Source organism: Ixodes scapularis, unplaced genomic scaffold (assembly GCF_016920785.2).
Source record: "Ixodes scapularis isolate PalLabHiFi unplaced genomic scaffold, ASM1692078v2 PGA_scaffold1__304_contigs__length_218370807, whole genome shotgun sequence".
Classification (NCBI taxonomy): domain Eukaryota; kingdom Metazoa; phylum Arthropoda; class Arachnida; order Ixodida; family Ixodidae; genus Ixodes; species Ixodes scapularis.
The window spans coordinates 69364267-69436355 of NW_024609846.1; the positions used below are offsets into that span (position 1 = coordinate 69364267).

The window sequence follows — 72089 nt, forward strand, 5'->3', positions numbered from 1 at the left end:
CGCACTTCTTTTATTAACATACCATACAATATTTCCGAACCCGATGTGAAGTTGCAGGTTATGGGAGTGTGTCGATAATTAACTTGAAGGTCGGTGTGCACTTGGTAGGTTTTATAATTGCTTGCATTTATTTTTTGCCACGTCCTCTTTATCTTTGCGCGTGCTATCGGAAGTGTTTGGTCCACGATATATGTGTCTCATGAGAGATTAGATATATAGATCAAAAACTGCTTTGAGCTATGTTTTCCCTTTAAAGTTTCGTCTCTTCTCTTCAGTTTGAGAAGGCAGGAAAAACTAATATCTCAAGACAAGTAATATATCTAGGTTATATGTGGACTTTGACGTCATACCGCAGTACTGCTTTACTCCAAGAAGTATTATTATTGTCTCTCAAAATGGGAGTAATATATACTGGGATGACTTGATGACCGCCGAATAAGTAGACTATCAAACAACCTTGTTTTGAAGCCTGAAACAACAAGCGGCTCGTTCGACATTTTATATTATCCATACGTTAAAAATCGTTTGGAAAGTTTGTAGATATCGCGACACAAAGATTCTGACATTTTGTATAACGATCTTACGGTGGATGGAGGCGTTTAGATCTGATGGGGCACAGGGCAAAGCCATTGATAAAGCTTTTTTTCAATCAACAGCTCTGTGGAATGATCTGTTCAGCTCGCATGTAACATACCAATAATAATAATAGTAATAATAATATTAATAATTTTATTGCAAATATGAAACATCAATACAAAAGAAAGCAAGTCTGTCAAAAGCCAATAGCGGCTTGTAGAACTAGACTCGGCATAATAATAATAATAATAATAATGTTTATTTTTGCATGTATTATACTTGGTTGAAATACGAATCTCAATGCCAGTTGGATGACTTGTGGGACAGCACCCTTCACTTCATTAGTACAAAATGTCCCCCTCATTTGTAGTTCCCTACTCAAGCAACTGTTTCCACGCTATGCTACTGACGATGGTGAATAAAGAAAGAAGAGACCAACAAAAAAAAAAAATCACGTTGGTAAGAGTTCACGCCAAACACACACTGGGTCACGCAGAGACACAAACACACAAATTCATGATGTTTTTCTGAGGTCTTGGAGTGCTCGTTTAAGTTTCTTCAGGGAGTCTGCACCATAAACGTCGTCTGGTAGGCTGTTGAAAATCGTTGGTACATATAAGTCCCGAACCTTCTTCCCGTATTTTGTTGTTACAAAAGGTACCTTAAATCGTCCTGTATGTCTAAGTGATCTAGTAGCCACATGAGGTATCTGATATATATCGCTCCAAAAATACTTGAGGGCTTGAAAACTACAATCTGAAAAAAAAAAAAAAAAAAAAAAGCCATGAAGAACGGCAAGTCTAAGTTGGCGAGTTTTTTCTCTTCGGTTTGCAATGCTGGTCCGTAGACAATGCTTCTAAAGATGCCTTTCAAAACTGTATCTATTTTTTTTTGTACCAGACTCCAGATATATGTCAAAAATTGCTATACCATAACGCGAAACTCCGTATGCTAATGCTTGAGCTATTGCTTCTTTTTTTGTTAAACTAGGTATTAAGGATTGTGCATTGGTACAGCAAACAAGACACATTCCGCAGTCTTCTGCAAAGCTGTGAGAGATGAGTGTTCCATGACAAATCATTGTCCAATTTTATCCTAAGATATTTAACCTTATCAACGTAAGTTACAGGACTGCAGTTGCAAGAAATACACCGAGACGTATGCATGAAAAGGAGATGGTTGGACATTAAAATTTTAAAGGGATTATGAAAGCAGGCAAGCTTGGCTTTAGATTCATTTATCGTTAGACAATTTGCTTCAAACCAGTCGAGTAAACGGCAAGTGTCGTTTTGCAGCGAAGTGATTGCAGTAGCCGGGTTAAGGAGGACCGAGAGCAAAACCGTGTCATCCGCGTATTGGAAAAGACTACAAGTGGAGATTGCTTTGGACATTTCATTAACAAATATGTCGCAAAGAGGCGACAAAACAGATCCTTGGGGAACACCACTTTTAAGTCAATTTTGGAGCTTCGGTTACTGGCTATAGAAACTACGTATGTCCTATCAGTTAAAAAAATTTGTAGTCAAATAATATTAATAATAATAACAATTTTTGTTTTTGGGTGCCCAAAACACCCACATTGGTCTTCTCATTGGTGCACCAACACAAACAAACTAAATCAGCGAGCAAATGCATAAGCTCTAAATACACTTACTAAAATATAAAGCATCTAAGACAAACAGAATGCTAAGGGCTAGGATATTATCATTCAAATCGTGAGGTACATAGAAATTGATGCAGATATGTGAAAATAGGATAAATCGAAGGTATTACACAATGAATGAATCCGTGAGAGAGGTGAGCTATTACATGCTGAGCAAACATCAAAACAAGCAAGGTCTCTGGTTACACGGAATGGAATATGGAAGTTCACTTTCGCAAAAAGTTGCGCCAAATCAACTACGCCATTTGCAACCCTGTGCAGAAATATTAAGTCTCGAACAGTCCTCCTTTTAGACAGTAGTTAAAATGAAAACATTTTCATTATATATTCATACCTATAATAAAAGCGCCGCTCAAAGTATCTTTTATTAACAATCCGGACAACTCTTTTCTGAACATTTTCTGTGCTCATTGCCTTTGTCTTAGATATTAAGTTCCATATGACAGAAGCAAATTCGAGTTATAACCTCACTAAATAATTAAAAAGGTGAATAAATAAATGAGGGTTTCTAAAATTATGCGTCAAACGATTATTACCCTTAACACTCTAAAAGCATTGCCCCACGACCACCAACACATCATTTCTAAAAGATAAAGCGCTGTCAACACACACACCAAGGTTCTTTAAGATTGATGCACGCTGTATCGACGATCCCTCAAGAGAATAACTAGACTCAAAAAAGAACGCCGACGGCAAGAAATAAATTACTTTTTTTTGTGGTTAAGCAGCAATTTATTATTTTTTACACCTCCGAAGATTGCTGGTAACGTCGCCTTGTATGACATCGCGATCTTTAAGACTCTTGATGCTTTTGAACAACTTAAGGTCATCAGCAAAAAAAGAAGTATTTCAGAACTGTCTACACAAGACACAATATTATTTATGAAGATCAGGAACGAAGGAGGGCCCAGTATTAATCCCTGGGAACACCGGGCGTCGAAAAAGTTTTGCAGAGAAACAGTCACCAACCCGAACAATGTTTGAGCGCAATGACAGATAGTTGTCAAAGAAACCCGCATAATACAAGATGAGTGGCAAAAGTACCCTAATTATAGGAAATTGTGTCAAATTTAGGCGCTATATCATAAAGTCTCGTCACTCGCGGCAAGAAGTCGCGGACCCATTTTTTTTGTAAATGTAATTTTTGTTTTTATATGCAGACCCCTTGCATCCTAAGAATCCAGTTTCTGTATATCACCAACGTTAAAAAAAAAGAAAACACGAGGGATTTTTATTTTATCCAATAGCCACTATCGGAGTTCTTTGATGTCACGAAGGCACACCGCACAGCTTTTTTATATGGCTGATATCGCTGAATTTATGATACCATGTGACTGAAGCAGTTTCGCTTTCTTGAGACGTATTTGATACCAAGCCAGTTACTACTTTGTCTGCGAGGACTGTGTGAAGAAGCCTTGATTCAAACATACATTTAAACAATAAGCGTGTATCTCAGTTTTTTAACTCTGACAATACGGGAGATATTAGTGCTGGATGAGACTCCAGGCACATCAGTTGTCCAGATGGAATGTTTCAGCTAATATTGTCAGAAGCTATGCGTAATATGACGAGATTATATTTAGCATATTACTAATTGTTTGCAATGGCAACTTAAACTTTTTGTATTGCATGACACGTTTTTCGCCGTTAAGGGGCGAATATGGCGAGAAAAGGAGTGAGGCTTAGCGAGTTTTTTTTCTTTTTAGCTTGCACGTGAATGAGGTGTTCGTGATGTTTAATATTGCCATTTGGGGAAGTGAAAATTTTCAGACATTTTCAGACAGTCATTTCAACACGATTCTAACGGCTGAACGTTGCAAGAAATTGCTCAAGTGTTGTACACAATATTTGGCCTGTAGTATGTTTCTGGCGCACACTCTGCCAAAAAATTGATTTTAAGGAATTCTTTTGGGAACGGGTCTGTGATACGTGTATTTTCAAGCTTCTAACATGGCTTTTTTGAAGCTCACTCTTTGACACAAACTCAGCATAATGTTGCACTACGTGAAGGAGCCTGAAACTAAAAAAACTAAACTTTCAGGAACGGAAGAACTCGAGCTATGCGCGTTCTACCGGGAATTGTTTTTTCTTTGCCATGAAACTTGCGACGTCAAGATGCGCCCCACGTTATGGAAATGTGTCCTTCGACCTGGAAGCGCGACAGATGTTGATTCTTAAGAATGCAATCTGGGAGTCCTGACATTTTTTCTTCAACTTTCCGTAACAGGTTTTGTGGCATACAAAATGTGGTGTCGGAGAGGAGCAGTACTGGTAGAAACCAGAATGATTCTCCCTTTCCCCGAAAATTCGGTATATATATAGCTGTTTACCTCTTTCACAATTCTAATGTATCTTCAAGACCTCGAGGCCAGTAATCATGATTGGAGTGAGTAGCCTTGATTATTGGTTTATAAATCCTTTAAAAGTACAGGCGCAGGTGTTAGATAAAGGAACGCGTTTATGATTAGTGATCTTATAAATAGTATTTTTTACAGCGCGTTAACATAAGGCATTGCTTCAATATAAACGCAAATTTTGTAGGTAATTGCGTTTGTTACGCAAATCCTTGCCTTTGATGGGTGTTTAATGAACAGCAATAGTAGATTTAATTTTTATTTTGTGGCGGTTTGAAATACACAAGTAGATTAATGCGACTTTAGAAATTTTATATTATTACGCTCGCTAGAGCATTATTATTTGAAATGTGAGAAGTCCACACTTGCCAAATTTGATAATGTCAAAGTTTCTATTTTTTATTTTTCAAGCACTCCGTGATGACGCTATAGAATGAATACGTGTGTTCTTTAAAACAAAGTGTTTCCTAACGAGGCTATGGTGACCGTCCTTCTTTCGTCCTATACGTTACTTCGCTTTTTAAGAAATACATCTTTCTGGATAAATAAGTTTCGTAAGTTAAGTGCTAAACGATGTCCAGGACGGCGATGAATACGGAAACTAAATCCACGCAGGCAATAAATGTTCATAAATGTTCATGCGAGATGAACTGAAACACTTTAATAAAGGTAGAAGAATGAGCTACATAAGAAAAGCCACTGTACAGTTACGGGCGAAATGAAAGAGCTGGTTCATATCCTATCTTCTGCTGTGCAGGTCAGAACGTATATCGTTCTTGCGCTCGTCGGAAGTGCCTTCGCTGACTACTTAAGCGATGTCGGCATCGAAACTGGGAACGGAATCAGTGCCTTGTCGACCGATGAAGTTTCTGATCTCCCTGTCTACCGTGACGACCCTCCCCTGGTCAAAATTTACAAGTCCGACGACGTGATCGATACAGCTCGCCTCGCTTCCACCGTCAGTGGGATACCGAAGTTTGCCACCGAAAATGAGAACCAAGGCGTCACCTACTACTCGTCGGATACTACACCGGACCCTGCTGCCGACCTTGAACCTTCTACTGATGCACGTTTCTACCAGCGCACCGGATCCGTTACACCAGCGCCCGCAGCGTCGAAAGGCACGACATATTCCACCTTCACCCCTGGTCGAGCCAATGTTGCTGCTCCGGCCGCAGTTTCGTCCTACCAGACCGCTTCAGATAGGACACGAGACTACCAACCGGCGCACGGCAACAACCGTTTTCGCCAGCCTTCTGACTCTGGTGCCGTGAATCCGTACTATACGCGACGGTATTCCCAGCCTGCAGTGTCTGCTTTCAAGAAGAAATCCACGTTCTCTGCTGGCCGCCGGACCGGCGCTGCGCCGTCTTCCTTTAGTTCTTTCCAGTCCGGTTCAGGATACTCGCGAGGGTACCAATTACCTGCTTTCACGTATACTGCCTCTGGTGTCTCAAGGTTACCAAAGTACGGTGCCTACAACTCTGATCGACGGCCGTCTAACACATACCAGCGTGGGAATGCCGTGCGCAGGCCTCAGGCTATATCGCGCGTGACAAAGATGGACCCGTTCCACTCTTCTCAGCATACTACAGTTCACTATGCTCCGTCCTCTGGAGCTAGAGGTTCATCAGGGCCCACTTCTTTGCGTGCTCCATCCTACAGCTCTGGCATTTACCGTTCGCAATACGGACAGGGAAGTGCCACCTACGGCCACAACTATGCGCGAACTCGGGATGTTCGAAACTACAGAAACTACCTCCGCAAAAAGTGTAAGTATTTGCTGAAAGTATTGCATTGTCACAAAAACGGGTTCCTGGCATTTAGTGTTTTGTGATTCCAGAATATCTAAGCTTTATTGAAATTATATGTTTTGAGAATGACAGTTTTAAAAGGATATTTATAGTACATGTCAATTACACAGTTTTATGAACGGTTAAAAATTGAAAGAGGCTCAGAAGCCATTTTTGATGAATCCTTATTCAGCATGCCATAAATGATGTTCACATGGTTCTTACAACAAAAAAAAAGTGCACTACCCACTTGCTATTATACGAGCATCTACTCTGGCATCGTTAGATTCCAGTAGAGTTGCATAAGACAAAAGGTTATTCTGATAGGAGTATCAAAGCCGGTCTTGTGGAAAAACGCGCATTCGTATTTGAACAGACCTTCAATTTTATTTGTTTTCGGATATATAATTATTTTTCTCAATTTAAGCTATACCAGTTTTAACTTATTTTTGCATGCAATGCATTGGGTTATTTCTACAATGAGTGATTCATAGTTATTGTAGTATTAGGGCTCTGAAAAACAGCCTCGCCTTTTTATTTGTTACTTCCAAAGGAAGACGAACACCCTAAACGCGAACATTTATCCATTTTGTCAAGTTACATCCAAAGAACGTTATCATAAATTGCGCATATTTGAATATGTGTGATTTAAATGGAAACGCATAAAACTCTTAAAACGCACGAAATTATATCACAAATTATTTGCCGCCTTTTTGTTTCAAGTGGGTGGATATGTCAAATTGTGGTGTTGATTTAATCTTTATCGGAAGCGATTATCACCGGATTTTTAAAGACTTAGTTGATTTTGTAGAGCAAAAAGGTTCATTTGTCGCGCGCATTATATGTCAGCTAAAAAAACAAAAATAAAAAAAAATCATGTTTACGAAAAAAACAATGTCATAAATATTTATCATCCCTTCTACTTCCAGAAATGCCGGAAGCACCATGCAGAATCTTCACGCCGCGCCGCTCTGTTGGTTCGGCATCTGTAAATAAAATTAAGTTATTTTTTATACATAGCAAAAGTCTGTCTTTCTACATTAAAATGCAAGCAGGTACAAAATAAATGCGTAGTTAGTATATAGAGCAGAGTTATTTAGCTCGAATATCTTATTAGAACTGCCCTGATAACATGTAATAAACTTGTGTTGCTCGATTCCCGAATTTATGTGTGTATGTACGTCCGATGGAATATAATTCCAAATGTTTCTATTTCGTTTTATCCTTTGAATCATTTAATTTCATATGTCACCAAGGGCTAAAGACAGTGTAGGCATTTGTTATTCTATAAAAAAAGTCACCTACAAATAAAATATTGCGAGACATTAAAAAGAAAGCGTGGAATTAAGGGAGTCATCTCTTGTGGGACAATTATACTAGGGCGATAATGCATTAAATAAATACTGAAAGATTCTACGAGTACACCCGGTCATGTGATAGATATTCTTGGAAAAGCGCGAGCCACTTGCATCAACTTACGTTTATATATTGTTTTGAAATAACATACATAATTTCTAGGTGAGCACTCCAAGAATGAACATGGAATTTTATTATGGTATGACATTTTCATGAGCACTCATGCGAACACAAGGCGCCGTATTCTAGGTAATTCCTGCTCCACTCAAGAATCGCAGTAGGAATGAAGGTGCGGTTGTTTTGTCCGTGAAGGAATGCTTGTGACAGCTCACCGTCGCTTACCTTGAAAGCGGTTCCGATTTTGTTTTATTAATCTTAGAAATAGTTCACTAGAATCCGGTCTCATATAAAATAATTATTGAAAGAAGTCAAATAGTTTTCAGTTTGTTGTTTGAGGAATAAGCCGTCAAAGAGGGATCTGAAAGATAAAAACGATTTTTGGTTTGCGACATTGAAGGAGTGCATCTTGTAAACCCTGAGATGTCGATTGATTACCAGCTCGCCTGCACTCTCTCACTGCTTACAAGGAGTGCAGCTCTCACGCCGCCTCCTGGAAAATTAATCTACGGAAAATTATGGGCTGTTTCATATTCGTGAACAGTCGCGCTCACTCTCTTTGGCGCGCACCTACTCAGATAGTGTAAAATGTATAACTCTAACAATAAAGATAATAATTTCGGCCCTTCGCTTGTGAAAAATTTAAGATAGGAAGTCAAGGCTTTGTTTATGGTTTAAAGTCGACTGCCATTCTTCGAGTGTTTAATCGCCCTGTCATCATGTGTGACGAAAACAAATGCGTCGACAAGGTTGCTCGCCCGTTCGCTATCCGCATCACAACTCTATTGGAAGCGTGCGACAAGACAATGGTGCCACGGTGTGGCTCTTAGGAGAAGCATTCCTTACTGACATCGTTTGTAGCAGCCGACATTTGTTTCTAATCAAAGTAAGCTTTCGTGAGTACGGCACTATACAAAAGGTTCAGAGCCGCAGTTGGCGCTAGACTTTTTTTACTCAAGACCGAAATTGAGAACATAGATCCCCTCCATACGCTGGCGAAAACAGCCGCGATCACCAGCTGAGTCTCAGTACGTTTACTCGATTCGTCAGAAATCTGTTAATAAGAGGAGCTAATAATACTTCTCATGCGGATGTTATCAATTGCTGGCACTGGTGAATATCGTCCCTTGGAGATTTACGAACCGCCGAACACACAGGTACTACGAAGCGGCATATTTTATTACAAAAAAAAAAAACGAGAGAAAAAAAAAAAAAAAAAAACATGGCGCTGGTTTGTGTCGTTGCCGCTTACAACTGGGGACACGATCGAACCCGACCTCTGCGGGCAACGCTCGCGGGTTGGATGACAAGAGAACACACACAGATCAGCAATGGACGCGACCAGGCTTTCGAATGTCAAGGTGCCAAACTATTACTCCAAAGCGAGAAAGAGAAACACGGGCACAGGTAGACGCAGACGCGACCAAGTGGCTGCGTGCACATTTTAGAGGAGGTAGGAAGCAAGGAGCACTGTGACTACGCGACGTAATGAGGACGCTCTCGTTTGTGGCGCTGCCAAGGCAGAATGGTGTGCCCCTTTGAGGTATTCGTACGTTTGCGATAACTGCGATCAAATTCATACCTAAGGATCGCACTCTTTCATTCTGTGGTGCTTTCCAATTGGAGCAGCCCTAAAAAACTTAATATCTCCCGAAAACGATATAGTCTCATATAAAATTAAAAAAAAAAACAAAAAAAAACGGGGGACGATGCCAACTTGTAACAAAGCCGCTTTCAGCACCTTGCATAGATTAAGAGAAAAAAATTTTAAGTTTTATTTGTACGTGCTAATAAATCTGTTACTACATGCCACATTTTGCTGCGTCACATTTTCTGTTTCAGTTTCATCGTTTAGTGTTACGTTTTGTATTGATTTACACTTTTCAAAATAATATAGATGTTTTTGCAGGATTTATAAACAGAGTATTTTAGAGCTCAACCCTTAGGCGCCCGTTTTGATGCAACAGCGTAACCGCGCGTTGCGTTATGGGACGTTTCCCATAACGACGTCACACGTGACCTCACGTGTAACGTCACGGGGGTCACTAGGGTCACGAGCTACGTCACGAGTGACGTCATGAAGGTTACTCGTGAAGGCCATGACCTTCACGAGGCCTTCACGAGTGACATCACGAGGGTCCGTAGGGTCACGAATGACGTCACGAGGGTCACGAGTGACGTTACGGGGGAGGAGGATGAGTGGAGGAGGAGACGGAGAGGGTGGAGGGAGGAGGAGGGGAGGAGGAGAAAGAGAGAAGGAGGGAGGAGAAGGAGAGAAGAAGGAGGAGAAGAGAAGAGGGTACAGAAAAGGAGGAGGGGATACCCTCCTCTCCGTATCCTCCCCTCCTCCTCCTCAAGCGCTGCGCTCTAATTCGGCATTACAAGGAATCGTAAGTGTCTCATTTTTTCCAAGGAACTTTTGACTTATTTGAAGCATAAATTACGTTTGCATTGGACGTGATATGAAAGCGTTTATGGTACAAATGTGATTATAAATAACAAATTTAATACAACAAAAGATGCCATACTAGCGAGCTTGAGGGGAAAAGGACGAATGAAGATGTAATAACGGGTGCTTCTGCGAAGACTAAACACATCCTAACATAAATATGTCCGAGAAAAAAATACTTTCCGCAAAGAAACTGGAAGCTACGGCGGACGTCAAAAATGGCAAAAACAAACAAACACGAATTAGAAAAATAACCTAAACAATATAAGTTTAATATCAATTAACAATTTTGATTAGTAAAAAATAAATATAGTCTGAATTAGAAACATGCTGCATTCCGTCGGAAATCTTTACACCAGTCAATTTTAGGACGACTAAAGCATAGCTTAGCAGCGGAAAAAATCAGAGGAGAATAAAAAAGACCACACGAACAGCGCTGTCGTCCATTCTTTATGTTTTTTTTTCGCGTTGGTTTTGTTCCACTTAATCTATGCGAAGAGAACTGGTTTAGCATAGCACGCGGGAAGCGCGAGAGCGCGCTAAATTTACCACTAGACCAGCTGGCGTCAAACCGGCTGTGCGAAAAAGGGGATGCTATTCGTATCATTGAGACACCGCTGTGATGAGCATATTTTGCCTTTCACAAAATAAGTAAACAATGAATGAAGTATAAAACGTCATTTAGATTTTGTAGTTCAAATAAATATCTTCACTAAACAGCTAAAATAATTATTGTTGGGGAATCAGCCCTGAAGACACTAACACATATTGAAATGAAGCTTATGCGAAGCGGAGAATGTACGAATTGCTATTTTTAAACAAAATATGCAAAAAAAAAAAAGTAAACGGAGTATTTGTTTTTTTAAACTTCAGATCCGCTGTAAATTTCCAGGACCGAGAGCGACTGTCGCTGCACATACAGTTTCCCTGTTTTCTATCCCCCTCTAACCAAATTTAAAAAAGGAAAACTACTATATCTATTTAAGTGTTTTCAGGAGTTTACTGAGAATAGCTCTGTATCAAAAGTTGCCAAAGCTCACTTGTTCTTAAAGAAAACAGAAAATGCTTGTCCTAGAGTTGCGATGTCCAACTCCTGGTTCTACAAAAAAGTATTTTTTTTTTAAATACAAAAACACCCCCCATTTCGTTAAATAGGCAAACACATATACTATTCTCTACGATTCATCGGGAACATTTCAAATGCTTCTATAATCGGAACCTATATTCGTGTCCCTTCAAGTTCAGTCAATATTGAGGAGCTGCCCGTGAAGCCCGTTATCAGCCCCATTAGCTCGTAGCCGACACCATGACCTAATTGGCCAAACAGCAAGTTACGAACGGGCAACGTCACTCCCTGTGTTATACTTTTTTTTTTGCGTGCGTGAATATCGGCGAGTCCAATCAATCGCAGTGGATGAACCCTGAATGTGTGATTTTAGCATGCGTGTTCGTGTTACTTGTTTTCCTGCCTTTGGCTGCGAATGTGGCTTCTGGAAAAACAAAAATGTACAAGTCGCGGACAAGGCTAAAAAATTATGGAACAGTGGTAAGATGTCATCATACTGTCCTAATTTGAAGCACGTGAGACTATCGATCAAACATTAAAAAGACAGAGAAATGCGAGCTGGTAATTGGGGGCCGGAAATAAATTTTTGCTCCGCTTGCGATTATCTCGCTAGGATAGTTTTTCTTGAAGCCAGTGCCGACAGCGTGTGCTGAACTGAACATATGACTGGACTCTACCCTATTAAAAATCTGTCAGAAATTCATGATTTTGAAACGTCTTGACGTATCGTCGAAATGTTTGAGAGTACCGTCGAAGTTTTCTAAGAGGGCTGACGTATCTTCAAGAATTTCGGAAGGGTGTTAGAGGTCCATTATAGTTTCTTGATAGGCCTGTGGGGTCTGTGAAATCTTTTCCGGGAAAGCAGGTGACTAATCAAGATAGTTCTAATGGTTCTGTGGGAGAGATGGCGTGACCCTTCAGGATATTTGTGTCGCGGAAGCCGCCTGGCCATTTTGTATGGTGCTGCCTCTACGAACGGTCGTTCAGTGTCGACTTCCCGTCCCACGCGTGGTTCTATCTTCTAAAGCAGCTCACTGTGTGAATATAAGAGAAGGTCTCTCAGTGACCCGTTTTTTGCGCCTATTGTCCCGTCCAGCTTCAGAAGCGCGTGCAGCGAACGAAAACAATGTCAGAGACTCCACCGCGACGACACCAGAGACGACACCTTGAACATGCTCCGGATTTTGTCAATGGTGGCGGATGTTGGTTTCGCGTTTGTGATTTTCGCTAAACGCAGAACTGACAGTGTCCGTGTGTGTGTCTGAGTATGGTGCACCCGCTCGGTTTTAAGGAACCTCTGGAATTTATCCAGCGAAATTGTTAGTGCGTCGAAAGGTATTTCTTGGTTTTTTGGCGACAAAGAAATTGGTTGGCGCTATTCGGTCTAATCAATTTGGTCTACAGCTGCTTTCACCTGGGTTTGAGTACACATTGGTTCTTTTAGTTTTTCTTAGCTTCAAGATGCTGCAAAGCTTAATGTCTAAACTAAACTTCCAATGACGTTTTAAACAACTGACATTTTGTTCCGAGATTCACAATTATTCGGGTTTCTAAAAAGTTGAAAGGCTGAGAAGGTCTCAAATGCTGAGAGGTATGAAGGGCTGAAGGTTCTGAATGATGAAGGGGGAAGGGGTTTGAACGGCTGAGTGAGTCCCATAACGCATCAGGTCTGAACGAATATTTTCAATAGTGTAATGGTAAAATGGTGATAGTTTCATACACCTTGGTACATGTGTATGAAAGCGCTACGTGAGGGCGACAACGGTACTCTCGTTGGGGAATAAATAATCAAAACAATAAACGGCTGCTAAAGCCCCACTGAAAATAACACTTCAGCCTTGATGCATTATGGGACCCTTTCATCTCTTCAAACGCCTCAGCCCTTCAACCCTTCAAACCACTTCAGGCTTTTCAACCCTTCAGACTTTCATACCCCTCAGCCGTTCAACCCTTTAGACGCCCAAATGACTGAACCTTAGACAAAAATGCAGTTTAAGACATTATTGGAAGCTCATTTCACGCATTGAGTTTCGCATGCAGTTACAACTCACAAAGGCGATAAAAACCAACGATTACTCAAATACGGGCTCAACCAGCTGCAGAGAAAAGCGAGCAGACCAAAAAGAGACAACCGAGTTTTTTGTCGCAAAAATATCTTTTGGGATACTCACACTTCGTGAGGTGTATGGTAGTCCAACGAATAAAACGAAGCAGGTGCACCGGACGCACATACACACTGTCAGTAGCACGTTTAGCAAAAACAGCGAACGCGTTACCAACATCCGCAGCCGGTTAGAAATCCTGAGCACAGTCACGGTGTCCTCTCACAGTGGTGTAGCGGTGGCGTCTCCGGCGGCTTTCTAGGTCATTGGATGCTTTTGAAGTCATATGAACGAATAGGCGCAGGAAACAGGGGCACTGAGATAACTTCCTGATGCGCACGCCCAGCTGCTCTAGAAAATAGGTCCCACGCATGGAACGTGAAGCCGACAGTCCGTTGGTTGCAGCACATTTAGTTTGCCCTGGTCGACGAAAACAAAAACAAGAAATACAGCCTTCTGACGAAGGATGTATTTTGCCTGACCAAAACAGGGTATCTTCTAACGACAGCAAGAAGTCCCCCTCCCATTTTCCCCACGCACTCTCTTTCTCTCGTGAGCAAGGAGTGGGCGGGCGAGCTTGGGTGTCGGGAGAACGCCCATCTCTTTTTCTCTCTTTCTCACCAGTGCAGCCCGTAAAACCCATACAGAAAACACACAGACACAGCAATGAGGGACGAGGGAACGCTTCCTCAATTTCCAACGGTCGTTGGGGCCGCCCAATTCAAAATGGCCATGCGGCTTTCCCAACGCCTATATCCTCCCTATGGAAAATCGCTCTGATGGGACTTCAGGATTTTTTTAAAGGGTGTGAAGGGGACTTCAGGAATTTCTGAGATGTTTGAAGGGAGCACCGATATTTCCTGGTGGGTTCGCTGGCCCCGTCAAAGGCTCTCCTGAAATGCCTGAAGTGCCCTTTACAATGCCTTGAAATGTCTGAAAGCCTGTCAAGAACTTTTCTAAAGGGCTCAGAAAAACCTTCAGGCTTCTTGAGATGTCTGCGGGCCACGGCTTGGGTGGAGAAAACACATTTGGCAGAATTAGAATATAGCCTTATTGTACGCTACGGGAAAAAAAAGTATTTGGAGATTGCCGATCGTATGTCTGTACGGTCATATTTTTAGTACTGCTCTTCTATCAAATACGTGTGGGCCGTCTGTCACTGCCCGGGTGTTCGGTCGCTAAGGAGGCCACTGAGGGCGACCGCCCTACGTAGAGAATCGACGAGCCGCTGGCCGAATGGTGTTGGCCGAGCGGCGTTTTGAGGCCAACGCAATCCTGTCCGCTGGAGGCGAAATCCGTGCAACCATAAATGAAAAAAAAAAAAGCCGACAGCACTGCGTGCTTTCCAGAAAGAAGGACCCACGCGGGAGCAACTCGTTCCGGGAACCGGTTCTTCCACGGGAGACGGTCCCCAAAAGCAAGTCACACTGCCCTTCTCTCCGCCCGGCGATGGGGAGAGGGTGCAGGGCTGCCAAGCCAGCGGTCGGCGGGAGAGGGTGGTGTGTGCAAGCGGGGGAGGCCAGCCGCCAGTATACCCATTTTCTCTCTGCTCGTGGGCAGTTCCGGTTAGCCCACGACAGCGGATTTTTGGAGCTGACCGATTTCCTCCAGCAAGGTGAGCATGCATAGCTTTCAGGGCTCGCGCCTTGGTCTGTTTTGATTCTTCCTTGGTTCCGCAGGTGCACCATAGTTCGGCGCTGGCCGCCTTCAGCACCGTTCGAGCGCCGTCGTGTTTAGCGCATTTAAGGAGATGGTGGCCGGTGTCGGCTTACTTGTTGCAAAGCCTGGCAGTCGGGGTCAGCGTCCCACCGCATGTTGTACCTGCGCACCGGGATTATGGCGCTGTGGGCCCTGAGACGGTGGATGACGGTCGCTGTCCGGACTTGGTTTTTGCGCCTCTTCGTCCGTCCGACTTCAGAAGCACCCAGCGAGCGATAAATACGCCGAAGACGCTGACGCGACGTCGTCATGGACGAAACCGTGACTGTGCTCGGGATTTCTCAACGGCGGCGAGTGCTGCTTGTGAGTTCGTGGTTTTCGCTAAACGCACTTAACGAGACCGTGCATGTGTACGTGAGGTGCACCTGCTCGGTTTTATTAGCTGAACTACCGTGCATCAGGAATATACCCAGCGGCATTGTGAATACTTCGAAATATATTTTTCTTTGTGACAAAGAAATCAGTTGTCCCTGTTTGATGTGATTTCTTTCGTCTACCGTTCTTTGCGCCGGGTTTGAACAAACGTTGCTTTTTATCACCTTTTTGAGTTGTAATATGTAAGTAAAACTAAATGTCTGCAATAAATTTTCAATAATGTTTTGAACTGCATTTTTTCTGTGGTTCACAGTCATTTGCGCGTCTAAAGGGGTGGTGGGCTAAAGGGTCTGACGGGTTGAAGGCCTGTGGGGCTAAAGGGTTTTTCTATGGGGCATCCCTGAAGGGTTTTTCTGTAGGGTATTTTTGAAGGCCTGTGAGGTCCCATAATCTTTCAAGGCTGACGGGCCCTTTAGAAATATATTCAATAGGGCTAAAGGGTGACCCTTTAGGGTATAGGGTCACCCTTTAGGATATAGGGTCACCTCACGTAATCTTTTCCACAGATCTGTTAAAGCTACTTGGAGGGGTGCCGTGGTTTCACGAAAGGGATTGGGAGAGACCCCACAGGTCTCGCAAAAATATGATTGGTCTCTTACACCCTTCAGAAATTTTTAATTGGTATGCCAGGCTCCGTACAAAAACTTTGAGAATTACCTTAGATCCATTCACTTCTTTCAAGGGTACGTATAAATATTTAAAGGGGCACTTAAGTGGATTCTGAGATCGTCTATTTATTGTCGTAACTCAATCTGCGGGCTCTAAGCATCCTAGAAATCCCAAAATTACATTCAAGGGCGGCCGATTTCCCTATTAAAAATCCAATCAAAGATCGCTGTTCTGCGCCTAGGCGCACGCCGTCAGGGGCGCTGTCGGACGGGAAGGCAGCAGGGAAGGGCGTGCGCCATCCAATCACGAGTGACGGCTTCCCGGCGGATTGATCCTTCGAACCGGCGGAGTGATCTTCCGAAGGTGCGCGTATTTGATGGATTCTCGTTGGGACTCATTTTGTTTACTTCGGGTCTTGCGTCGTGCGGAGATGGACCTGCCAAATCTAACACCGTTGGAGGTGGAAATTCTTCGGCGGACGGCAGATATCAGCTCAATCTCCTACGACGCCACTCCTACGCGCGACGCCGATGCCTCGAACGCGACGGACTCGGACGACAGTTCGCGATGCTCAATGTCGACACCGGAGGAAGACGACGAAACCGACGACGCAACCCAGCGGCTTGGGAACACCAACTGGTAGGTGATGAGCTGTTTATTATGGCTCTCATATGCATAGCTGATGCTGGTTTTCTGTTTTAAGGTGCCAATGCTGTTGCTGCGTGCCGATGGAAACCGTCGCAGAGTGTGTCTGCTACCGTGACTACCCGGCCGCCGTTCGCAAGCAGCAGGGCCGGCAGAGCTGCGTGACAAGCCACCCGGATATCGAGGGGCTGTGCCTCGATCCGGGTGTGCTACAGCTGGCCTGTAGCACACCCGGGAGTGATGTGCGTGGGCACATCACTCCCGCGTAACAAGGCGAGGAGAAAACGTAGTTCACCCTTTTCCAAACAATAAGAGCTGTATCACGTCACCTACAGCCAAAGATTTGACGTTGTTGTCAAAATATAATGTGCATGTGCCTAAAAAGAGCAATAATAATAACTTTAGCAATCTTTTCGCAGTTCGCTATTTCTATTGGTCGAATTCTATGGAGGTGGTGGAGACACGGGATGGACCCCGCAAGAGGATATAGTGCCTGTGTATTTCTATTGCTGTGAGTTTACTAGGGCGCCTTGCCATTTAGAACTGGCCATTTTTATTGACTGAAGCCCAACAAACAATATGCTTCCAAAAACAAGCTTCTCCAAAAAGCACTTGAGTGCCCCTTTAAGAAATCCTGGTGGGCCCCATAGACAAGTTTTTAATAGGAAGGCTTCAGTTTTTCTTTTCGAGTTCACCTACCTATTAGCAAGGCTTATGGCCTGTTCACGCTGTTGGTCTTTTTTGGACCGTGTGCCCTAAACGCTCTTAAAATCTCTTACGCTGAAAGCGGACGAAACAACGCACTGGCGCCACCTATTGGGTAGCCGTGGAAAACCTTCAGTGTCTGCATATTTCCTATATTTTCGCGGATATTTTTTAACTGGAAATCTTTTGACAGCGAATAACTGGCAATTTCTTACATATTGTGCACACATCTGATATCGCAAATACCGCGAAAATTTCGTTCTAGCAAAATAAAGTTCCAGGTCCACCTCATAAATGGCGCCAACGTGCCAGTGTGTTCTCTCGTGCCAAGATATCTAAGAGGTTTTAAGGCGCAAGTTTCCAGGCAGACGCAATTGTGTGAACATACTTTTGCACCGTCGCAATGTGCGGCCTCCTAAAAGTACGACCAAGTCGATAATCTGTAACCGAGAAATAGCTATTTTTTCTGTTACGTTAAAGAACACAACTTAAAAAAAAAACAGTTACGGAAAGAAACAAACCAAAACCTCACTAAACACCTGTTTAAACGAAACTGAAAAACAATTTTGTAAATAAAACATCGAATCGAATTTTACGCTCATAACAATTGTAAGCACAGTGAGGAACCCGAAGTTGAGCACATGGACCAGAGCTTGCCCATGCCCCCTTCTCCGTGTTTATCTGTTTGAGCGGACAATTTTTCAGAGTATCATGTATCAACTAGGCCAACAAGAAGTCTTGCTGCATTCTTATTTAGGCAGAAGATAAAATCGTAGCTCCCCTAGCTGCTAAGTTGAGAACTGCACAAATGGGGAAAAACAATAAACTAAATTATTTGTTCATGTTTCTGATGCAGCGCTTGACTCACGTATCTTAACTCTGCGTCAGCATTTGGCTGTGGCTCGTGATTAGTCAGTGAAACACAACTTTAACGCAAGTTTAAGCTGACGCAGCACCCGTAACAAATCTCTGCTCCGCACCCGATCAAGGTATATGACGCAAAGAATTCGGACCATTGGCGCAGCTCTTGGGACAACAAGCTGGGCAAGTTTCTTCCTCCAATTCGGTATGATCGTCAAAAGATTCACGTGCTATTCTGGATTCTATACTTTGCCAATGTAGTAAAAACAATTAATTGCTTTAACACAGCACTCATATCTAGTTGAAAACTTAGGTCCACGAAACACCTATTCTTGTATCTATTATATTTTGATCACAAAAAAAATTAACGTGCCCCTTGAATCACAAGAACTTTGTTTTGTTTATTTCTACATCATGACATTCCTTGAACAGTCTGGAATGTAATCTTTTTTAGATGCTTGGTAGGTTATTTTCTGAAAAAGACAAGGCGTAATGCAACAGTCATTAGAGAAGCATCTTAATAAGATATATGCTATAAATGGCTTATGGGATCACCATTTGAAAAATAAAATTCAAATCTTAACTAGGTTTGCAATTAACATTGCATCGAAAACTTAAATTACCTGTGAATGAGAGTCTTGTACTTGAGGCCATCAAGGCCATAGGCGTAGTTGTGACCATACGGAGACAAACCTTGCCCGTATCCGAGATTGCTGAGGCCATGGTTATATCCGAGAGCGTTGACGCCTTGACCATATCTGAGAGCGCTGACGCCGTATCCGTAGGCTCCGTAGGCCGTCAGATGGGCAACGGTAGGCAATAAAGCGCGAAACACATGTACGACGAAACCGTCCGATCCGACGTCCGACCGCGCAATACGACGGTCGGAGGCGAGGGTTTTCGTAGCATCGGAGAGCGTTGAAAACCCTCGCCTCCGACCGTCGTATTGCGCGGTCGGACGTCGGATCGGACGGTTTCGTCGTACATGTGTTTCGCGCTTAAGGCGTGAGCGGCCTCCACTGCTGGAGTGTGTACAGTGGTCTGGTGGCTGGCGTGGAAGGGATCCACTCTGGAGACCCTAAAAAAGGCCCTGGACAGCGGTCACTGCCGGAGCGGCATGGTAGGCGCCAAGAGCAGGGGCGGTGGGGTAAGCAGCCAGAGGAGCCGTATTGTATGCTGCATACTTGGTAAAGCCGGATACTGACGGCACATTGCGGTAGGCCGAAACAGCGGGGGCTGCGCTGTAGCTGGTAAATCTGTTCAGACCGGACACTGTAGAAGCGGCGCCGTACGACGGCGCGCCATAGTAGGGACTAGCAAAGGCTGGAGCGCCATGGTAGGTGGCGTACTTGGCGAGCCCGGCCGGAGCAGACTGGTAGTAGCCGGTGTAGTGGGGGGCAGCGTGGTAAGCTGCCGCCCTAGGAGCTACGGGGGAGCCGGCGACTTCGTAGGAGCCTCCGAGGCCATAGCCATAAGAGCCGGTGTAGCCATAGCCATAGGACGGATGAACGTAACCAGCGAAGGCACTGCTGGCAACAGTCAAAATAAGGCTGGTTGTGAACCGCAGAAATAGTAGACAAGACATACCGTCAAATACTAGTGTCTGTGATTAACGTTGGATACTTTCGATGTTCAACATAGCATCTTTTCAATAAGTGCTTTTGTGTTATTGGGTAAGACAAAACAACTAAATGTTAAAATATGAAACATCTACCTTTTAACAGGCGCCATGCTTACTTCATATTTAAAATTATTCTCCCTTAAAAATGAGTTCGTGTCATAATGAATGATTGTATAGTGCAAACAAATATTACAAATGTCTCCATCCTAATTGATTATAATGAGTGTAAGAGCTGCTTAATTATCTTAAGAACCCATGACAAGAGGATATGCTTGTAGTTACATGATTTGTTTTTCTTAATTTCTTACCGCAATCATCGTGGTGGTTGTCCAGCTGATGAATTAAGTATTCAAGGGATTTTGGTTAGGAGCAGGAGCTTATGCGTTTATATAGTTCCCACTTTGGAAAGGGCATATGCCTTCTTTAAAAAAAAAGTAAAAACAACCATGGCGTCAGCCAGTTTTATGTTTTCTTAAGAGAAAAAATATATGTAGAGGCCATATAAATTACGCAGTCTTGTTTACAAGGTTATTCTGTGCCCCCAGCATCTGTTAAACTATCATTTAAGGTATTCCTGCTGAGTTCAAAAACCCGTAAATGTATGCTCGGTACTTGATTTACTTCTGCTATAGTGACAGGTTGATGCTTTGTATTCATTAAGGGACACAGCATTTTACCAAGCCTTTTTCCTCTCTGTAGGTTCTGTGTTTGGAAATGCACATAATTTCAATGAGTCATTGCTTTCATGAAAATGTTAAAGTTACCGAAGCTAGAGTATTTTCTTTATCGGTTAGAATGTAACATAAAAAGTAATCGATACGATTATTTTTTTCATGTGTAACTATTTCGGTTGTAGCCAATGTGAAACGTGCGTGCACCAAAGACATACGTCTAAAGCCTATATACAGATTATTTAAAAAATATCAACACATTATCGAGCATTTAACACGTAGAGAAAGCTTTTAAAAATATTAATAAAATTTGATCTTATGTTGATGCGATTAAACCTATTTTTTCTTATAATAACATTAAACACATTTCTGTAAATATTTGTCCTAAATCTATAAAAATGCAGTGGATATTATAATGTATTTTTTTCTGACAGGTAAGCAATAAAGCGTAATTACGGTTTCTATAATTATGACTATATTATAAAACTCTTCGAAAACCTCATCGCGGCTTTTTGTTTATAAAATTATTTATTTTCGAAATACTGTTTTTTATGAACGCTCTCAATACTACACATTAGAAATACAGGAGCGAAAATTACACTACAAGATAAGCATACACCTGCAAGTAAAATAAATCCCAAACATTAATGAAACAACACATTTGTGCACCACTGATATTTTAGATGTACAAGATCATGAAAGTAAGCTTTAGAGCTTCCCGCACACACAACATTCGCTTTGGGGTGCGCGAAGTTTTAAATCAATCTTTAAAAGAACTTTTGCCTGTCTACATCTTCACATTAGTTGTCACTTCACAAACCGGAGTAAAGCACATCACTCATATGTATAATGCTACAATTATGTACAATACGCATTTGTTCAATATGTAGGCAAATCCGTTTATGAGCCAACAATTCAAGACAAAACTGACAGAAATATCTTATATTGCCCACTGAATTTCGCGAAGTCTTCCTGTGAAATAATTCACTGCGGTGTAGCGGCTTTTCTTTCAACAAAACACTATAAATCCTGAAACAGCCCTCTAAAGCATTCTGCATTATTAAATGTAGCTTCTAGTGAAGTGCTAAGGCTTGGTGCCTTTGTGTAGGGAATAAAGATACTTTTATGTCCATCTAAGATCAGTTGTTTTTGACATTATATTGTCACAAAGTAAGGCGAAGAGGCGATGAAAAATGAACTGACAAGAAAGGTTTAATCGGAGAAACTTCTGCCAAACGTATTAAAAGAACGAGCGTTTAGACAGCAGAAAAGTGGGTGGCGATTTGGCGGCGTAACCACTCATTCACACTGGAAGCGAATCCGCGTTCGCAAAGCGGTTGCGAACGTGGTTGTCTAAAGATCCAGTGTAATCGCACGCGCACCCGATGACATCAAGTGCGCGTGCAATTATACTGGATCTTCATATAACCGCGTTCGTAACCGATTTGCGAACGCGGATCTACTTCCAGTGTGAATGAGCGGTAACAGCGAGCGAGAACGAAACTGACTCACAAGGTTGCGGGCTGCTCCTCATCTAGTGTGCGTCGCCACCGTGAAAATTCGTTTAAAAAAGTTCGAGCATCAACCGTTCAGGGTAAGAATGATCAGGCACTTTCGAGAACGAAAAACTAGGGCCAAATGATAAAAGTTACCCCCGAATAAGAATAAACGCGAATCTTCTGGAATACCGTGACCGAGAGCCGCTTGCTCGGTCCTGCGCGGGAAATTACCCCCCCTCCCCCCCTTTTAAAAGCGCATCGTCCCGATCAAACGCAAAAAGAAAAACAAAAAGGGCAAAGAAAACTGCGGTGAGACCAAATAATCATGCAGCGTCACAATCGTATCGCGCGTAAAACGGCTCCTCTCGAACTACGTGGACCACTTCGGGTGAGGGCTGGCTACGTCCTTATGGTCGGGTTCCGTCGAAGAGCACCATGTAGTGCAAGTCCTTAAGGTGGCGAACAACCTTGTAGGGTCCAGAGTAGCGTTGTAACAGTTTCTCCCTGAGGCCGCGTCGCCGAATGGGCGTCCGCACCCACACCCTGTGTCGGGCTGGAACTCCGCATCGCGTTGATGTAGGTTGTACCGGCCGGCGTCGACACGTTGTTGGACTTTTATCCGAAGGTGGGCTAACTGGTGTACCTCTTCTGTTCATTGGGTAACAAGCTGGGCGTCGTCAGTGCTGTCGTCCGGCGGGTCGTGGGGCAGCATGGCGTCGAGCATCGTCGTCACCTTTCTGCCGTCCACCTGCCGAAAAGGTCTAATCCCAGTGGTTTCTTGAACCGCCGCGTTGTACGCAACCGTGACGCAGGGCAACTTTTCATCCCACGTCTTGTGTTCCACGTCCACGTACATCGAGACCATGTCGGGGATGGTTTTGTTTAGTCGCTCCGTCAGCCCATTGGTGTGTGGATGGCATGTAGTGGTTTGGCGGAGGTCGGTGTGGCTTAGGCGGAGTATTTCTTGTGTCAACTGCGCCATGAACGAGGAACCTCAGTCCGTAATCAGGACTTGGGGAGTGCCGTGTCGGAAGACGATGGACTCAACGAAGAACTTGGCTACTTCCACAGCGATTTCCGACAGGAGTGTTTTGTCTCGATGTACCGGGTGAGCTAAACAGTTGCCACGATTATCCAACGGTTTATTCGCGTCGACAGCGTGAAAGGTCAAAGTAGACATATTACAATCTACTGGAACAGTGCAGTGGGGGACGCGATCGGCTGCAGGAGGCCTGGCAGCTTCGTCGGTAATTTTTTCCGTCGCTGGCACTCGTGGCACAATCGTGTGTAGAGGTGGACACTCTTCGTGAGCTTGGACAAGTAGTATTTCTCTGGGATCCTTGCGAAAGTCCTGCTGTAGCCAATGTGAGCCGATTTTTGGTCGTCGTGGAAGGCTTGGAAGATCTCTTCTCGAAGACTAGCAGGAATTACCAGGAGCCACGTCAAGTTGCTGTCCCCGAAGTTCTCATTGTGGAGTAGACCTCTCCAAACGGCGAATCTTGGCAGGGAACGTGAGGCTCGGGGTATCGTACCCCCTCGTCCCGCCAACTGGTCGATCAGTACGCGCAGCTTAGGATCATCCCGTTTGAGCGCTTTCATGCCGTTAACCCTAACTTAGCCAAGAAAGCGATTTTCGTCGTTGTCCACGTGTCTTTGGCGCAGCCGGTAGCTGACTCGATGGGGCTCTGGACAGGCAGTCGGCTTCGCTGTGTTTTCTGCTTGACTTGTATACCAGGTTCACGTTGTACTCTTGCAGTCGTAGGCTGCATAGAGCGAGGCCTCCCGATGGGTTTTTAGTGCTCCCTAACCAGCATAGCGACTGGTGGTCGGCGACCACTATGGAAAGGCTCCCGTACAAATACGGTCGAAATTTCATAATGGCCCAGACGACGGCCGGACATGGTTTCTCATTACTTGAGTAATGCCCTATAGGTTTCAAGCACCTGGATAGGACACGCTCCCATATCACGAAGTCAACTTGCCACCTCCACCTACCCTTCCAAAGAAAAAAACCTTTTGGCGCAATGTGTACATAGCGAGACTCATTTTAAGGGTTCTGAAGCAAGCTTTTATTTTGGGCTCGGCGTCTCCTTCCTTCTAAATCAATATCTCCCTCGCGACGCAAGTCTTGCGCGGAATTTTCTTTCACAACTAAACTTTTTATGGCTAGAGTTCCGTGGCTTTTTCATCTGTGTCAACAAAAACTCAGGTCCCGATTATGATCAAATAATCTCCTCATTCTATGCAGAAGCCTATAGTCTCATCAATTGGATATGCATTTTGAGTAGATTAGTTATCAAGAGGCACCATTATAAGATCAGTAGACTCTAAGGTAGATAATAAAGGTTTCTCAAAGATTTGCCTCTGCGCGACCCGCGTCGGCTATGTCTACGCTCACACCGCCTTCTCTTTGTCGCCATTCCAAGCGCTTGCATGCCTAGTTTCATTTCCTTCCGCTCTCCCGGGGTGGCGGTCCCGTCGCGTCTACTTTCCGCCGAGTGGCGGCCCTGTCGAAATTTTTGTTAGAGTACCTTGGCGTCATGTGCCACACAAATTGCCCATAGCCCACCACTGACGGTCGTGCATATACTTGACTCTGGCTAAGAGCGTCTCCAAGGTTGTACCCTACCCGATCAGTGTGTATTTTAGCGACCACAAGGATATCGTCACCACAATTCGAACCAAATTATGGCCAATTACAACCCTCCCATCAAGACAAATAATCATTACCGAAAGACAACAATAACAGTGTGTGCGTACCTTTGGACACGATGACCACCGCTCAAGACAATTTAGTATGAACATGATTGTAAACCTGAGACTGGGGCAGAAAGAGAACACAACAGAAGGTAGTAAAAGAGGAGGCAACCACCCTCTGTTGTGTTCTCTTTCTGCCCCAGTCTCAGGTTTACAATCATGTTCAACTTACACCAGCTCGCCTGCACTCTGACTATTTTTTTAATTTAATATGTTCGTACCTTTAATCAGAGTTATGTGTTACGTCTGTGTAGTGTGCAAAATAGCTTGGTAGGTCATCCACCCTCAAAGAGTGGAATGGCTCACGATTTCTTGTTCTGATGGAAGACTATTTTTTAACATGCATATCCTATCACGGCAATATAATGATGTCTAATTTTGGAAGTTGAGCGGTTTTCTAAAAAAACAAATCAAGAGCTCATTTAAGATTATCCTACAGATGTGAGAACTCCCAATATTTTATTCAAATTGGGTCTATGCGAAAAGTACCCTTCATATGTCAAGCTAAAAGATGCTTTTGTTCACGTGGACCATGCAGCATTCGAGTTAATATTACTATAGGCGACGTTAAAATATCCCGCATGGCAGCATTCCTTAATATAGTTGGCGCATTAATCGGCAAAGTCATCCTGTTATTACTGCAACTGCAATATTCCCACGTGGGAAGTAAACATTGATGCATTTATTAACTTATTTTTTATTCCCTCAAATGTCAAACCGGACAGAGAAACTAGTTGCGTTCAAGTATACAAAAGGTAAAATTATATAAATAATTATGCAGCAATGCAAACGACCGGTACCCTTTAAATTAAAACAAAATGCTGGCATTACCTTTTAAGCAGAGTGGTCACATAAAACTGAAGTATATTTTCCCAAAAATTGAATTATATATAAAGACAATATTCATTGATATCTTAATATGGTGTCTGTACGTAGTGCTCGCGATTCAAGTCATTTGTACGCAAGGAAGGAACGAATAAAAACCAAATTTGCATTGTAAAACGTAAGCCCATATTTATGTTGACAGTCGATGTAGAAAGTTGCAAGTAGACACTAAATTTAAATTAGCTTGCATCTAATCATGATAGAAAACTTCATAAAACACACACAGGTCAGAAACCTTTCAACACAGTAAAATACAGCGTAAGGAGCAAGACCAAGCTTGGTCTGGTTGTATTTTTGATGCCAGTAAATATATTATTAGTACAAATAAAGCGGAAAGCGTTCTTTCGATCTAGATAAAAATAACTATGATAAATGACACGTGATTAGGAACCCAAACACAGGCAGCATACTTAATTTGGTGTGCATGAAAGTTTTTAGTGAAATCATTTTAGCGTACCCGAGGCCATACTGAAATTGCTCCTCTTATATGTCAATCTACGTTTAACGTTGCTGATCATCAAGAGTTAATATAAGGTCTTGAGGTAAATATTAAATTTATAGAACACTAAAGTTTGGTAAGTTTCGAAGGATTGGAAATCAGTCTTTTTTCATATTTGTTTTTGATATGCAGGTTTTAAAACACATTTTAAATTTTGGGCACTAATTATAAACGGAGCACTTCATTCTGTCCAGAACCATATCTTAGGGACGTAACCAGAGCAACGTTTTGCCTTGTGAAGCAGGCCGCTATACTTGACAAAATAATAACCTTAAATGATAATTGAGTCTCCTTTCATTTTGTATTGAAGTTTCCTGTTGTATCTTGTTCTTAAAATATTTTTATTTTTTGCAGAAATACCGCGTGTTTATATTTCGCTGCAAAAGTATTCAAGCATGATTTTAGGCTTATTAGCGCGGTAACTGTTTTAATTTTCATATAATTTTCGTAATTTTTCACATTAGCAAACCGGATTGTTCAGTTGCTCCATCCTTACCTAGGTTAAAATATGATTATGTTTTAATAATTCATCATGCAGATGTTCGATTTCGGCACCCGTGTTCTGCTCACATAATATTATAAAAATAAAACGCCTCTAAATATAATTGATGAATATATAAAAACCTTTTTCCATTTCTCAGATTGTATCAATTGATTTTGCATCTAGCTATTGCAATCAGAACTTCAATTGCAGCATAACCTTAAACTCGGGCTAGAAGCTCATTAGACAACTGATCGGGATACTTATCTAGCCATCTAATATTCGCGGAGCCCGATAAACGCACAGATAAATCAGCAGGCATAGCACGAACATCCGTTCTTTGAAACAAAAATATTCCAATGAAAATAAAGCCGTATAAAAAGAAAGCGTTAAGATGTATACAGGGTTTAGGATTTGTTGATAAAGTCAACACGTACGATTCAGCAGCCACTAAAGCCCGTGCTTAACACCAAACGATTTTATTGCTCCTGCCGGTTATAAAGCTTGGCAAATTGTGATACATTTTCGAAGGAAAGAAAAAAAAAGACTAGTTTATTCAATCAGATAGTTTTTTTTCTGCAAAAGATTCACACCAGGAGAGCACGGACCGCAGACCTCTAACCTAGCATCATGCGTAACATATATCTATCGTTTCACGTAAGAGTGGTATGTCAAGTATTCCGTAATAATTTTTGTGTTCTGGATGCCAGAAGGAATAGCCGATAGATGCGTTTATTTAAAAAGAAAATGGTATTTTCTATAATCTTGTAAACAAGTCTCGAGTTTCTACTTTTTCAATGAAATCTTTCTACGGTACAAAATATCTAAAGCAGATCGACGACCTGCTCCCTTAAAAGGGCTCATGCAATCTCCCCGCTGTGTACTCTATAAATGCTTTGGTTTCTTTTCATAACCACGGTTAAATGAACGCGGGAATCATCAGATCGACACCTTCGCCATGATTGCGGTAAGAAATTTAGCACAACTAATTAAGATACTACGCTAAATGCAGCTAATTGTGATTAACCCATACTTTTATTGTCATGAAATCTGTAAGCATTTATGCGAGAAACCATAAAATCGGGATTTGATTATTGTTCTAAAAATTAAGCAAATATAACGAACTTAGAAGTGAAAGCTTTTTTTTAAATATTAGCTAATGGTTTGCGGCGCCGTGGTAGTAATATACATATATTCCTAGGAACACAACTTTTCCGAATGCAAAAGTGTATCAAAATTAATTTTTTTAAACATGCCCAGTAAAATGTTGAAGTTAAAATTACCATATAAAATCGCATGCCTCCTATTTCTGCAGTTCACCAAAATCCTTCTCCTCTCAATCGCCAGTGGCGCCATCGCCGGTGACGTCCACCCTTCCTACGGTAACGGCTGCGGCGGCTCCTATGGCTGTGGCCTCGGCGGCTCCAACACCGTAGTGTGCTGTCCTGTGGTCTCTAGAGTGGCAGCTTATTACACCGCGCCCTCCTAGTCTGGCTAATACCAGTCTGCTCCGGTCGGGTCTACCAAGTATGCCACCTACAACGGCGCTCCGGTAGTCACGGCTGTTACAGCGCATCCAGCACACGCCACGTATCGGTCAACGCCAGCCTTCAGTAGTGCCTACCAAGCGACTCCCGTCTTCGCCGACGCTTCAAAAGTCTCCGGGCTGAGCGGATACGCTGAACATGGTGCGGCTCCCGCCTTTGCGGCTTACCACGCTGTTCCTGCAGTCTCCGAGTTTGGGAAGTATGGTGCCTACAATGCGGCTCCTTTAGGTACTTACCCCTTCGCTCCTGCCGTTGCCGCCTACCATGACGCTCCGAGCATGACCGCTGTCCAAGGTGTCTCCAGGGTCTCATGAGTGGATTCGTTTCATGCTAGCCACGAGACTACTGTTCATACTCCAGCCGTGACTGCCGTTCACGCTCCACTGCCCATGTGCCGGCCTATGGAGGCTACGGATACGGTGCCGGCGCTCTGGGATGCAGGCATGGCCTCAGCGAGCTTGGTTACGGGCATATTCTTTCTCCTTATGGTCACAACTACGCCTATGGATTGAATGGTCCCAACTACAAGGCTCTAGTTTACAAAAGATATGAGTTGAAAGATGCAATGTGAAATCTAAACCTTCTTAGGTTCTTTTCACTTGGTTAGCACATGACCGGATTTCTCATGTCTGTCTTTTGGAGGAGCCCTATACTGAATCTTGAACTGCGTGTGTTCTATTCTAGAAAAAAAAACACATCAAGCATTCAAGATTTGCATTCATCCAAGACCATTCGAGCGAAATGCACTTTTTAAAGTGAACAATAAACAGTCCAGTGTTACCTCCTTCTCACATTTTGATTTCCCGTATTCAGACTGCTATCCTCAATAACAAAATCCTTTTGTAAATGTTAGCTACCTGGGCACACAATGCTTCATTTGGAAGGACTGCGAAAGTATTTCTTAATTAACGCTAACTATAGGCCTAAGTGTATGAGCTCAAGTTTTAGAATGCATGGAAAGTGAAATCGTGGGTTTTCATGGATAATATCAGCAGTATTGTACCAATCAGATTATAAAAAGTAAGGGTGGTTATATATAAATGAAATGACTTGATGAGTGCACAAGTCGTGGAAGCGCTAGAGCACAAAAATTGTTTGCATAAATTTGTAGCGATCACTATATTTTTAAAAGCTCACCAACTCACCTGCATATTCTTTGATATTTAAAGAAATTTGTGCCCGACCACGTTCCCTACTTGAAATATGATATGGAGTGAAACAGAACAAAATCTTAGTTCACTTTATAGGTTCATAAGGGCAATATGCGCTTCTATTGCCTAAAAACCATGCTGGTTCAACTTTTGTGATAAAATTAGGAAACGGGTTAGTTCAATTTTAACTTGTGAATAGTGATTTTTTTTAATTTCGTGCATTTTGTCGGTCAAGATGTGGAGAAGTATACAAAATCAATAATCTGATATTTACAAGTGCAATCAATATACAAAATGCACGCATTTGTTTTACAAAAAATATTAGTTGACATAACTCTTAGTCATATATTTAGTTAAAAATGCATATAAACATTGACAGGATGCAAATCATTCTAATGTCGGAAAGACATGGGGAAAAATTTATCTGCATACGGTTAGCAGTTCTTCTTAAAAGGTGCTGTAATTTATAGCTCAGAGTCGTCTTCAAAACACATCATAACCTAGAAAGGGCCAAAAACATCTCTATAGGTCATCGCGATGAGATGAAAACGCCCCCAATCACAAAGAGTAAAACAGAAAACATAAAACAGTGTTGTTTTAATCAGAATGTTGTCGACTGCTGTCGCGCTAACGGAAGAAGCCTAGCTATGTGTTTACGGAGTTCCGGAAAAATGCTTTGCGAAGCTAAGTGTGCTATCATTCATGAAATTGCGAAGTTGGAAATGCTACTAGAGACAAAATATAGGTTTTTTGGACACATTAGACAGTGACATCGGCGTTGTGATTATCAGGTTTTAAGAAGCATTACGTGATGAATGTCAACCGGGATCTTTTTCTTGGAATGCGAATTTCTATTCATTCTGAAAGGATTACTTCACGACAGCGTTTATGCAAGTTGCACTGATAGGCAATTAACAAAAACTTAGGGCGATAGCCTATTTTTCAGCAGGTAGATCACTCCTGAGCGGCCCGATGTAAGCAAAAAAGGCTTAATGTGGCGTAAAGCAAAATATCGTGAGGAAAAAAAAGAACAGGGAACAATTCGTCAATCTGGAGGCTGACTGAATGTAAATTACGTGGAAAAAGAACAATCAGCCACAGGAGACAAAAAAAAATCTTCCTCATTTTTTAATACATGTGGGTAGGATGTGATAGATGAAAAACGTATAGCGGCGATCTACGGGCATTTTTAAGGTAAAAGACAGAAAATGGGCGGAGATATGCTCTAGGTTTCATCTATTGCTAAAACACAAGAGTAAGATTTAAATGCTCCTAATATTTGTTTATCGTATTACAGAAATTATTCAATATGAAAAGGACGCAGCACATCACTTGACTAATTAAAGACTCGCAAAAATGTGCCTTGCACTAAAAGCAAAAAAATTCTAGGGATGCGATTGCTTTATTTTCATACTTTCATTCTATCACAAATATAGCAGTCTTTTAATGTCTTTAGTAAAAAAATAATAAAAAAAAGAGTCACAATCAACAAACCTTTATTGCCTAATGTCTACTATGGAGGTAGGAGGTAAAAAAAGAGTCGACGAAGGTACATACATTTTGAGGAGCTACCCTCAACGGAGAACTATAATTTGAATCTTGTGAACGAAAAAGCAAATTTATTCTAAACAATGTACACTTACCGGACGTGTTTGACCCTATGAATGATACAACATCCAAGCGACCGCAAGTTGTGTCTATTAAATAGCGAGACTGGTGGCGAATTGTCAATTCTTTTTGCGTTATTTTAACTTAAGTGTTATACCCTAAATCATGAAGGCCAGTCTCTAATTTATACACTGTTGCATAATGATACTGTCGGAAATATTGCTACAGGATATTATGTGTCTACCCCATAAGTAGTTAAAGCGAGTAGGTTGACGAACTGGTTAAGAATAGACATAACAACAGGGGACAAAAAAGAACGGGCAGACCCGAAACTCGAGGTTCCGTGCCATTCTGTCCTGTTTTTGTCCTCTCGCTCCAGGGTTAGTATGGATACCCATAAGCAGCCTTGTCGTTCTCTTTTTTTACTCGCTCAATGTTTTTAACATCAAAAATTTAATTCTTGGAGTCGTGGGAGGTATCTAGTGTATTGATTGTCTATTTGTTTTCATATATTACTAAAATTTACGTCGCTTCTCATGTAATACTCTCTTTGAGCTAGCCGGTCCTTTTCTGCTGCGAGTCTTGCCATTAAGTCAGTGCAATTGTGTTGCCGGCATCTTTTCGTGTCTAACTAAACTAAACACTGAAAATTAGCCAAGATTTTTGCAACGTTCGGCGAGTAAGCATTCGCTAAATAGCAGACCTGATTAACATTTTGTACAAAGAAGTTTACACGAATTCAACATTCGAAATGCGCACACCAAACGGGTTCCCAAACACTGGTCGGAAGGAGAAAGACTACAGAAACAATTTTGTATTTATTGCATTAAACTCCTCAAAATGGTATCTGACTTGTTGAACTCAATGTCATCACATGTGACGAAACATAAATGTTTCTGAACACTGTGGAGACAGAAATACAATCAATGCACTGAAATTTACTGAAGTCATCAAGAAGAAAAAGGACAGGTGAAGGAAGACCCACAACGAGGTAAAAGAGAAAACATAATCACATGGAGAACTGTTTCAAACAACAAAAACTTGATTGCGAAAGTGTGTAGTATGTGTGAGGGGGTATATATTGAAGATTTTTAGATGATAACATTGAACTCAATTTTTTACCAAAAAACGTAATGCACATTACAAGGCAGGTGGTATCCGAATTGCAGTGGGCGAAGTCGTAACGGATTTAATTAGAAATCATACACCTATGAAGTTTACAAATAGCTCCAGAAATATGTGTTGTAAATTTGCCATGAAAGCGGTCGTGTTAGTACGAAGTTATGAACTAAATTTTTCTTTCTCAAACACAGATGTCAAAGCGCGTTTTACATCGCACTTTCTGGCAATGCGTATATTATACCTCTGTGTATCTGGCATGGTAATATCCTTCAGAAAAGATTCCTTTAATAATTTACAAATCGACTTCCAATCTTCACCAATGGGCGTGCGCTGGTTCACTGTCCTTTTAAAGGAGTTTATTCGTAAGTCTTTTAACGTGCCCGAAAAAAAGTGGACCACACTATGACTTTAGAAGTTACTTTCTTTTTTTTTATACTTAAAATCCCCCAACAACGATAATTTATAGAAGCTTGATCACCCTAACAAAGACTTGTAAGCACATTCTGTGCAATAGATATTCTAGGGACGAAAAGAAGACGTCTAAGGGGCACCATTTACCAAAGATTCGCTTTCATTTTGGGCACAAGCCTAGAGATGGTGATACATGACTGGAAGTGCCGCGAACCACGCGTGCTCATTCACGCGCTGCGCGAATGAGCTCCCTTTTGCGTTGTGAGTCATGCCGACCCTAGATGACAACGTCAAAAAATAAAATAAACACTGGATAGCGAAAAAGGCAAAGGCCTTGGCTCACTATCTCCACACCAAGGTGGTGAGTTCAAATCTTGCCGCGGGACAGAAGTCTTTCGATATGGTCTTCTGTGGGCGGAACTCTTTTTGGTGGTGGTCTTTCGTTACAACCTTTCTGCCACAGCCGGTCGTGACAACTGGCTGCTAAATGCGAAACGTGGAAGAACTCCATGAAAATCGGCAAATCGTCATTGTAAAGGAGTCGCGAGGGACTCCATCGCCGGGTGGTCCTCATTTCACGGCTGTGCGGGGGTGTGGGGAAGAGGGGAAGCGGACGCACCCTGGCTGTCGTTGTTTTCCTTACTTTCGACGGGTGACCGCGGTCCTCTCGAGCAGGCACCCCGCGGTGAAGACGTTGTCCCTTCCGCGAAGGGGACGTTTTGTTTTGTGTGTGCGCGTGTGTTTTCTTGTGTGCTCCAGCGTCCCACAGGGTACGCTGGCGACGATCGAGTTTCGGGCCAGGAGCTCTGGTGCGGCGCCACTCTGTCTAGAACCCAAGGCTGTGCCAATGTTACGAAGCTGTCAGCCGTGGCCGTTGCAAACTTGATGAACGGCCGGGTCGGCCCCCAGCTGACCATTGGAGGGCTGACGCCCCGTGACTTCGAAAAAGTTTGAAGCCATTGGTTAAGACTTCCCTAAGGGCGAGGGAGTGAGTGCCTTCAAAAGCCCCGGACGGGGCGAGGGAGGTCGATTTTGGACTGATTCGGACATCTGTAAGACCTGTTCGATCCGAGTATGCCAACTTCCCCTACTTTGTACAGATGTACATAGTTTGTAAAATAAATTGGTTCGCCAAAGAACGCGCAAAGTCTCCATCGCCTCCTGAGAACTTCAACGACCTGCAAAAGTTGGCAGGACCAAAGTACCACCAACGAACGAACCAACATTTACTGTCATACTGTAATAAAAATACAAAGTGTACTCTAAATACTAATAAAACACAGTTCTATTGCTTCCGAACGCCAAAATGAGTGTTTTGTACACAATCAACTTACCAGCTACTTGTGTACGTTAATATATATATATATATATATATATATTTGGCAGTTCATTATTTATTATACCTTCATTAGGTACAGTGCATTTTTTTGCAATGCACATTAGGGGAAGGTTCTGATAAGAATCAAATATTATTGAAGAAACTTGTATCACAGTATAGTTCAAGAGATCCCCCAAAAATGTTAGGGCCAGCGAAAGAAATGAGAGAACAGAGGTAACAAAGAAGTAATTTTCAATTCCACTTTATGTTTGTTTTCTGAACATTTATACACGAACGAATTTATTTAGATTAGAAGTATCCCCCATCCTTAACAACATGCGTGTGTTTATTTTATTTCATTTTCAAAATACTGCCAATCCCCATTGAGGAATTATAGCAGGTATGGTACAAATAAAAACAACACACAAAATTTTTTGGGCGCGCGAAAAACAGGCGTGCGAAAAAAAACGAAAAACAGTTGCATCATTCTACACTATAGGAGGCTTTAAGATGTTCCCTTTTATATATTTGAAGTCCAGTGTGAATGTTTTTAACATCTAAGTCGGCGTTTTTATTGCCGCAAGTTCAAGGCTACAGACGATTCCTGATAGAGCGAAATTTGATATTTTTTTAGCGTCTTCGTAACTTGGTTCTAAATTTTCACAGTCAAAAGTTAACCTTTCCTGTCTAATGTTAGCAGTTATTTCACAGTGACCAAGAACTGCACTTATTGTCTGGCTTACACCTGACTTCCTTGAGCCTGAATTCGTAAGAAAATGCGAGAATTAAATATCACTACGGGTTGTTCAGTTGTCCGTCAACATTTTTGTGTTTAAATCACCAAACAAGTGCGATAGTGAGGCTTCAATGCCCGGATGTTCTGTTGTCCCCTGTCATCTTTGTCTAATGTATGGCAGTACGTCACTTATGCGGTGAACAAGAGGAAAACCCTACTTCGTTTTTTAAGGCCACTTTAGGCTGAAGTAAAGTAACCTGGTTCTTACTGGACCATATTTGGCAGAAGCTAGGAACAAGCTAAGTCTCTTAAAGACCCAAACTTAGGCTAACATCGGTATTTATCTGGCTGCTTTCCATACAACATAATAAACAATTGATTCAGTGAGCCGGTAAAGGGATGTGTATTTCATTGCGGCAGTTTCGGAAAACAAACAAAAAGAGTGAGGTAAACAAAAGTTGAATAGTGTACATTGATTCATTGATGAAAAATGCTAAACCCAAAGAAGAAATGTCAAATCAAAAAAGTTTTTACGAAGAATTATTATAGGAGCCTTTGTTTTATGAAATGCTTGAACTTCGGTAGCATACAAATGTTTTGAGAATGCAGTTGCGAAGAAAAACGAGACGCCTGTCTGGTCACAATAACGTTCGCCTTTATTTTTAGTTCAATCAAAGTAATTCTTTCGTGGTTCGTGATGTGGGTGTCTCCAGGATGCTTGGCATGTTGTTTTCTGAAATAGACAAAGCGTAATCGAGTGAGTCAGAGTTTCTATAATCGGCGCGCGATAAATCTGTTCCTGTTCTAGCCAAGAAAAGAAATATTACAATGTATTTTTAGCTTACACTTCTTGTGGACGAGAGCCTTGTAGCTGAGGCCATCGAGCCCATAGGCGTAGTTGTGACCATAAGTGGACAGACCATGTCCATATCCAAGGGGGTGCACCCCATGACCGTATCCGAGAGTGCTAAGTCCATGACCATATCCTAGAGCGCCAACACCGTACCCGTAAGCTCCGTAGGCCGGAACGTGAGCAACGGTAGGCAGTGGAGCGTGAACGGCCGCCACGGCTGGAGTCGCGTGAACAGTGCTCTGGTGGCTAGCGTGGAACGGATCAACCCTGGAGACCCTGGAGACACCCTGGACAGCGGCCACGGCAGGAGCAGCGCGGTAGGTGGCAACAGCGGGGGCGGCGTGGTAAGTAGCTAAAGGAACTGCATTGTATGCGGCATACTTGGCGAACCCGGACACTGCCGGCACAGCGTGGTAGGCGGAAAGAACAGGGGCTGCGCTGTACCTGGCGTATCGGTTCAACCCGGAGACTGTAGAAGCGGCGGCGTAGACGGGAGCCCCATGGTAGGCACTAGCAAAAGCAGGCGCAGTCCGATACGTGGCATATGCTGGATGCGCTGCAACAGCCGTGACTGCCGGAGCGCCGTGATAGGTGGCGTATTTGGCTAGCCCGGCGGGAGCAGTCTGGTAGTAGCCGGAGTAGGAGGGGGCGGCGTGGTAAGCTGCCACTCTAGAGACTAGGGGGGACCCGGCGACGGCGTAGGAGCCGCCGAGGCCATAGCCGTAGGAGCCACCATAACCGTAGCCGTAGGAAGGACGGACGTAGCCGGCGATAGCAGTGCCGGCAATAGCGAGAAGAAGACTGGTGGTGAGCTGCAGAAATGAAGGAATAGGACCAGAATTAAATGTGCTGGACTTTTGACAGAAAAGAGTTTTGATTTTGGGATTTAGCACCACGTACTTAAAATAAATGTTAGTGCAAACGTAGCTTTCACGAAATTATATTTCTAGACAAAATATTTGACCACTGAGGTAACAAAATATATTTAGTATTAATGTTGAGGGTGGTCGTGACACTTTTCTAGAGAGACAAGTATCTACCTTAAAGTGATATTACGGGATAATTATGAATGAGCATATAGGGAATTGAAGAATTATTTCTTATGTTTCACAGATAGCCTGCTTATAAAAGCAAAAAAAAAGAAAGATGCTTCCTGATTTTGTTGATAATACTACCGGGAAGTTGCGCACCAATAGTTTTTGGTGACATAATACTAATATTAAATTACTTACCGAAATCATGGTGATCGACGTCGAGGTGATGTATTAAGTGCTTAAGCGGTAATGGCTTATGAGCGTAGACACACACGCTTATATACTACACATTATGGAGAGGGTCTGTCCCTTCTCAAAATAAGTAAGGCGTCAACATGTCTGAGATGTTCGGTGTAATGGAAATTTTTATAGCAATAGTGAAACTTTCCCTGTCGTGTTTACAATTTTGTTCTATGCTTCCAGCAATGTAAAGCATAGCATTCTCTAAATAACTCCGCTTAGTAAGGAAAAAAGCATAAATTCTTGCTCGTCATTAATTCACTTCGATTGTCATGACTAGGCTTCTGCTTTGCATTAAGGAGCGTAATTGTTATGCATTTCTTTACCCTCTAGTTCAAGTTGGTAAAAGAGAAAAAAATAAAGCTTACGAAATCTGAATAAAAAACTCCTTTAAAAGGAAATAAATGTACCCAAGCCTTTCGTCATTCTTTCACCGTCCACATAAATAAAACTACAGGATGTTTAGTAACGTGTTTGTAGTGATTATTCGAGCAATTCGATTTGTATGTTGATTTTAACAGGAATTTAGAAACTTCATGTAGTATAGGGGGGAAGGGGGGGGGGGCAATCAGCATACAAGTATCTTAAGATAATATGCCTCCTGTTGCGGAGATATAAATTATTTCGAATTCTCAATCCACTGTCGAATAATTAAAATACCTACTAAGATTTGAAGAATTCAATAACGTTTGTTTTTCTGCAGGCTATTTTAATTACGGTATACTAACAAAAATAAAAGATATCTATTATATTAAAATAAAGCCGCAAAGGATAGAGGAACATATCCTTTCATAAAATGGGCGCAGAGAAATGTCATATTTTTTCCTACTGTAACAGTAGAAGAAATATGATATATAAATATCAAAAATATAAAAATACATAAATAAAATATAAATATTTGAGCCAGTACGAGGTTTGTTGGAAATATGTTATTTAATTGTACTATACATCCTATAAAGGATCTATAAGTGTGCTTAAAAGTAATAAAACACTTGACCACATCCGTTTTTCGGCGTATATCTTTAAGACCAGCGGAATCATTTCTTTCAGTGCCGAGAATTTTTATGTTTTAGATACAAAACATATGCGATTCGAGTATTTTCAGGCTGAAGTTGGAAGTCATCAGCTCCGGGAAACTGAGTAGACAATGCAAGCCCTTTTTATTTCTCGTCATTTGTAGTGAAAACACTCGCAAAAATATTAGTAGAGTAGTAAGCTGGGCGAGTTGGTAAACGTTGAACGTGGTTAAACTTCGCGCACAAAGAGACGAGGACAAACGAGGAAGGAACACAGAACACAAACAGGCGCGCACTAACAACTCTGGTATATCTGTTATATCGTGCGTCATCTTTCTTTTCTTCACTTAATATACCAGAGTTGTGAGTGCGCGCCTGTCTGTGTTCTGTGTTTCTTCCTCGTCTGTCCTCGTCTCTTTTTTGCGCGAATTTTAACCACGTTTATCGCAAAATATTCGTTTCGTGTTGAGAAACAGGCAATGATAACTTCTATAACGATGCATGAAAATTGTTCTCAGCTACAACTTTATTACACGCGCACTTCAATTCTTTAATAAAATATGTAACTTCACTTCTTAAAACTGAGACAGCAATCGATCGGACTGAAGTGGTTCTTTGATGATACTTAAGCCTACTTATTCCCACTTAAAACCATACCTGTTGTAAATAAAGGTAAATATTCTTCACGTTTATTTGTTTTGAAGGCTTACAATGAGTTAATAATTTCTCAACAGCTGCTATAAATCTTGTAAATTTGATCATAATGTTCCATTTCGACTTAGAGCATCCGTGTTCTAACTAGTTCATGAACTCTGTTAGAACCGAGCAAGACTGTTCCAGTCCTGCTGGGTTCTAAAAAGTCCGATGACACATAAGCACTTCTTATGAGTTTTGAATGGGAAAGCAAAAATGTCGTTCTTTCGCTCCCTTAGTTCGGCTGCGGTGTAGCGGCGTGAATGGCCACGTATCGGTACTGCTGCAGTAGAAGCCGACGGCCGAGCGCGCGCTCTCGTAAGTTGCCGCGCCGCGCTTAGCTCGTTCGTACAACCTCTCCGGTGTTTGCCCGAGTGGGCTGTGCCAATACCACTTAGAACGCAAGGCCTGCGCGTTCCCTCCTCTAAACATCATAACTAGTAGATCCCCTCAGCGCCGCCTGGGGGCCCGGATGAGCACCATCGTCTGCTGGTCAGAAAACTTTATTTACAACATTGCATGGTGTCATGACTAGAACAAAACCTAAAACCTAAAGCGCGAAGTATTATGTACAGCATATACAGGCTTTACGATCCACATGCCGACCCCGCGCCGAGCCACTGAAGGCGCGGGCCCGAGCCCGCTGCTCCCAAAGAAGGGCCCGTCCACGCGATCACTCGCGCAAAGAGACACCGAGTGGTGCAGCGCTTGCATGTCCCGCCCCCGGAGAGGCCGCGAAGGACTCTACAGAGGGCCGCATCGCGTTTCGTTCCTTCTTTCTCCGCCTAACGCGATCTAGATATGATCGACTCATTGAAATCGCAGTTGGATACGAGAGTTGTGCACGTGGATGTATCGGCAGGACCAGCGCCGCAGGAACTCTTGTTCTCCGAGAAGGAACAGTTGCTCCTCAAGGTGCGACACGAGCTCCCGCCGTAGCCTGAGCAAAAGCTGCCACAGCGCGCGCGATCTCCACCCCTGTAACCCACGGCGCAGCACCGGTTTTGCCACAGGACGTACTTGCACGCGGCGAGCAAAAGGCACGCGAAGTGCCCCTAAGGACAGCGTCTGCGTAGGAGGTATAATGCCACCCCCAAACCCCGGAAACTAGCGCGAACCACCGGCCAGAACGGGCGCGTCACCACACACACCGACAAACATGCAGCTTCGTCTCCCGGTCGTCGCAGTTAGGGCACTGTTCGGCAGAAGGCACCTCCTCCGAAGTGTGGGAAGCACTTCCCAGCCGCGCTGCCACTCGAAATCTCGCAGGTGTCCTGGAAGGTTGGAGGAGGTGAGATGGACCCATGGGATCGAATCCGAGAGCCCGATCTGCACGGGAGTGAGCTGTGGTTCCAACAGGGCTTGGGCGGGACGTGACGCTGGTGTTGTGATGTTCGATTGTGGCGCCTGCTTCTCGAGGTGGCGGTGCAAATGAAGCCCTTTCTGTTAAGCCAGGGGCGGTATGTCAGCACAGGCCCCGACGGGCCGGTGAGGTCGATGCCCGGGTCTCGGCGGGAGTGCCCCACGAAGTAGAGAGCGAGAGATATGGCCGGGTTCTCAGCTTCAGGTAGGATCATGAGTAGAGGCCGGATATTTAGGCACTAAAAAATCCACTTTTAGGCGCCTATAAAAGGCACTAACAACTTCGTAATACGCATTTATAGGAACAATCAGATTTTATTCACAGGGAGTTTTTGAAAGCGTTTAGGGCCTCTGCCATTCAAAGACATACAAATTAAAGTGGTACAACAGGAATTACAATTAGATTTGTGCAACATTCAGAAAAAAAGTTGACTTAAGCCCACACTTGGACTAAGCTGTCTCATGCTGTACATAGTCGAACTATAAACAATGGAAAAAAATTTGAAAGCAATAGCAAACAATCATTATCTCAAGAATCGTGGGTTAAAACGTAGGTCTCTTCTCGCTTAAAACCAGTTTGTACGGTGAAAAAGAGCATTCCATGTCAACTGATATGAGTGGGGCGTACTTGAACTTGGGAATATTCAATGCTTTCACATCCTTTGGTACCCTGGAGTGTTCCCTGGTGAATACCTTCGAGATTTCTTTGAGTACAGAAAACCCACTATTTTTTCTCAAGACGGACTGAAGGTTTAAACGAACTTGTACAGCAACGGGGCTTGCAGGGACGGCGTCGACTCGTTCTTGAACGTTCGAAATGGAGCCAGATGTTCCGAGCCAGAATTTTGCCAGCACATTCGAGGCTCTTGATTGTGTCTGCAATAAACATGGAATTGGAGCACGAAAACTCCAGGTCACCTTCGAAAGTGTCCTTGCACGTTCCAAATTGAGACTTTCTGACTCAGACACTCACGTCTGCTGAAAACCCGTTAATGACTCTCTTCACACCAACAAAGTTAGTACTGTAATGCTCTACAGCTTTAAGTCACGTTCCCCATCGCGTCACGATGGGTTCTGGTGAAAGAGGCACCCCTGGTAGCTGTTCCTTAAGTGCACAAACACGAGGTGACTTAATGAAGACAGCCTTCACAGCAGAAACAAGATCGTTTACATGGCGGTAAGTTGGACTAGTTGGTTTAACATCGTCAAACGTGAAAACAGCGCAAAAGATTGAACAAAGGACAAGTGAAAGGAGTGCACGGACAAAGCGCTGACTGTCAACTAAAGTTTAATTTTCAGGCGAACCAGAAAAATAAACACAGAGCATAGGAAAGAACCAATAAAGACACAAAAAATTTACAACCCAACCAACAAGATTTCTACCACGTCATCGCCCTCACACATGCCTGCCATTCTCCCTGATAAAAAGGACCTCATCATCCCCCAAGTGCACCGACGGTGCGCTCACACATTGTCCTTCCCCTTTAGATAAAATGAAAAATGCCTTGTCAATCTCCATTCGGTTCAGCGCACTCTAAGCTTGTGAAGAGGGCGGTTACTACGGGGTGTATGCTGCTGAAGTCATGCAATCATAGGTGTGAGAACAGTCTTTTGTTTCAGGTATCTAGGCTGAGATCGGCGGGATACCCTCTTACGTTGAATGTGGGCGTGGCTGAGTCCCTCATAAAGGTGTTCAGGGGCCGACCCAGTCCTAAGATTAGACAAAAACCGACAACAAGACCGGTGGTGGTGCCTTATCTCCACGCCCTCTCTCATCAGGTCAAGCGAGTGGCGCGCAAGTTTAACGTGCCAGTGGTGTTTTCAGCACCCCAGAAGCTGTCACGCCTGTGCACTGCTGTCAACCGAGGGAGGAACAGTGATTTGCAATGTGATGTAAACCACCGCACTCCTTTTGTACCATGCGCAGTGGGGGTTGTGTATCAGATCCCCTTCACATGTGGTAGGGTGTACATTGGACAAACGGGGAGGTGCGTGAACGAGAGGGCGAGGGAACATTCCCTTTCTCTCCGTTCCTCCCCCGCTGGCCACTTAGCGGTACATTGCAGTAGGTGCGGCTGCGTACCTGTTTTTCATGACTTGACGATCTTGGCGCGCAATAAAAGTAAGACCGCCAGTGAGATTGACGAGGCATTTTTAATTTTATCTAAAGGGGAAGGACATTGTGTGAGCGTACCGTCGGTGCACTTGGGCGATGATGAGGTCCTTTTTATCGAAGAATGGCAGGCATGTGTGAGGGCGATGACGTGGTAGAAATCTTGTCGGTTGGGTTGAAAATTTTTTGTGTCTTTATTGGTCCTTTCCTATGCTCTGTGTTTATTTTTCTGGTTCGCCTGAAAATTAAACTTTAGTTGACAGTCAGCGCTTTGTCCGTGCACTCCTTTCACTTGTCCTTTGTTCAATTTTTTGCGCTGTTTTCACGTTTGATCGTTTACATGCTTGGAGTGTTCTCTCAGCTCTTCGCAAATGCGGTGAATGCCGTGGGCGAGGCAGGTGACGTGCAACATCCGCGGGTCGAAAGCTTTCAAGAGGAGGGCAGCTTTGTGCATATAAGCCACCGCATCCGTATGAAGTAGCAACACCGTGCTTTCTTCCAATCCAGTAGGGTACAGCACCCTCAAGGACGCCTTGACAAAGTACGCCGCGGTTTCCCCATTTGTACTCTCCAGCGTCTTGGAGCACACAAGAACAGGCGTTGTTCTGTCGTCTGCTACAAGCTTCCAAACTACGAGGTGCGCGACAAAGCGTCCGATCGCATCTGTCGTTTCGTCTACGGAGACCCAAATGCACGTGTCCCCAAGTTCATCTCTGATTTTCTTCAATGTTTCGTCGTACATGGAACGCAGCTAGTTCTTGCGCAGAGTCGACTTCGACGGTACGTTATGACTGAAATATGTTTGTACGAATCTTTTCAAAAGTGGGTTTTCTACTTTCGTCCAAGGAATATCAGCGGCGACTAAGGCTTCTCACAAGTCTAACGAGAACATGTCCTTCTTTCCATCCGTGTGGTTTTCTCGCAAAAATGACTGCCTAGACATTGAGGGCACGTTGCCTTCTGCATTGGCTTAATGCCCCGCTGTTTTTGTTTTTTTTTCACGTTGTGCCAGGTGACACATCCTGTCGCATAGAATCTGGGAAAAAACAAGGCAATTGGCAAAATATTAGGGCGATAGGCTATATTTAAGCAGGTTGAGCACTTCTGAGCGGCCCGATATAGGCGAAAAAGACGTGCAAAAAGGAGTGGAGCAAAAGAGCGTGAGCGAAATGAACAAAAAGCGTAAAATGTGTGAATCTGGTCGTTGACTGAATGTAAATAAAGTGGAAAGAGAACAAGAAGCTACCACAGACCAGAACTGATTGACTAAACAAGCTGCAGAGTTTCACCTTGGGTATATCATAGAACAATCTTCCTCCTTCCCGAAAACACGTGGGCGGCATGTGATAGGTAAAAAAGGTATAGCGGAGATCTAAGGTAATTTTTTTTAAGATACAAAACAATGAAAACGCGAGGGTATGCTCTAGGTTTTACCTATCGCTAAAACAAAAAATTACGAAATTAAAGATGCTTAGAGCCTTGCGCGGATAACAGTTTGAGTATCCGCGTCCGATGCGGATCCACATACTTTGTATCCGTACCCGAACCGCATCCGCAAAATGTGGAATCATGTCGATGTTCTTGCTAACCACCAGAGGTTACGATTACATTTAGACTAGCAAAATCAGCGAAAATCACGCCGACCGCGTTCTTCCCCGCCGAACGCGGAGTCGGAAACTTTCACCTGTGGCCCCTTAACCCTCCCCTGAAGTCTCAACGCCTAAGAAAAAAAGGTGATAAAAAAAAAGTTCGGAACGAGAGGAGGAGAAGCAGTGGTAGGAAGACAAAATCCTTTCTGCGATATTACCGAGCGTATGCGGTCGCCTCGATTCTCACGGTGTTTCGTGCCAGCCAGCGGGCAGATGCGCCGCTAAGGCAGAGTCCAAGGCCCGATCGGATCGACTAACGTGCTGTTCGAGAAAGATCGCGGCCTGCAGGCGCCCAAATATATATATTAAAAGAAAACATGTTTTTTCTTTTTTTTTTTGCTTGGGGCGGCTGCGTAGGTTGCGCGCGGCAGCCGCTGGCATTGCTGGCACTCTGGCGTCGTAACCGGACAAATATGAACTACCAGACTTTCTTGGCTAGAACTCTATCTAAGCAGGCAATTTAAAGGGAAACTACAACGAAATTTCGGCGCTCATTTTTTGGTCTATATGTGTTCAAAAGAGCAGTATCACAAGGAACATACCAATATCTTGTTAAAAAAAGTCTCGAAAAAGAATTTTAAAAAGAATTAAACGATTAGCAAAGGGCACCTGGTGGATGTCGCTAACGCCTCGTTTGTAATGCTCGTCTAGGAAACTTGACAGCTAGTGACGGAGGTTGTCTCGTCTCCGGCCACGACGAGAGAAGTGGGGAAGGAGGAGCTCCCCTCTTCCCGAGAATCCCTTTTGTGTGTCGCAGAAGTCGCTATTGTCCCCCTAGAAGATTATAGAAGATTAGCCCGTCACTCAAAATTCGTACAAAAGCAGCCGCTTCGGTTGCTGGAACGACTAGGCCATCCTCTCGACGTCAGCCTCGCCATAGCTTTGCTCGTCTTGAGCCGATCTACGTCACGATTGCGTTGGATGTCACGTGCTCTAAGCTGGGCCTTCTCCGAGGGCTTGCCAGGGTGGGCCGTTTATAACGAAAAATACAGCCACCAGGCTCAAAATACAAACGCGCGATTGTCATTTACGGATATTGTGGATCATATTCAACCTATTTTTGAACACGACGGGAATATTTCAAATTTCGTTGAAGTGTCCCTTTAAAGGGGCGGTGCAATGATTTTAACACTGAAAGAATGTGCAGCTTGTATTTTTTATATTGTTTACTTCAGCATAACTGAAAGAAAAAGTGCCACCATACCCCAAAATACCTCTATTTCGCTGCGTAATCGCAAAACAAAAAACGCTTTTTTTCCCAACCTGCGGCCACATAATGGCCGCAAATGGAACCTGTGGTGTGACGTCATTCGGAGTGGTTTTTGTAAGTGATAGTGTTAGGCAATTGTAAGCTTGATTTAAGGTTACGTTTAAAAAATCTTGTTGTTTAGGCATGCACAAACGCTTCAAATCCTAATATTGCCGCTAAAAGATTTGTGGCGCCATCTACCGCAAGTCAACCAAACCTGCCGTCGCCGACATCCGTCGACGCCCGAGGCGCCTACGGCGGCTACACGAGCAACCCGGACGTTTTGTCTTTCCCTCGCTCGACGGAGTGAGTTGGTCGCGGTCCGTAGTATCGTGGTATCGCTATTGTTCCTGGTGTCTCGACCTCGACTTCGACTGCCCGCCGCACAAGTCCAACTGAAGCATCTTGCGCTCGACGTCGCTCAGGCCGTCCGCTCATGCCGCCATGTTGGTCGGGAATCGACGGGAGAGCGGGAGAGCGGCGAGCCTGGCGAGCCGGCGAGCGCTGGGGAAACGGAAGCCAGAAGCACCCAACCGGAAACCAACGCCACTCCGAATGACGTCACAGGCGAAGCTGGTGGCGCTTCAATGTTGAGTTGAGGGGTGCCAGAGATACGAATTTCTTTTATTTTTTTAAATTAAAACTAGGGCAAGCAGGAAAGAATAGTTTTCGGTCCTTCGTTTTATATGTGGCCGGGATCAATTCCCGCAATCAATTAGCCAAATTCCGCAAATTGTTGCACCGCCCCTTTAAGGGCTGCCTATGGGGAAGCGCCGCTGATTCCGAAACTTTGCAAGCCGTGGCGCCACAGGGTCGCGCTCGCGCTTTTGTTTTTGGTATCATGACCACACCACTCTCAGCGGACAGGGGGAGGTTTCTTCTACTTTCTTGTGACTTGTTCGTTTGAGGTTTTCTTTACCCGACAAAGTTTTCCGCTCTTTCCCTGACAAAAAACTAGCTTTCTCGGCACGATTGATGCCCTGCATTCTTTACTTTCTTCTATACATAGCATTTTTGACGAGATGAAATGCACTAACTGAAGCGATCTTCAGCAAGAATCAGCTCTTTCTTATGATCCCTATCGTTTCTTCGAAACGCGTTTTGTGGAAATACGTTTCGTGGACAACTTTTCACGGACATACATTTCACGGGCACACGGTCGGTCGACGCTGAACGTTTTGTTCGCACATGCCCCTGCGACATTTTTTCGACAACGTATTTTTTCACTAAGCCGCTAAAAGCTAGCGCGCGATTCACTAAGGCGTGCTTAACCAAACCATATCCCCCTCCCCCCTGTAATACAGGCGAGACGCAAAACGTTTGTTACGAAAATAGCAGGATTGTGTGCAACGAAACGTCTTAGAGTTTTCGATGGAACGAACACGGGAAGCCTTTAGCTCAAACGCCGCATGTGGACAAAACGATCTGTAGATGAAACGTCCGTCGACGGACTGAATGCCACCGGGCAAAAATTTATATCGGGATCCGCCGATATCCGCATCCGCAGCCCCTGACATCCACATCCGATCCGTAATCCGCCATAATTTGTCTGATTTTTATTCGCAACCACCAGTTTACCGGGGATATCTGCGGATATCCGCGGATAATCCGCGGATATGCAGGCTTAGATGCTTATGATGTATTTTTTTATCTTATTACACGAATGATTCAAGAAGAGAAAGACGCAGCACATCATTTTACAAATGAGTGAATGAAAAAAATTGTCCTGACTACGAAAAAAAAAACATTACTAAGGATGTGAATACTCCAGTTTAGTACAATCATTGTTTCACAAAGATAATGGTCTTTTGATGTTTTTATTAAAAAAATAGCGCAAAAAAAAAAGAGTAGCACTCAAAACATTTTTACTGCCTAATGCCTCACATGGAGGTTGGAGGAAAGAAAAAAGTCGATGAAGGTGGAAACAGTTTGAGAAGCTACCGTAAGCGAATTCAAATGAAACATGGTGGAGAACAAGGATTTTAATCTCGTGAACGGAAAAGCAAAGTGATTCTAAACCATGTCTTATAACAGGACCGTTTTGACCGAATGAAGGACACAACAAGCAAGGAACGGGAAGTTGTGTCAATTAAATAGCGAGACTGGTGGCAACAGTGTTGCTTATTTTTGCGTTCCAACTACTTCAGTGTTACACCCTCCAACATACTATTCTCATCAATTTATACACCGTTGCATAATGATACTGTCGGAAATAATGCTACAGGATATTATGTGTCAACCCCGTAAGCGGCCTTGTCGTTTTCTTCTCTACCTCGTTCGGGGTTGTTGCCCTGAATATTTTAATTCTCAGTGACGTGGGGGGTATCCGGTGTGTTAATTGTCTATTTGTTTTCAAAGCGTACTAAAATTTACGTTTCTTCTCATGTGAATATTTTCTTTCACTCAGCGATCCGGTTCTTGCCATGAGGTCATGCCATGAAGTCAGTGCAAATATGTTTCCAGCATCGTTTAATTTCTGACTGAACTAAACACTGTGAATATTAGTAGAGTTGTTTTGCAACGTTCGGCGATTAAGCTTTCGCTAAATAGCAGACGTGATGAACATTCTGTACAAAGAAATTTACACGAATTCAACATGCGGGAAGTGCGCGCAAAACGGGTGCCTAAATTAATCGGAAAAAGAAAGATAATAAATAGAGATTCATAGTTATTTGTTGAAACCCCTCAAAGTGGTGTCGGACTTGCTGGACTCAATATTATCACATATGGCGAAAGGTTAATTTTTCTGAAAATTCTGTAGAAAGAAATACAATCAATGCACTGAAAATACAGACGTCAACGACAAGGAAAATGACCGGTCTGTACCCGCAACGAGGTAAAAGGAAAACATGATTACCTGCAGCACTGTTCCAAACAATAAAAATCTCGATTGCGAAAGTGTGTAGTAAGGGGAATCTGCAGTCTGGTTATTTAGGAATTACAAATCGTACGACGATGGTATGCAAAATGTAGTAAAAAGCAGTCAGACAGTGACAAAATAATAATAATAAAAAAATATGTAAAGCTGGCCACAAGGCCGGTGAGATCCGAATTACGATTGGCGAAGTCGTGACGTGGGTAATTGAAGCTCACATACCTATGAAATATTGCCACGCTCGTCGGCGAGCGACCGCGTGCGTGGCCGACAGGTTACCGTGCTTGACTGTCGCGCGGAAAGTCTTGGTTTGATTCCAGTCGGTGGAATGCTCTTTTATTTATTCTTTCAACATTGCGTTCTCGTGAGTTCGAGAACATTCTCGTCTGATCGAGTTCGAAATGTTCCAGTCGCCGAACATTCTAGGCCGATTGTTCCAGAAGCCAACGCGCGTACATAAGGGGCTCCACGTGGCGATCTGCAGCCAGCCTCCCCCCAGCGCTCGATCCTGCGGTTTCGCCGACATCGACGTCCGCGACGCTCTGCTGTTTTCTTCTGTTCTCTTTCTGTTTTGGGCACAAGTTCGCCCCATTAAACGTTTAGTTTCTTCAGTTATCATCGCCTCATCAATTGTCATTCGTGACAATATACAAATAGCTCAACAAATATATCTTGAAAATTGGCCATGGAAGCGGTCATGTTAGCATCAACTAAATTTTTCTTTGAAGAACACGGAAGGAAAAGAGCGTTTTATTTCACACTTTTTGGCAATGTGTACATCATACCTCTGTTTTACGGGTACGTTCATAGCCTTCAGAAAGGACTCATTTAATAATTTACAAATCGGCTTCCGCTCTTGGCCCATGAACGTGCCCATCGAAACGCGCTTGTTCGCTGTTCCTTTATTTGAGTTCATTTGGAAGTCCTTTAACGTGCCCCCCCCCCCCCCCTTCCAAACCAAAAAAAAAGGAGCATTACAATGACTGGTGGAATTATGCTTCGTATTTTTTTTTAATTGAAATCCCGCAAAAAAAAAAATGCAAGCTTGGTCACGTTTAGAAAGACTGGTAACAACATTATGTGCGGCAGATCTTCCAGGGATGAAGAGAAGACGTCTGAGTGGCACCACCTACCGAAGATTCGCTTTAATGTCTGACACACGCCGTGAGATGGTGATATATTACTGGAAGTGCCGCGAAGCACGCGAGCTCATTGACGCGCTGCGCGAATGAGCTCTCTTTTGCGTGGTGAGATACACTATATCCTAGATGACGAAGCCAACAAAGAGAAAAAATAAAGAAAACCCTATATCGCGAAATCGGCAGAAAACTTGGCTCACGATCTCACGGCCAACGTGGTGACTTCAAATCAGGCCGCGGGATTGAAGTCTTTTGATATGGTTTTTTATGGCAGTAACTCTTTTTGTTGGTGGTGTTTCGTTACAACATTTCTGCTGTGGTGTTTCCTTACAACCGCCTGCTAAAAGACAAACGTTACATAACTCCATGGAAATCGGCCAATCGGCATTTTGTGTTAAAAAAATTCAAAGTGTACTCTGATTAATACAACGCATTTCTGTTGCTTCCGAACACCAAGGAGAATGTGTTGTACAAATAAACCTACCGGCGGCTGACAGTTAGCTATTTACCTTTAAAAAGGGTATGTTCATATATTTATCATTAGTTCAATATTTATTATATATTAAGTGGGGGCAGTGCATTTTGGAATTGCAGAAAAGGGGGAGGTGCTGATAAGAACAAAATAAAATAAGAGGTAGTTGTATTACAGGGCTGTATAACACGAGAGCGCAAGACACGAGAGCGCACCACGGCAGAGCGCCGCGACAGCAGAGCTCACGACGGGTGAGCGCTGCGATATGAGAGCGCGTGTCATTAGAGCGCGCGTCACAAGAGCTCATGTGCGTGCCTTGGGAATGATCGATATTAGGGTCTTGACACGCATTTTTTCACGGAGCTGAAATTTTGACACCAAATGGAGTCGCATTTCGAACGCTTGATGTAATGTAACTGGGCGAGTACTCAAATTAAGCCGGCCGAAGTGACGCAATCGTGTTAAACGCAGCGGTCTGCAGTCACGCCATTTAAGCTCAGTTATTTTGTTCAGGTCATCTATCTTAACACAATACATTACCACGCAGTTGTCATCACTGCAGCTTATAGAGATTTTTTAAGATTTGTCACTGCTTTTGCTCTCAGTACAATTCTATTGGTCATTTTTGTCCCCCCAGAAATAAAAAATCACTTCATATGTCAAGATGGGTGAAAGAAAAGAACAAAACAAATCGGTTTGGCGATGAGTTTTCTGGGCGGATTAACCATTTTTGGTAATTACTGAGAGTAAGGCTACAGGAGCGTACCGTGCGCACAGGTGTTAAATAATTAACATGTTTAATTCTGTCAAATGTCGGGAAAACATCGAATTCGAAACGCGCTAGAAACCAACCCGTTCGTACCTATAATTAATGGCGGAATATAAAGCTGCACTCACATATTGTGCAGCGCTGGCTGTCGTGTAACAGATAGTCCAATGTATAGCAACTACCCTCCTTGCCGGTGCCAATTTAGTGTTGGAACGTGATTTGCTCGTTTTCCGAAGCGAGAAACGTTCGCGTGCAGGACTCAGGAGATCGCACGCTGGGCTGAGGACTTGTGAATCTTGGAATGGTATATAGAAAAGGATTCGATACCTGAATGTTCTGCCACAGGGGAAGGCCCCTTAGTGACTGCAGCTGTTGTTCAGCGCTCTAGTGACGGGCGCTCTAATGACACGCGCTCTCGTGTCGCTGCGCTCTCCTGTCGTGCTCGCTCACTCTAAAAAAAGGTGTAATGGGTTAAATCCATAGAGGGTGTACGTGCTTGTCACATATAATAACCCTTTGGGGGAATATTTCTAAACCCCAAAGATGGGAGTATGTGTACACGCGTTGGTGTGGTGCACATGTAATAATAATAGGAGTATATTTTTCCAACAAAGTACAGGTTGGAGGGCGGCTTTGAAAAAAAGTTGTTAGCACAGGTTGACTGGTCTCAAGTCCCCAGGACATCACGACATCAGCAGCGGCACAACAGCAAAAAAAAAAAAAAAAAAAAAGAGAAAAGAAATATAACATTATTTTTACACGGGAGAATCATTTGCATGTCTATTAGAAACAAAGTCGAGCTCTATAAGAGGACACTGCCGCAGTGTTTTCGAACGTAAACACATTAAATACACCCACCAGAAAAACATACATTGCACAAAACCACTCTCGTATAAGAAATACATCAAAACATTCAAAAACAACAAAACATTCAAAAGCATCTTTCAGTCATGGTCGTTCCGGCTAGAGAGCATCATTTCCCACAGACCGCCCACTGATAGGTTATCAAGTTCTATGTGATTTGTAGAAAGCTGATTCAGAATTGTTGGAAGTGTGTGTGCTATCGTTTGACGACCGTAATTTGTTCTAGAGAAAGGCACTTGCCAGGGTAACATTATACGTGTTTGATAACTGTATTCTCTTGTTTTTAGATTTTATAACTCTTCAAGATGTCGTATGTGCATATTTTGTTCAATTTTATATTTTAAGCATAGGCGATATCTATTCAAATCAAAAATTTGTATTGTACACCTTTTTCTGCACAAATCTCACTCGAAGAGAACACAGCTGCACTCCATTCAATGGTGTATGGCTACACCTCTTTCAACACCCAATGAAATGAAAGGGAACACAGATGCACCCCATTCGAAGGTGTACCATTGCACCGCTTCATAAAAACGTCTCACGCAAAGGGAACGCAGATGCACCCCGCTCAATAGTTTACAATTACTCCCCTTTCTACACCTACTGCCTACAAAGGGAACACAGGAGCACCCCGTTCAATGGTGTACTGCTACACCTCTTTCTACACCCACTGAAGTCAAAGGAAACACAGATGCACCCGATTTAAAGGTGCACCGTTACACCACTTTTTGCATGCGCTTCATAACTAACTTCATAAACCTATTTAAGGCATCAAGAAAACCCTGGAAAAATCTATACGCCCCTTTGATTGCAAAAAGGCAGGTAAACGGACACACGCGTCATTGTTTTCAGATCTCCTATAAGTTTATTAGACAGCCTATTCCGTAAACAATTACAAACTTGCAAGCAATTTGAGATACGTGAAGAGGCACAAAGAAGCTGTTGCACAACTGAGAAGATTACTAAGGGCCGGTTGCACCAACGTCGCTTATCTTAACCCAAAGCGGCGTTTTCCTAAGCCGGCTTAGCGCCCTAAACCGAGCTTAGGTAAGCACGGGTTTAAATTCCGGTTGCACCAAGGTTAAGCCGGCTTTACTGACGCGCCCCTAGCTAAACGCTGGATTTGCGTAGGGAATCTAGGGACAAACAGAGCAAACTAGGGAACGCTCAGAGCGACGAATACGATTGGCGGAGAGGAATCACGTGATGTAAACAAAAAAAAAAAAAAAAAAAAAAAAAACCTGCCGTAGTAGTCGTCGTCGGCGTCTGCTTTTGGCTGTATTTCTTCGGTGAGTAACAAATTAAAGGTCTCCAAATTCAATCATTTTTTCGTTTAACTTGCAATAACAGAAGTCAAAGCTTCAAATAAACACGAATGCTCTTTACATCTGTGATTGTGTGTTTAATATCGGTTGATAACAGGATATTTTGACAGTGGTAGTAGTTTTCGTGCTGACATTTTGAGGCGAAGGAGCCATCGGGGGCCCCAAAACTCACCGAACGCGAGAAGGACACTCTACTCACTACATCGCTGAAGACAAAACATCATGGATATAAGTAGGCAGGTAAGATGACTACTAAAACCAAGTCAAGCCTGAGACCGATGAAGTTCAAAACTGTGACGAACTCGCCACGGCAGCTGCGAAAATGCCCGGAAATCTTCGAATAGAAGTCGTCGAGAGGTCAGGTCAAGAGTCCTTGCATCGACGGTACTCGTTGCTATCAGCAAGGTGACAGAACTGCACTGTACCGTCGTTGAACATCCGCTACAGCCTCAAACGGACTTCAGTTTCACACTGTCGAGTTCAGAAAAAAAAACAAAAAAACCCCACTAGTACATCACATCGTGCCGATAAGAACGGTCGTCTCTTCGCATCACCTGCCCCAGCCTGCCCCGATACAGCAATGAACGAATCTAACATAGTAGTCGTTACGATTTGTCGTCACCACGAATGAAAGATATAAAGCAAAATATTCCTAGAAAATCGCGATCACCAAAAAAGTTACGGAGGACACAACAAGGCGCAACTTTCAACTGAATTTTATTGAAAACGTGTTTCGGTATATAGTCTCAACCATCGTCACAATGACAACAAACGACAAAAGTAAAGGGAAAACACCATCACAGAGCACAACTCGGAAACAACACTATCTCGTTCTCGGGAAACGAATGAAAGATATAAAGCAAAGTATATACAAAAATAATGCGATGACTAAAAAAGTTACAGTTATGGAACGATACAGTTTTCTGAAGCCAAGATTCTACTCGCGAGACAAGGAAAATTCACTGAAGATTGTCTCAAAACTCAGAAAACGAAAGAAATCGAATTTTCGCTGTTTTATTACTTAAAAGCGCCGCAATTTAATGCAAACGGCAGAGGTGTCGACAATCAGCTGATCGCCGAGATCATGTACTGCCACTATTCAACGCGCTGATCAGATTGAACGATACGCGCTGCAAGTGTAAATAAACAAGGTGGTAAATAACAATACGTTACAGCTATGCGAAAATTAGTAAGTACATACGAATAAGCTCGTTGACAGAAGAACCAACGGGAATACAGACGTGAGCCCCACAGCTCCGTACGTTTCTCGGTTAGGGCTAACACGCCCTGAAAGTGGAGAGCCAACTTGAAAACAGGGGTCGATAAACACTTCACGCGACAATATTTTGCATCCTTGTCACAATCGAAAGTCATTTTGTCGAGACTTTCACGCTGATGTAGCCTAAAACACTTTGCACAACCAATTTCGTCCACCGCGTCGACCGTGACAAACCAGCCGCCATGTTTTTAATCCAGGATTAAGAAACAACCAGAAGCAAAGCGCCCAATGTTGGGCGCTTAAGTTAAGCGTAGTTTAGTGCTAGGTTTAGCGATAAGCGAGTTTGGTGCAACCGAACGAAACCGAAACTAAGCTTAAGTTCCCGGCTAAGCTCCGCTTTGCGCTAAGCGACGTTGGTGCAACCGGCCCTAAGTAAGCAAAAAAAGCAGGGTGAGCCTTAGTGTCTATTTTGCCACCCGCCGGCAGAATTGTTTCCCCGAAATTACACCGGCAATCGCCACTCACTGGTGGTACAATCACTTCATCGAACGACGTTTCATCGACACGCGATGTTTCATAGACAGCTCAGATTAGCTTTCCTATATTAGCCGCTCCAGACTGTATCCGAGAAGCGACGTGTTCTGGTGGAACAGGTGCGTTAACATTTTTGTAATGAACCGTCACAGGCTGTCACCACGAAGCGGCGTGAACGGGTGGGCTGGGTCGGTGAGGCACGCGCCTCGGAGATACACGATTGACGAAATGTTCCTGCATCGTGCCTTTCGCGTAACGAGTGATGATGAAACGTTATTATCGACGAAACGTGTCTACAAAATGTGTATCAACGAAAAGGTATGCATGAAACGTATTTTCACAAAACGCCGGGAGAATAAGAAAGTCAGCTTTCTACCTGCATTTGTCACGTGATTGTAGACAACTAATGACAGGCGACTGCCAATAGAATTTGGGGAAATTATTCTCCCGGCTGCTAGGAAATAGACACTGCCTCATTTTAGAGGTAATCGGGAACGGAACGGTCATTTGTTGCAAAGGAGTAGGTTGCAGCGCCCTTACGATGAAAATACTGGACTTGAAATATGCAAACCGAGATATATGATGACACGGGCACTGCGGAACAACCACACAAACACAAAAACGAAAAGAAAGGTGTCTGCGAACATTCAACACAATGTGGCAGAAGCAGTAATTTGCCGAACCGAACACTAAACGCATCACAGAAATTGCTGGGTTTTTTTTTTTGAAGAAATCGCTTGTTGCCAATATACACGTATGACTTTTCAAACACTCGAAGCCTTGGTACACTCGAATACGTTGTCGCGGACGAAATCTCCGGCAGCCCCGCTGGTCGCAGCACAGCACACAAGAAACTAGGCCGGGAAGCAGACATTCCGCGGTCGGAAAGAGCTTCTACGTCATTCGTGAAACTTTTGCCACATGATCACGCTCCTGCCGTTACCCGGGCACAGGCAGTGAAGTCGAGGGATAAAAAAGCCTCCGATTCATTGGTCCGGCGACTGCGCATCTTTTACGCGTTCAGCTTAGGTAGAAAAAAAAAGAGAGGGGTAGGAAAATACCAGCTCCTTCAAAGCCAAAAGGGGGCTGCCCTCGCAAAGGTTTATCTTCAGGGGCATCCCAACAATGAGCACAACGAGAGGATTTACCACTTGTATCCTCTTGAAAGTTCGACCCAAAGGTCATAGTGCAATGGATGTCATCCGTGGCCTTGGCTTTCAGGCAGGTGCCGTTCTCTGCCCTATCTCTAGCTTGGAGACTGTAGTCACGTGATTCTACCCGGAGACCCGATCGGCCTAAAACAAGCATAGCGTCTACTCTACTGTCAATACAGAGTGAACAGGACAGCTCCATACTTCCTAAGAAACTGCCCAACCAAAAAGTGACCCCAAGGGGGAATCCAAACACAAGCTGATCGGGGCGCGTGACTAGCGTGGCGCTGCATTGATACACCTAGAGGTTTCTAAGGGAGAGGAGGACGCTCATTGTCGGTGTACTAGTACACTGGCTGGGTGACGGAGGATGCATCTTTAAAGGCCGACGTACACTTTGCGCTTTCCACTTTTTCCGATTCCTCCTTTCCTATATCCTCTCCACTTTTTACCTTGCCCCAACTAGGCTCTTCTCGCAGTTCATGAGAGGGGAGAGCTAAGAGGATTATCTTCCCTGCAAAAAACCGAGGTTGTACGTCGGCCTTTAAGGAAAAGCGTGCATGTGCACCAGATGCACCCGACTACACCATTTTCTTTAGACTGCTGTTGTCGCGGCAGTATGCTGTTGCGCGCTCTACCGTCAGCGCTCTCGTGTCTTGCGCTCTCGTGGCGCCCTCCCGTATTACAGTACAATGGAACACGACCCAATAAAATATTTGGGCCAGCGGAAGAAATGAGAAAACACAGGCAACAAACAAATAATTTAAACGTTCACTTTGTGTTTGTTTGCTGAAGATATACTGTATGTGCGAACGATTTTATTTTGGTGCGGAGCATCCCCCATGCCTAACAGTGTGCGTGTATTGCGTCAATCTACGCTATATGTGGCTTTAAGATGTAACTTTTGATACATTTGCGGTCATGCGTGAAAGATTTTGACGTTAAGTTGGAGTTTTTATATTAACGCAAGTTCAAGGCCACAAACGATCAAAGAAAGAGCGGAAGTTTATAATTTTGTAGCCAGACTTGACAGCTTCGTTATAAAATTTTAAAAAAAGCCAAAGTTACCCCTATGAAAATGGTTAATGCCATTTGAAAGTCATATTATTGCCAAATGGCAACAGCCGTTTACAAATAGTCAATCAGCAGGCAACAGATGTTAATCGTCATTGAGACGTCACCCTGCTGACCCGGATAGCCATTTCGCCACCGTCAACTTTTTGCCGTTCTATTGGTTATTGTCGGTGTATCATCAGTGTATCTACATGTTAACGTTAAATGGCTAAAGGAGGCAATCAAAGGACTATACATTTTATAGTCTTTTGACTGCCTCCAATAGCCAATTAGCATTAGCATGTAGATACACTGGCAATGCACCGACAATAACCAATAGAACAGCAAAAAGTTGACGGTGGCGAAATGGCTATCCGGGTGAACAAGATGACATCTCAATGACGATTAACATCTGTTGCCTGCTGATTGACTGCTCTTAAACACCTGTTGCCATTTGGCAATAATACAAAATGGCATCAACCATTTTTATAAGAGCATAATTATCACATAGACGTCATTTGATCGAATTTCGTGACCATTTCGCCATTGTCAACCCCTCGTAAACTTTAAGCTGGCCAGCAGAAAAACTGCAATAGTTTACATGGCCTACCATTGATTCCATGCCTGATACACATAGTGCCGGCTTGCAATATGGGAAGAAAACAAAAATTGAAGGACAATTTAAAGACCCAAAATTTATTTATCACAATGTCATTAAAATGACGTGTTTTTTTTTCAAGACTAAGTTAATCACCCAAATGTAAACGATGAGTGAAAAAATAACCTTTCCTTGCTTCCTGACATGTCTGTAAGGTGTCAGCTGAAAGAAGAAAAACATTATAAATTAAGTGGGCATATAACCAGAAATATTCTTGCAGCACATTCAAAAATATGCACTGAAGAACCTTGCTCACATGTTTTCTCGGCTGTTATCTTCACGAAAACCGGTCCTATCGAACGTCCAAAAGTATATATGTGTTAGAATTACAGGCTTCATGAATTTCCTTCTTGGTTCTTATGCCCAAACACTGCCACTCACGGTGGCCGGCATGACTACTAGAAACACATACCCTGTTCCTTTTGCTTTACTCCCTTTATTTTACCTCCTTGCCTCTCTGCACTGTGTTTCTTGCTTGGTCTTGTATGACAATAAGAGATTCAGGCTCTCACGACACCCCATTTTTCTTTACCACCTCCATGCCACCATGTTCAAGCCGTGCTGATTGCATCAAGCCCCACTGCTTTGATGTGGCATGCAGGGTGCAGTGATTTGTTTGAGGCAGCTGTGGTTTAGCTCGATGGGCTCAGAATTTTTGCATCCTTATATTTCAATATTTTTTTTAACTGCAACTATAGACAACGCATCACTGCGATGGCGCGGCTGTCGGCACAGCACATGTACACACATGTCTGCTCACACGAATCTAGTTCCTGCGTATGCAGTGCCCATAGCTGCTGTGGGCAAACACAAGCTTGTCTGTAAACAGTGTGTTACTTATAGTTCAACCACAATTTTAAGAAGTGTTGAAAAAATTGTCAACATATAAAATAAGGCAATCTTTTTTACAGCCATAAAAGCTAAGGTAAGATAAACAGAGAATACAGCTTCCTGAAACATCTATAGCTATCCCAAGGGCATTATCAGTTGTTACATCTTCGCTCATGTCATGATCCTTTATTGCGACTGCATAAAGATGCAGCAGCAGGGTTCTACTGTATTTCACACAATGTTTGAAAGTGCAATAGCTTTAACTTCCACAACACATCAGCCAACCACAGGTTGTCAAAATGTGAACTCCACAATAATGTAATAAGTATGAATACAATAATAATCCCTGGAAAAGGGGTACAAGGGGGAGAAAGGTCAAAGAGGAATCTCCTTTGTCCCCTTGTTCCCCATTTTATTTGATGTGATTATTATCGTCATTCTTGTCTTGAATAAAGGGGTCTACTCGTGTCTCTTAAGAGAGGGAAGCAGCTTACCTGGAAGAGCATAGCGCCCCCGGGACAGAAATCGAGACAGGCTGTCCTCGACTTGCTTCCCCACATTGCTGTACTCCGTGAAGGTGCGAGCTGAAAGAGCAAATGAGAATTGCAATTTAAAATGATAATAGCCCCTAGAAAGCTACACTCAAGTATTGGTACCCTTTTCCTCATTGTCCAGTTCTGCCAAAAGGGTCATTCATCCATTTGGATGGTGAAATTCGTTCATGCGCATGCAGCTTGTGGGCACTGCCATGTTGTTATTGCGTCATTACTTGAATTTAATGTAAATATTCACTTCACCTTAGACAAAGATTTATCTATTACTTTTGATAAGATCTTTGGATGCTTGGCAATTTTAACAGCAGCCTGGGGGGCGCACTCGTAGATGCACCACTCTTCAATCAGTTTGGGGAGTGCGTCTTTAAACGCTCACTCCTTTTATCGTACGGGAGGAAGCACCATCTATCCCCTAACATCGGAAATAATTTTCCTTTATATATTAAAGCTATGATGATAGCACAAGAAAAGTTTCGTACAAAAAAATATAGGCAAAATAGGGACAAATAAAATTTTTTTTGGTCTAGGGTCCCCAGTCAAGGGGTCAAGAAATAGATTAATCTTGTGTGTTAACATTTTTTTCAAAGCCAAAACATGACAGGACTATGTTATCAAGTGTATAGCTCTTTTTACTGTGGTCATAATGAGGCGGCATAGCCTTTGTCATTTGCCCAATAATGCTCAACAAACACAAAACTAAAACAAAAATTCTCGTAGACCAAGAGCCATTACTACATGCAGTGCAAGTTTTGAGGGTAAACATTTTGGCAGAGGCCTGCCTGGTCGGGAGAAAGCTTAAAAACTCAAAAACATCCGTCCACACACCCGCATCTGTGTTCCCTACATAAAGGGGACAAGCGAAGCGCTGTCATGTATGCTGGTAAAAGAAAGTATTCAGGTGTCCCACAAACTGGTATCAACACTTTGACGTATGATGCTGCGAATTAAAGGTCATCCCTCTAAACAAAGAGCCCAGGGCATTGAATATTCAATTCCATGCCACCTACATTGGAAAAACAAAGAACTTCCCAGAAAGAATTCAACAACACAAAAACAACTGCAAATTCGACCACGAGCGCAGCGCTGTTGCAGAGCACTGTGAGGACAATGAATATCGCATCAACTTTGCCAACACCCTCATAAATGTTGAGACAAACTTTTGCCAGCAGCTTTTTATAGTCATGGAATATCCAAACAACACCAGGAAACATCAATAGGTCCACTGGCACATTGCCATCATGCTACGTGAACGGACTCAGCCACCTAACGAAGTGAAAAAAAAAAAGAGACTATCGTAGAAGAAAACGAAGCTGTTGTCCCCTATCTGGAAGCAGTCACCCCTGAAGAAAAAAACAAGCTGTTTTTGAAACGTTGGGACCTTGTTGTAGGATATGGTTGGTGATTTTTTTCAAGTTCCAATGTATGAGTTTTGCATTTGTTTGAGTCATCATTCACTTTTTTACCATATTTACCCACATAATGAACACACCTCTTTATTCTGAAATTGACATATATTTCGGGGGTGCGTTCATTATGCAGGGTAAATTTCTACATTTACACACTTCGCGAAAATGTAATTTTAGGTGGCAGTATGACACGGCAAAGTACTGTGGCATGTCTCCACTGACGGAGGCGCATTGACGGCTGGTTGTGGGTGCGCTACAATAACCATGTTCTACAATTTGAAAACCTTTTTTAGGGTGCTTTCGGTGTGCCTTCTGTCAAAGGAAAAGCGCCCTCCTAGTGAATAGTAAAAAAATCTTGCATGTAAGAAATTTAGGTGTCCAATAAAAGCATATGACTGAATAAGATCATATAAAAACCTTATAAAAACGTATAAGAACAATATAGGAAATATATAAGATTATATAAGAAGTTTTAAGAAACTGAAAAGAAGTTTCTTATAACTTCAAATATATATTTATATTGTTCTTACATGTTTTTATAAGGTTCTTGTATTTTCTTATATGATCTTATTGGATCATACGCGTTTGTTGGACATACATTTTTTATACATTTAAGATTTTTTTACTAGGGAAGCTCACTCAGCATGGTGAGTGACGCGACCGTCCTTAGGCCTAACCACTTTCACGATTTCACTGTCCGAAAGCACATTACAGATGACCGCGTGTTTGTTGACATCAATGCATTCGATGGGCGAAACATGTCCAAAGCTGGGCAATTCCTCGACCCCAGCTTTGTTACGTGTATGCGCCGCTCGGTTTCACTCTTGATCACATCCGCAACAACACACTTGCAGCCATGAAAGCATGTACCGCTATGCTTTGCATGGTTTGAAGTGGCCTGGCCGCTTGGCGGCGAAAGAAAATTGGCTTGATGGCTAGCCGAGTTGGACGTAGTTTGAGACTCATGGAGCGAGTAGACACGGTAAATAAAAACATTCTAAAAACTTCTCAGGTGTTCCTCAAGCTTTGAGTACTGTGACCTATTTAAAGCTTGAGTAATTAACATTCACCTCTAAGCTGACTGTGGTGGTAACTACGCACCCACCGGATCAATCAACCACCTCCCTCTCGTTACCTGACCCCGCCTTCTACACATGGTTATGGGCGGGAGTGTAACACATGGCGAAAGGTAGACATATGACTGGTCGAACGAGCATGTGGCTTCTACTACGATTTCAGCTGGTCATTCAACAGAGTATAGTGATGCAGCACAAAAAAATTTGTGCCATTTTAGAATGTCTGAAGGAGAACACACCCTCAAACATCCTGAAACTGTAGAGAGTTTCCTGCAAAGCCACTCGATTTGATTGGCCAAGCAGTAAATAAAAGGTACACTCACCAAAGCACTATGTCGCCCATGATAAGCCTGCAACTCCCTTCAATAATTGGGAAACAACCAAAAAGCCACAGGAATGTAACACTGGATCCTGACACAGAAAAAAAAAAACAGCAAAATGCAGGAATTAACACAATATACAAACCGCTTCAGCGAGTGACACTTAAAACTAGCTACAGTTCTTTGGGCACCGTCTTTTTATTACAGATAATTGTGAGTGAGGACGTGCTGTCATTATTTTTCTAGCCCTGTAAACCTTTCCCATTCGAAGGTCTCCGACGTCGGTTTCGCAAACTTCATAAAATCTGCAATTGCTCCATTATCAAGTTCTAGAGCAAGTGACAAGTTAAAATTTCAATGGTGGAGGCTCACAGACATTAAGCACCTGCTTCAAGCCCCTCGGCTGTCGAGAAAACACTATGTCAATCGCTCCGAAACATAGGTTTTGTGCAGAAGAGAGATTGAAGTATGCTACTGATTCAGTAGAACTACATCATATTCATCAACCATTGTTAGCCGATTCACTATGCGACTCATCGTGAAAACGAGACTTGGACTTGGCCAGGGCAATATGTTTTACAGAGAAATGTTTACCGATTTGACGGACGCTGTCATTTTATTAAGCAGCCTTATATATTTGCTCTTTATGAAGCAGATGAAGAGGAGAAAAACACAAATAGTGCTATGGACAACGGCAAGTTGAAGAAGTGATAGGACAAGCGCTACTTGTGGTGCTTCAACTTGTCCTCGTACTGCCATTTATGTATCACTATTGTTTGAGCAACTTGTCAAGCGGTTCAATTTAGTACCCGTGAAGCGGCTTGTCAGTGGCCTTGTCACTAAAGCAGGGAACATGCAGACAACAAATCACTTTGATGGTGATGACCACAACATTTTCATGTCATCTCAGAAAAATCGCCCCCCCCCCCCCAAAAAAAAAAAAAGAAGCTGATCCTGCACTTACGTTGCAGAATGTGTGCATCGTCTGACGGCAGAGACTGGAGGGTCACACTGCAGTTCTCTTCGTGCGTTACACTCCCAGTTTCAATGCGGTGACCAATAAATGTTTCGGTGATGCAAAAAAATAGAAAGAAAAAAAAAGACATTGCTCTGAATATTTTGTTGTTCCCCTTATTTAACTTATCAAAACAAATTTCCCGTTAATTGGACCTCAAGATAAACGTGACACGCCGACCCATTAAGGATAACAGCAATCCAGTCCTGGTCAAATTAACTGAGGGCAATAAAAAAAAAACAAGGAGGTCATGCAATAATTGTATAGGGGAATGGCAACGGTCCCAGGAAGATATGCTTCAGTTTGTGCAGTATCATTGATTTCCTCATTAGACAAGTGTCATCAGCTTTGGCCACTGTCCATGCATTACATTTTAGAGTGAAGCACACTGTACAATGGCATGTTTACTCCATGACATGCCAACCTTTTGCTGGGTTCCCAATTATCCTGAATAACACAAAAATTTGCAAATAAAAGAAGCAGTTAGATCAATAGGTCACAAAAATCTATGTGAAACGAGCAGTCTAGATCAGTGCATGCAGGGTGACTCCATGCGGGGCTGTATAGGAGCTTTACAACCACCCCAATACCTTGTTAAATCAAACCCAATTATCCTCTGCTAAATGTGTGAGCTACATGGTCTAGGTAGACAGTTCAAATTCCTCACTTACCCCGCATATAAGTCCTAGAGTTGTATTCACACTGCTTGCGTTTGCTTTGGCCTCCATCCCCTCCCACCCATTTTCTCCCACACTAGGTGGCAGAAACACTGTTCTTATTCTGCATGTGGCTGATTATTAAAAGCCTTTTGGCTTTTCAATTTAAGTAAACGCACATATTGAAAAGGAGCTTATTGCCTAGTAATCAGGTCTACGAGAAAATTTTGAAGTGTAGAATATATGAAGTTTGCTAGACCTATGGCGGACAATATTTACCCTCCAAATCAAAGCAGCACCAACTGTGTCAGCCATGTGCCCATGACAACTTCAGATGAGACTAATGACAAATGCATAAAGCATATGATAATTACAGAACGACCCGATACTATGACCCAGAAAGTTGAACAAGCTTACGTGAACACGTTTACAAAAAGATATCTAGAATGCCAAAGAAAGAATCAATGGAAATAAAAATAGGAAGACTTGACTGATCTTCTCTGAAGTCCCAATCATGGTATCAATAGCATGCGTCGATGCTTACAATCATGCTCTGCGGTGTGGCCAGAAAACACACCTGAGTGAAGCTCCCAATCATTATGCTCTTAGGTGGACAAAAGGCTCACTTCAAACAGCTTTCAGCAATAAAAAAAAGCATGCCAGATACTAACATAACATGGTTTCCCCCAAAATAAAACATATAAATCTCCAACATCTTTAGGGGCTAAGGAAACAACCAAGGACGCACAAGAATGAAGCACCTCATCCCAAAGTGAATGGAACGCCAAGGTGCAACACATCGCTCTCCTAAGCAACTAACACTACTTACAATTTTTTAAACACCTTCCTGGTAAACTAAGAGCGGGAATATTAATTATAATTACATGTGGTGCATCGCCTTCAGGATTGCTGGATGATGTGAAACTCTGGAAGATCTTCAAGATTAAAGTGAGCAGAAATTTTTTACTTGGCCTGAAAATGTCTCATACTTTGTATCTTGTTCAGAGTTAAGCAATAACACCATAGCTATCTACTAACACATTACGCCTAGAAAGTATCACCTACGTAAGACAAGAATGATTCAGACACTACCTATTGTTAGCGCCATTTTGTAAAAGAGACTTGCACAGTCTGCTCACTTTCCATGTGGCACACCCATGAGTTCTTTCACCGGGCAGATGTGCCAGACGCATATTAAATCTCTCACACCGGCCTCCATGTCCACAACAAGGCTCTAACATTTCATAAGTGTGGTCACGTGGCCATGCCCCTCTGCAGATTGACTGCTGTGGTGACATGTAGCTCAACAGCGGTGGACTTCTCCTACTAGAACCTCAACATGGAAGGAACGAATTCCCAAGGGCTACGGCAGAATGTGCGGAACTTGAACTGACCGGCTGTGGCGGCAAACCCTCTCCAAGTTCTAGCCACCATTTCAACAGGGACGACGGGGAGCACAGGCTTTGTCAGTAGCGACGGCACCCCCACGAGCCAAAGTCCGTGGCAGCACCTGCGACAAAAAGCCCTTGCATAATCCCTGTCACCACTCCGGCTGGGATCACAGGGAGCACAAATGATGGCGGTGGAGCCACCACGAGCCAGAGCTACATGGCAGCACCTGCAGCAGCGAGGCCCCCACAAGTATACCACTCACCATCTTGAATGGGAACTCGGGGAGCGCAAGCGCTGGGAGGTGACGACAGCGCCACCACCAAAAATGATGTGGCAGCACAAGAACCAGGTTCTGATGACAACAGGCGCTGACATCCAAGTCAACTTGGTGGCTGTCCAACCAAACAGACGTGACGCGTACCTGAGAAGGCAAATAATGTTTTGTAGTGATCGAAGTGGCCAAAAAGTTGCCAAGCGAAACTCAGCATTCAACTCTAATGATGAGCCACGCTGTTTCGACTATGATCGACATATGTCTGCGAATCGCTCTAAACCGCAGAAGTGTGAAGGCTGCATCAATTTTAATGGACATGGACAATTAATGGACCATTTTTGTGTGCAGGCCACAAACTGCCAGCGAAAACAGTGATGAAAACTCAAGTGAGTTACTCCGACACTGCTAAATAAATAGGACAGCTTACCATCATCTCCTATTGATATCTGCCATTAAGCCTGTACCTCGGCACTGTAGGTGATGTCAGTGGTGTCCGTCTCAGGGAACTCAAACTAGTAGTTCACTGAGCAACTCCTCCTTGACCAGGCCTGCAGCGATTATAAATATGAAGAACAGATATATTACGTTACATAAATGACACAAGATAGAAAAGGCACAGACAGTACCATACCTTCCAAGTTTGGGGACACCAAATTTGGGATAATTTCTAAGCAGGGGAGGGGGGGGGGTGTTTTAAAAGGAAATATTGAGAACAAATTTGCATGAAGACAACTTCATTATATTTATATATTGCACTGCCTATGCTCATGGGATTGCAGCCGTCCACAGTGATGGCAAAAACTCTTTAGTACAAAAGAGAGGGGGAGGGTAATTTCTCTTTTCGGGAGGTTTTTCTGTCAACCATACAGAATTTAAAAGACTTCTGGGTAATACGGGGAAGTTGGCAGGTGTGCAATACTAAACAGACACAATTTGCTACCGGCAATGGCAAAAGAGAATGCAGGTTGGATCAGCTATGCATAAAGGTATACGCACTCCGGAATGCACTTCGGACGGAAATGGCTATACGCACTCCGCTTTTCTCGCATAAAACGAGTGGTCACAACGAATTTTCTAAGCGGAGGCATGGCATAGGGGTCAAGGTGTCCGCTTCATACGCAAGTGGACGCAAGTTCCATCCGCAGTGTGCCTGCTTTTTTTTCTTTTTTTTTTCTCAAACATTTTGTTTTGTCGAGGCATTTGGCGATATTTAGGACATTTCTTTTTTTTTTTTGCGATAAACAGTAAAAAAAAAAAAAAAAATCGAGTGTTGTTGAGAAACTTCGCAAAACTAAATGGTATGGGACTCCCTTTCGAGGTGCGATCGGGGACAGCGGGGCTTGGATTGCCGGCTGGACGCCGCTTCGCGGCGACAGTATCGGCTGCTAATTACAAAGCGTAACCAGTACACGCCGCTTCGCGGCGTCCAGCCGGCAATCCAAGCCCCGCTGTCCCCGATCGCACCTCCGGAAAGGGAGTCCGATACCATTTAGTTCTGCGAAGTTTCTCGACAACATTCGATTTTTTTTTTTTTTTTTTATTGTTCATCGCAAAAAAGGAAATGTCGTAAATATCGCCAAATGTCTCGACAAAACAAAATGTTTGAGGAAAAAAAAAAAAAAAAAAAAAAAAACGTAGGCCCACCACGGATCGAACCCGCGTCTACGTGCGTATGAGTCGGACACCCTAACCCCTATGCCATGGCACCGCTTAGGAAACTCGTTGTGTCCACTCTTTTTATACGAGAAAAGCGGAGTGCGTATAGCCATTTCCGTCCGAAGCGCACTCCGGAGTGCGTATAGCTTTACTCTTGACGAAAAGCGCGAGGAGAGATGCTCGCCTAAGGAAAATACCTGTCAGAATACACTTCTCGGGCGCGATTAGGCAAAGGCAGGGCAAGGAAACAAACCAAGGAGATGCTTGAACAGAAGCTTAGGAGGACACAGAAAAAAAAGGCTTACCTTCGAGAAGCACCGAGGAATGAGCCAATTGAGCAGTGCCCATAACCTCCAGGGCTGTTCATTCTTGCTCGCGTGGTGCATCGCCACTTATTAGTCGCAAAATCCATTTTCGGACGCGGCATATCGGATCGATATGAGTTCTACGTAAAAAATAAAAGACACACCAAACCGCAACAAATCTTCGGAAACTTCGACGCAAATGAAGTTCAGGGTGGATTGGATTGGCTTGTAAACGACTTTGTTTCGAGGTGCATAATAAATGCGAAAATAAAAAAAGTTAACGTAACATTATTCGTAAAACAGTGGCGAACCGAAACAATAAAACGTTTTAACAAACTTAAAAAACTAAAACAAATGTATTAAAATAAAAGGTTTATACGGGATACGAAACTTCGCTTAGCCACACAACTACGACTGGATTTCAGTTTCGGTTTGGAATCGGAGGCTGCGTATTTTCGACACCGATTGGATATCCAGGGGGCGTGGACAATGGCGTCATGGACGTAAAAATAGCAGCTTTTATTTTGACATCTTAGTTATTTCTACGTCAACAACACGTTTTCTTTGGATGCCGCTGACTGCATTGTGAAATGTCGGTAGCTCGGCGTGTGTGTGGCCGGGTGCTCGGCTCGGCGGCTCGGCGGTGTCCGCGCTGGTGCGTGTTGTCAACATTGCCGCCTGTACTCGTCGCGTTCTCAGGAACATCAAAATAAGCGTTCTCCATTTTCAAACTTCGCCCGGTGCCGTCCGTCACTCCTGTTGCAAATGAAGATTACGTGTACCGGAGGCGACAGAGCCCAGCCGCAGTAATTTCGTACGCATTTTTCTGGAGCTGTACTTGTGTGCAGTACGACGGATTGTCACCCTTGCATAGAATAGCTGCGAAGGCCGTGCAAGCGGCGAGCGAGTAGCCTTGACTGGCATGACTGCACCCGCTGCAGGAGCGCTCGTGGTGCGCGATCCAAAGCAACGAGCTCGCGCTTTTAGCACTGCCGTCGACAGCATTTTTCTTTTCTTTTTTTCAGTGTTAGTCATAAAAAAGAAATGTCGTAAATATCGTCAAATAACAAAACAAAATTTCAAAAAAAAAAAAAAAAAAGGCGGCCGAGGCTGAGGTTTTCAAGGGTCTATGAAGTAATTTTTTTTATTTATTTGTTTGCCAGTTTTTTTGCGCCCCTCTTTGAGTACTGTCGCATTTTTTTTGTATTATTTTCACGTTTATTTTACGTTGGTTTTACTTCGGATATTATTTGCATAAGCATTTTTGAGCTGACTTTGCACCTGTGGATATTTTCATGATGGATTCGGGAGCCCATATTCAGGTCTTTTTTTTTGAGTTTGAGCCATTGTAATTTCAACTCACTGTAAATAATTTAGGAAAAAATGAAACGTTTGTCTGTAAATATGGTTGTATTAGCGCGTGTGGATGTAGATTGTAGTCATATATTAACACTATTAAAATATTCAGATATGGCTAATTGTCACATTTTTACTTGCCTGGCTAACAAAAGTGTGTCAATCAATTTTATTTTAGTGATCTGGTGTCTTCGTGTATATAAACTAATTTATTATTATTTCTTGAAAATATAAGAACGTAGAATTTCATTATCCCAAATTGTTAACTTCTCTCATTAATTTAAGAAAATTTACAAAAAAAATGTACAATTCGTGACATATATTCGGCGATTCAAACATTTGGGCAAGGAATGAAGAAATGCGTTGCATGCTTAACATGTTGTTTAAAGTTATATAGACGAAAATGGTCGCTCCCAGAAATAAGTAATTGTAAAGTAATTGCATTACTTTTTGATGTAATTTGTAATTGTAATGAATTATTTTTCACATAGTAGTAGTTGTAATTATGGTTAAACTACTTTTGGAGCGAAATGATTGTAATTGTAATTAAATTACATTTTGGAAGAAATTCGCCATGTATGGTTTTCTTCAATTTGCCGCGGAACAAAAGAGCCAATTGAACCTCTAGCGTATATTATAACTATGGTTTGTACCTAAAGTTTGATTTACTTGCAGCAGAATTTGGCCGGCATTGCACTGCCACCGGGGGCGCTTGATTGACAATAGGATGAGTGTAAAAAGACGATACCCGAATTCTGTATTGACACCTGCCAATAAAAAGACGCTAAAGGGTTCTTTCGCCATTTGATTGCCATTGTAGCGCCTACCACGTCAGTGCCAAACTTCAATAAAGGGGTAATACCATGTCCATAAATTTCAAGCGAGAGCAATCGAATGGCGATAGGGGCAATAGGATGTCAGTCAGATGTATATTGAATGGCGGAAGCCATTTTTATAGGGGTAGCCTTCTCTGTTTAACGTTAGCAGTTCTTTCACAGTGACCAACAACTGAACTGGTTATCTGGCCCACACCTGACTTCCTTGAGCCTCAGTTGCTATGAAAATGCGAGAATTAAACGTCACTACGGGTTCTTCAGTTGTCATTTGACACTTTTGGATTCAAATCACCAAACGATTGCGAGAGTGAGGCTTGAATGCCGGATGCCGGATGTTGGGTTGTCCCCTGCCATGTTTGTCTAACGTATGACAGATATATGCCACTCATGCGGTGAACAAGAAAACGACCATACTTGGTTTTTTAAAGCTAGTTTAGGCCAAAGTAAAGTAGCTTGGCGTTAAACAAAGGTTGAATCGGGTTCATTGATTCATTGACTAAAAATACTAAATATAAAGAAGATACAGTCAAATCAAGAAAAAAACGTGTTACGATAAATTAAGATAAGCAGCCTTAGTTTCATGAAAAGTTTGAACTTCTGCACCATATAATTGCTTTGAGAATGCAGCTGGGAACAAAAACAAGACGCCGGTTTGGTTAGGATAGCGGTAGTATTTATTTTCAGTTCAATCGAAGTAATTTTTCAGTGGTTCGTGATGCTTGTGCCCCCTGGATGCTTGGCATGTTGTTTTCTGAAATACAGAAAGCGTAACCGAGTGAGTCAGAACTTATTGTAATAACCTACGCGATAAACCTGTTTCTGTGCTAGCCAAGAGAAGAAATATTACAATGTATTTTCAGCTTACACTTTTTGTGGACGAGAGCCTTGTAGTTGAGGCTATCGAGGCCATAGGCGTAGTTGTGACCATAAGGGGAGAGACCATGTCCATATCCAAGAGGGTGAACGCCATGACCGTATCCTAGAGTGCTGAGTCCATGACCGTATCCTAGAGCGCCAACTCCGTATCCGTAAGCTCCGTAGGCCGGAACGTGGGCAACGGTAGACAGTGGAGCGTGAACGGCCGCCACGGCTGGAGTCGCGTGAACAGTGGTCTGGTGGCTTGCGTGGAATGGATCAACCCTGGAGACCCTGGAGACACCCTGGACAGCGGCCACGGCAGGAGCAGCGTGGTAGGTGGCAACAGCGGGGGCGGCGTGGTAAGCAGCTAAAGGAGCCGCATTGTATGCGGCATACTTGGCGTACCCGGACACTGCCGGCACAGCGTGGTAGGCGGAAAGAACAGGGGCTGCGCTGTACCTGGCGTATCTGTTCAACCCGGAGACTGTAGAAGCGGCGGCGTAGACGGGAGCCCCATGGTAGACACTAGCAAAAGCAGGCGCAGTCCGATACGTGGCATATGCTGGATGCGCTGCAACAGCCGTTACTGCCGGAGCGCCGTGATAAGTGGCGTACTTGGCCAGCCCGACCGGAGCAGTCTGGTAGTAGCCGGAGTAGGAGGGGGCGGCGTGGTAAGCCGCCACCCCAGAGACTAGAGGGGACCCTGCGACGGCGTAGGAACCGCCGAGGCCATAGCCATAGGAGCCACCATAACCGTAGCCGTAGGAAGGACGGACGTTGCCGGCGATAGCACTGCCGGCAATAGCGAGAAGAAGACTGGTGCTGAACTGCAGAAATGAGAGATATATGATCAGAATTTAATAAGTGGGGCATTTGACACAAAATAGTATTGATTTTGTCATTTAGCGCTACGTACTAAAATAAATGTTAGTGCATATGTGGGTTTCACAAGATGATATTTCCAGATGAAAATATTTGACCACTGAGGTAACAAAATATATCCAATATTAATGTTGAGGGTGCTCGTGACACCTTTTTAGAAAGACAAGTTCCTACCATAAAGTGATTTTACGGGGTAATTTCGCATGAGCATGCAGGCAATTGAATTGTTGCTTATGGTTTACAGATAGTCTGCTCACATCAACGAAACAAAAAGAGATGCTCTTTGATTTTTTGACAATACAGCCGGGGATTGCACACCAGTAGTTTTAGTGGCATAATACTAATGCAAATTACTTACCGAAATCATGGTGATTGATGTAAAGCTGGTGATACAAGTGTATAAGTCGTATTGGTTTATGAGCGGGAACATACACGCTTATATACTAAGCACTGGGGAGAGGGCTTGTGCCTTTTCAAAAGAAGAAAGGCGTCAACCTTCTCTGAGATGTTTTGTGTAATGGAAAAGTTCTTTGGAAATAGTGAAAATTTCCTAGTCTTGTTTACAATATCGTTCTATGCTCCCAGCGCGGCAAAACATAGCGATCTTCAAATAACTTCGCTTAGTAGACATAGTTGAATTCTTTCTGGGCACTTAATTTACTTCGGTTGTCATGACTAAGCTTCTGTTTTGCATTAAGGCGCGTAATTGTTATGCATTCCCTTCCCTCGGGCTCAGGCTGGTAAAAGAAGAAGAAAAAAGCATACGACATCTGAATAAATAACTATTTTAAAAGGAAATGTATCGAAGATGGCGTCATTCTTTGACAGGCTAAATAAATAAAAAGATAGGATGTTTCGTGACGTGTTTAAATAGTGAGTAATTGAACTATTTGATTTTGATTTCAATGTCAAATGGCGTTTGAAAATATCATGTTGTATTTGCGGGTGGAAGCAATATAAAACAATCTAAAGATATTATGCCCCTGTCTCGCTGACATAGGAATTATTGTTAAATTTTCGAATCGATCTCTAGTTGTTAAAGTACGTGCTAAGCTTTTGGAACAGTTCACTAAGATTTGTTTTTCTGCTGGCTTTTTGAATTACGGAATACTAACTAATAATAAAAATGTCTATTATTCTATACTGAGGCATCGAAGGAGAAAGGAACATATCCCTTTATAAAAAGGGTGCAGAGAAATGTCCTCTTCTTACCCACTGTTACGTTTGAAAATATAAATATTTTAGGCTATAATTGGTTAATTGGCAATTGTGCCGTTCCTGCATGTGTGAGTTTACTTAAGATAAATTAAGAAAGACTTGAGCAGATCTGTACTTCGGCGTATATCTTAACACATGAGGAATCATGTCCTTCGGTGCCCGTGAATTTGGATACTTTAAATACAAAGCGTATATTCCAATAACTATCAGGTGAAAGTTGAAAGTCATCAACTTCTGTAAACTGAGTGGACAAGGCAAGCATTGTTGATTGCTCGTCATTTGTAGGAAAAACATTCGCGAAATATTGCTTACATGTTGTGAAAAAGGGAATGAAACCTTCTAGAACGATCCATGGAAATCGTTTTCATGTGCAACATGAACATGCAACGTGCATTTAAATTCGTTTTATCAAAGATATAATTTCACTTCTTAAAACTGGAGCAGCAATCGATGGAATCAAATTGGGCATTTGATAATACTTACGCCTACG

At 43.1% G+C, this 72089-nt stretch overlaps 4 protein-coding genes and 3 pseudogenes across 14 annotated transcripts; 2 read left to right on the forward strand and 5 right to left on the reverse strand.

Moving 5' to 3' along the window:
- The first annotated feature begins 4599 nt into the window (after positions 1-4599).
- On the forward strand, positions 4600-7406 carry LOC121835944. Its single transcript, XM_042290520.1, has 3 exons — positions 4600-4625; positions 5351-6365; positions 7316-7406. Coding segments are annotated over exons 1-3 (1026 nt in total). The 5' UTR covers positions 4600-4616; the 3' UTR covers positions 7318-7406.
- An 11603-nt stretch (positions 7407-19009) lies between these two features.
- LOC115330810 lies at positions 19010-19975 on the reverse strand (annotated as a pseudogene).
- A 5099-nt stretch (positions 19976-25074) lies between these two features.
- Positions 25075-28921, forward strand: LOC115330811 (annotated as a pseudogene).
- A 6417-nt stretch (positions 28922-35338) lies between these two features.
- Positions 35339-36834, reverse strand: LOC120850325 (cuticle protein 38). Its single transcript, XM_040222787.1, has 3 exons — positions 36782-36834; positions 35542-36361; positions 35339-35429 (listed from the first exon to the last, which is right to left on the reverse strand). Coding segments are annotated over exons 1-3 (831 nt in total). The 5' UTR covers positions 36791-36834; the 3' UTR covers positions 35339-35427.
- Positions 36835-42329: 5495 nt separating this feature from the next.
- On the reverse strand, positions 42330-43028 carry LOC120850461 (annotated as a pseudogene).
- Positions 43029-56975: 13947 nt separating this feature from the next.
- LOC120850333 lies at positions 56976-66657 on the reverse strand. 11 transcript variants are annotated; one of them, XM_040222794.2, is made up of 8 exons: positions 66450-66626; positions 64916-65036; positions 64477-64635; positions 64217-64332; positions 61155-61242; positions 58290-58379; positions 57221-57256; positions 56976-57126 (listed from the first exon to the last, which is right to left on the reverse strand). In XM_040222794.2, exons 3-8 carry the CDS (start codon positions 64587-64589, stop codon positions 57123-57125), a joined length of 447 nt encoding a protein of 148 aa, XP_040078728.1. In that variant the 5' UTR covers positions 64590-64635; positions 64916-65036; positions 66450-66626; the 3' UTR covers positions 56976-57122. The 11 variants fall into 11 exon arrangements, 10 of the variants coding, with proteins under 10 accessions (XP_040078728.1, XP_040078730.1, XP_040078764.1 ...); XM_040222796.1 differs by having other exon boundaries at positions 64953-65036; positions 66450-66538; XR_005797786.1 differs by lacking the exon at positions 57221-57256 and having other exon boundaries at positions 62116-64332; positions 66450-66657.
- A 2635-nt stretch (positions 66658-69292) lies between these two features.
- On the reverse strand, positions 69293-70786 carry LOC115330812 (cuticle protein 38). The gene is made up of 3 exons (XM_040222779.1): positions 70740-70786; positions 69507-70326; positions 69293-69392 (listed from the first exon to the last, which is right to left on the reverse strand). Coding segments are annotated over exons 1-3 (831 nt in total). The 5' UTR covers positions 70749-70786; the 3' UTR covers positions 69293-69390.
- Between the last annotated feature and the right edge of the window lie 1303 nt (positions 70787-72089).

What these genes read in the sequence shown, in the direction of transcription:
- LOC120850333 (XM_040222794.2), bottom strand. Translation starts at nt 64,589, where the DNA reads ATGTCAGCGCCTGTTGTCATCAGAACCTGGTTCTTGTGCTGCCACATC. An exon ending in AGGGTTTGCCGCCACAGCCG is followed by an intron (nt 61,243 to 64,216) that starts GTCAGTTCAAGT and finishes TTTCTGTGTCAG; the next exon opens with GATCCAGTGTTACATTCCTG. An exon ending in ATGGGCGACATAGTGCTTTG is followed by an intron (nt 58,380 to 61,154) that starts GTGAGTGTACCT and finishes TTGCTCTTTCAG; the next exon opens with CTCGCACCTTCACGGAGTAC.